Raw genomic sequence first — 71,821 nt, forward strand, 5'->3', positions numbered from 1 at the left:
ATTTCTCTCAGGTTGCTGTGAGGCTTGAAGCAGAAAATATGCTTATGAAGATCCTGCCAAATGGTAGGCACTCACCAAAATTAGTTGTGGTGGTGGTAGCGGTGGTTCATTTCTCCTAGTTTACAAAGGAGAAGCAGAAGCTCCGGACAATGTATAATTTGACCGAGGGAAGAGCAGACCCCCAGAGCTGCTCCAGAGGGTGTGCTTTCACGGCTTGGCATCACTGGGGTGTTAAAGAGTGTGGGCACTTGGATTTCTCATTTCTCATTCTCTCCATCCCCCATCTCCTCCTGATTCCACAGCCTGCCTCTGCCTGCCAGCTAACACCCTCTTTACAGATACCATCTGCCCAAACGCCAGCACCAATACCAATACCAAGATGCCTAAATCGAGGTTAATGTCAGAGATAATCACCAAGGGAGATTGCACCATCTCTTTTGGGCTCTCCTATCTGGGACAATTTATGTGAGATTCTGATCAAAGGCAGGAGGATGGGGACAAAGTAATTTTCCAGGAATCTCTTTAGGCTAAGGACTCCAATGATTCTATTTTCTTCCATCCCAAGCTTAGGCATCTAAATCTTGTTTTGGTGCCTTGGGTAGAAACAGGAACATCTGGAGCCCTTGCTGAGTTCACACTTCAAAGCCTCAAAGCTTCACCTCACACACCAGCATGAACTATTTTGTTCACCTCCTCTGTTGCCCTGCTTGAAACATTGGCACACAAGAAGGGAAAGGGGCAACCTGGTGGGGTAAGTGGACAGAAGGGAGGGCATAGTGGACCGCAGACATTTCTCAGGTGCTGTAGGACTGCCGTTTGTCTTTACAATCAGCAAAGGAGAGAGGGGAAACTGGCTATTGCTGAGACTCTTGTGTTTACTCCATTGACACACATTTTCTGAGACCTGACTGCATTCAATTCCCCTGCCCTATCATCCACCTCTCAGAACCTCCATGCTGGTTGATCGGCAGCTCTCTTCAGATGGTCATAACCAAGGACCCAGGGCCTAGGACAGCTGAGTTGTCCTGCCCAGGCCAGTATACGCCATGACCAACCAACAATCAAGGCTATAACCCATGAATGATCTAGGACTAGGTCAGACCCAGCCCATCTTTCACTGGACATCTCCCAGTCCCCAGCCAGGCAGCCTGCACAGGAAGCAGCTTCCAGCTCTCAGCATGCTCTGCACTCAGAGTGGCAAACTGCTACTGAGTAGTTTGAAAAGACTGTAACTCCATCCTGCTTGAGTCTAAGAGATGCCCGGGGCAGCAGGGGCCAACCTGGTTATGCAGGGATGTAAATATTAGCAGGCATTACGTGAAAGGCCTTTAAAGAATACAAACAGCCTGGTGGAGGGGAAGATGGAGGATCAGAGAAGTCTGGCAACAGCCATTGCATAGGAGGCCTCAACCTTACCTCACACCATATACAAAATGCAACCGAAAAAGGAACATAGACCTAAATGCAAAACCTACAACTATGAAACCTTTAGAAGGAAATAGGAAAGAAAACTTTTTGGACTTTAGGTAACACCAAAATCGTTATGCATAAAAAAAAAAAAAATTTGACAAATTGGATTTTATCAACACTAAAAGCTTCTCTTTCAAAGACACTATCGAAAGACTTAAAAGACAAGTCACAGACTAGGAGAAAATATTTCCAAAACACATATCTGACACAGGACTTCAACCCAGAATACATAAAGAACGTTTAAAACTCAACAATAAGAAAACAAATCACCCATTTAAAAAAAAAAAGTGAGCAACAGACATTTCACCAAGAAAGATACACAGATGGCAGACAATCCCATGAAAAGACATTTAATATTTTTAGTCATTGGAGACATACAAATTACAATACAATGAGATACCACTGAAGACCTATTAGAGTGGCTGAAATTAGAAAATACATAAACGAATATCTGGCAATACCAAGTGCTGGGGAGGATGTGGGACACCCAGAACTCTATTTGTGTGGGTGAGAATGCAACATGATAGAGCCATTTTGGAAAACAGTTTGGCCGTTTCCTATAAAGTTAAATATGTACTTGTCATATGACCTAGCAATCCCGGTCTAAGTATTTACCATATGAAAAGAACTTACGTGCACACAAAACCTATGTGTGTGTGGATGTTTATAGAAACTTTATTCATAATCACCCCAAACTGGAAACAACCCCAATGTTCTTCCTGTAGTGAATAGATATACAAACTGTAGTTTATATGCAATGGAATCCCACTCAGCAATAAAAAAGAATGAATTATGAACAATGGGGATGAATCTCAAATATATTATGCTAAGTGAAGGAGCCAGACTCAAAAGGCTATGTACTATATAATTATATTTATAAGATATCTGGGAAAGGCAAACTGTAAGGACAGAAAATAGATTGGTGGTTGCCAGGGGCTACAAGTGGACAGTGGTTAAATGAAAAGGGGCACTGGGAATTTGGTGGGGGTGGTGGGGGGGGCGCTGATGGAATTGTTCTATATCTTTACTGTGGGAGTGGTTACATGACTTTATGCATTTGTCAAAACTCATAAATCTATGCTGGGAAGTGTTCATTGCACTAAGTAAATTATACCTCAATCAAAAAAAAAAAAAAAAAATCAAAGGAGCTCATTATTCTTGACCAACATAACCTATAAGATAGGTACTAAAAATTATTATTCTCATTTTACAGATGAGGAAATAGAGGAATAGAGAGATGAATTGTCCAAGGTCACGGAGCAAGCAAAGGGTAGCACTGTGATTGGCATCTAGGCTCCAGAGCTCTGAGGGGGCCATGGTCTTGGCCACCAGGCCATACCGCCTCTCACATTTGGGACTTTTCTTTATTCTTGAGTATATTTTAGCTCACCCATTGGTTTTATCCGATTTGGAGCTATTGTCTAAATCATAAGCCTCTTATTTGTATTTCAAATACATGGGAATTACTTAGATATGTTCTATTCTTAAGAACATTCAAACAATAAAAGAATTCAGAGAACAGAGAGTGAAGGTCCCCTTCCATCACTCCTGCCCCTGCCCATACCCCTACTCTAGGGGTGGTCTGTTGACAGCTGTTGGATCACCTTACACCATGGAAACACAGACTTACATAGGCACATCACATGCATTTCCAGTACCCTGCTCAATCTCCAGTCATGGAAGCCTGCTTGACTTGGAACCAACCAAAAGCCATAATAAGTTCATACCCTTGCTTTGTCAGAGACTTCACTGTATGACCCAACCGAAGCTAGTTCGCGTCTATTTTTCATTTCTAAAATAATATTCATTTTTAATAAGGATAGATCCCTTATCACATCGTTACAGTCCGGTAAATGCTGTTTAATCCAAACGTGTAGGTAATTGAATGCAGCGGACAGCAGCTACGACTGGGAACCCCAGGCTTCCATTTGGCCCACCCCATTGGATGAAGATGACTCAGTCTCAGGTGTGTCTGAATTCAGCACCTATTGTTTAAAGAATCCACGACACAATCCTAACAAGCAATCTGGGTCCTATGTCACTCAAGGTATGACGGTAGGAATTGAAGGGACAGGAAATACTTAGCCTAGAGAAGCAAAGGCTCTTCGGGGATGTGAGCATCAGTTTAAAATATCTGAAGGGCTGTCAGACAGGAAGAGAAGGCAGATTTGTTCTCAGTGGCTCCAGGGCAGAGCTGGAATTAATCTGGATGCAGATTTTGTTTGTATCACGGAATAAAATTGTCCAGCAAAGGAGGCAGTCCGTGCTGTCCGTGAGGCAGCGGGCTTCCCACCACTTTCGGGTAATCAAGCTGACCCTGTGCGATCATCTGTGAGAAAAGCCAAAGAGACACCCCACCAAGCAGATTTGGGGATCTTGTGCTGCTCAGGACAGAGGTGCCTGTCCTCAGCACACACATGGGTATATGTGAATCCCGGGAGAGGCCCGCGAGCCCCATTCATCTTCTCCTCATCCCCATTAGTTGTGCCAGTCGTGGGGGCGAGTGAAGTGCACGCAGCACAGGAACGAAGTGCAGAGATGGTTTCGTTGGCTGGTCCTGCATTTAAGAAGGGGTGCAAAGGAGACAGTGTCCTGCCCTCCAAAAATGCAGACCTATTTGGAGCCTACGTGAGGTCCCTTGGCAGCTGACACGCGGGCCCATCTGCCGCACTGGCACGGTGCCCCCAGCAAAGGGAGGAGCTGTGCTTTCTGCTGGTGGGCGGAGGTTGCAGGAGGTCACATATGCCTGCAGAGGGGGGACCTCTGTCCCACAAGGTGCAGGGCACTTGCAACTCCCATGCACACCCTCTGCCCTGCTTACCCCTGACCAACCCCACCAGAGGCACAGAGGGACCCAGGAGTCACAGAGAGTGGGAAGGGTGGCGAACCTGGGCACTGGAGGGGTTGGGGCTGCCAAATGAACAGGCCTCGCCGCATCGAGCATGTTGTGGAGCCAAGACCACCCAAGGAACAACCAAATGGGCACTTGGAAGGAAAGGCCAAGGCGCAAAGGATACCAACTCAAAGGGCATCACGAGGGGTTGGGGCCCTTGAGAGGGAGAGATGTTATATGATGCCTTCCGTGCCGTCATTCCTCTCCAAGAGTGCGGAGGAAGGGCTCTGAGGGGAGGCTATTCGTGGTTTTCTGCCTCTGGCCTGGGTAGAGGAAGATCACCCGTCTCGGGTCGGATGGCAGCGTGAGAGCCTGGGGTCACATCTGCCCAGCTGCATGGCAGCGTGTCCATCCCACGTTGGCTCGGGTATGTGTCTGTGTGTGCATGCCCATGCCTGTCCGAGAGCTGCAGCTACTGGATATTGCTGATGCTGCAAAAGCACAAAAAGGCTGGGCAGCTAATCCAATCATTCATGCTTCCCTTGTTCCGACTCTTGGATCTGATAGATAAAAATACCCAGGCAAATGACCAGTTTCATGGACTGTTTCCTCTTTTGTCAATACAAGGAATTGTGAGCTGTCATCTTGTCCCTCCTCTCCGGAGAGAGAACTCAAATATTTATGACCAGCTTTTATAACATTAATTGTATTTCTAATTGTTTTTCCCTCTCCACAGCATTGCTTGCCTCGCCCTGGTGACGCTGGGCAGTTCTGGGGTTTATGAAGAGTGGTTTGTGACAAAAGAAATTCAGGAGAGGTTTTGAATGAGGCGGCCACATTTCCTGCTTAGTGGTCCTCCTCTGTTCATGGGCTCTGGCCGGACGCCAAAGGCGACGTGTCCACCGAGCCCTGCGGAAGGGATGGGGTTGGCTGATCCCTGGGGATCAGGAAGTCGGGGAAGCACTTAGGGCAGCGCCTTGTGTGCCGAGCCGGGCCCTGCCTCGATTTCTTCACCTGGAAAATCTCTCCTCCCCGCTCCCAACCTGCTTCTGTGTTTCCTCTCGGCAAAGGGCCCACTGGTGTTTTCTCTTAAGGCTGAAAACTGATGTTTAGATGTTCCGATCAATGAACGTGCAGGGATGAGAGAGGTATACTGGGAGGCATGTTCGACGAGGAATTGGGAAAGCTGAGATCTGGTTATTTAATTATTCATTCATTCATTTATACATCAAACATAGATGAGAGCCTCCTGCATGAGAAGCTTTGCCCGACATCCTGAGAATAGATCCTAATACCTCATGCACCCCCGAAGACCTTTTGCCTCTCAAGCCACAACTGTTTTTTTACAAAACAGAGGTGGACCCCCCCCAAGGACATCACGGACCCCAAGAACATTGCATTCAAGAGCCCTTTACCGTGTTTCAAAGGACAGCTTGGGGAACCAAGTAAAGCTCTGGACCAAGAGTTGGGAAGATTCTGCTCTGTTTCTTTCTAGTTCATCACCTTGGACAAGTCACTTGGACTTCCTAAATTCTGGCTTCTCCATCTGTAGGACAGGAATAAAAATAATCTCATATCCCACACTGATTTCGAGGAGTAAATGGATAGCGTTGGGGGAAGGCTATCTGTAAATTACATGTACGACTATCTATGGAATTAAGAAATCAGGGGTGTCTGGGTGGCTCAGTTGGTTAAGCATCTGCCTTCAGCTCAGGTCATGATCTCAGGGTCCTGAGATCGAGTCCCATCTCAGGCTCCCTGCTCAGTGGAGAATCTGCTTCTCCCTCTCCTTCTGCTCCTCCCGCCCCCCCACTCTTGCTCATGCACTCTGTCTCTCAAATAAATAAATAAAATCTTTAAAAAAATAAATAAATAAAAATAAATAAATAAAATAAAATAAAATCACAGCCAAACCGAGTTTAACTGCATGATGAACTCACCCAGGGGAGCAGTCTTTGGCTGCTGGTAAAATATGCACCCCCCCCCAGCCTGGGGGAGCTAACAAGGGTCACAGAGCCCCAGATCTGATGCCCAGCAAGGGTTCCAGGGAGCTGGTCGGTGAGCTCCGCGAACTGTCTCTGCAGAGGGACCTAAAGGGACAGTTGCAGGAATGGCTGCTCCTGAAGGACTGTCCCCAGACCAGAAAAGGATATTCCTCAGCTGGGGAGAGCGGAGGTGGGGCAGCAGAAAAGCATGATGGAGACAATGGGGCCACTCTCGGGGCCTCTCCATGTCCCCTTCCTACTGTCCTTCCATCCAGAGGCACTGGACTTTAATTTGTGACCATGGTGGCATGGGAGAAAGGAAGTCTCTAAGAGGGTGAGGTTGGGAAAGAACATTAAAGCATCTCAGCATGGTTTACCTAGAAAAGGCATCAGATATCAGCTATTCCAAAACCCTCCCGGGACAGAGGTATAATGATCTTGAACAAGCAGGGGTGGGACCCGGACGATCTGTATGACCTTGGACCAGCCTCTTCTCTGAACCTCCGGATTTTACTTCTTAATTGGCAAATAGGTAGTAACAATAGCAACCATCTCGTGGGGTTATGTGGATCCTATGAGGTAATATGACGTAAAGTCCTTCACAGAATGGTAGGGCCCAGAGGAAAGCGTATGGGGCTTGAGGTCACAGGACTTGGATTTAAGACTCTCCTGTTCTCTCTGCCTGAGGCCTGAGTGAAGTCCTTTAATTTCTCTGAGTTGCATTTTCTTTATCTGTGGAATGGAAATAGTAAAATGATACCCACCTCAAAAGGTGATGAATATCAAGTAAGATAATCAAAGCCTTTGATGACCTGGAAGTGCATTTCAATGTTATTGACTGCCCTTCTGATGAAGAGACCGAGGGCCAGGGAGGCCCCCTGATTTGCCCAAGGCCCACAGCTACATGGAACCTGAACCGGCTCAGAAGGCAGCCAGACCCTGACTGCCAGGCAGTCCCCTGTTCAGTCCTGCCCTCCAGAGAGGAGCCTGCCTCCCCTGACAGTCCAAGCTCGCCGCACAGGCCTGCTGGCAGCCACCCTAACCAAATGCAGTGGGGGGGCATTTTACATCGATTTGAATGCTGCTGTTTATATTTGCCTTCCCTCAGGAGTTAACTAGAGTCCTTCTAGCATTGATTAGCTCTATCTGGTTTCCTAATGGAGTAAACACAGGGCCCCTTGGATATCGACTAGAATTTAACAAATATACCCCTTACAACACCAAAATTGGCCACAGGAAACTGCATTTACACGTATAGGCCACTTCTGCCTGAACCCCCAGATGGGAATGCCCTGTGACTTCCCCTTGGGCAGCCGCTGAGCCGCTCCAAGCAGAACTCAGGAATCAGTGGGACTGCTTATAGTTTTTCTTTTTTCATTTTGAGGCAGGACTGAATAATTTGAGCCTCACTGAGTCCGGAGACAAATACGTGTTGATCATGGCAAGACATAAGAGGGACTGAGCTCCTGCCAGCTCTGGGCGCCCCCAGAGCTTCTCTGAACTGGTTGGGCTCCCTCTGGGGACCTCTCAGGCAGAGGTGGGACGGAGCGTTCCATCCTTCCCTACATCTGAACTTGAGTCTCCGCCTCTGCAGGTCAACCTGGGACCTTGTCTGCCCAAGCTCCTTCCCCTCTGCCTCCCACCCAAGCCTGTGGCAGTCCCGGGCCCCCACCCCACCTCCCCCAGCACAGCCCCGGCTGGCCGGCCTTTCAGCTGCTTGCTCCAAGTGATGCCTTGTGGCTTCAGCTCTGCTCTCAGAAGACAAGAGCAAGGTGGACGGAGGCTGAAGGCCGGGCATCCATCAGGTGAGCTGCGGTGGTCTCCACTCTGCGTTTCTCAGCTGCTTTTTGCCCTGTGGAAAAATTCCAGGTTAGGTTTGGGGCCTATGTTCTGACCTCTCCAGCTTTCTGAAACCAATCATTTTTGCATTACGCCTTTGAGTGCTGGGGTGTGTTTGTGTGTGTGTGTGTGTGTGTGTGTGTGTGTGAATAGCAATAAAATAAATCAGCGGGGGAACCCCCAGTATCAGTAGGCTGGGAGGAACCTTTGGCTTGACCTCCTCATGATGTGGAGCTGAGCTGGGAGAAAGCACCTCCGTTCTCTTTCAGGGACCAGCACGTCGCACCCATCCTTTCTAAGCAAATATTCCTTCCCAGGGCCTCCTCCTCTCATTTGGAACAGAGATCCGGAGCCAAGCTTCTCAGCATGTACAGGTAGCCAGAGTCTCCTTCTGAAAAGAGGCACAGCCTGGAGGATGGGAGCGGGGAGGGGGTTGGTGACATTGACCTCTCTGCCTGCAGCTGCCCCAGCAGGGGCCCCCAGCCCTGCCTGGGTTCCCCGGTCTCCAGGTTCCCCAGTACTAATCCACCCCCGTGGCTTCCTGAGGAGCCACACAATCGCTGTATTGAGCGGAGCTATAAATTTCAGCAAGGCCGACCCTGGGAGGAGGCAATTACCTTCTAAGGAAGCTCCCTCTGGACCGACTGCTTCCAGCACAAGGGGCCTTTCAGAACCACTCGGTGCTGGGCCACGTGTTACGGGGTGGCCCGTGAGGTGGAGGGTGCTGAGCACACCTCAGGCCCCCCTTGTCTCCCCGCTAGCGCACCCCTGCCCCCACCCAAAAGGACAGCGATCACACGAACAAACACTTATGCTTGGAAGGAGACTATTCGGATGGCTGCTTCTTTGTTTCCCCCAAGTTTTGGCCTCAGCCCAAGATTGGGTGGAGGGAAGGATGGAGAAGAATAAATTACTGTATCACGCAGGTCTTTTTTAAGTTATGACACACCAGGAAACGTGGAGAGGGGGCGAGGGGGGAGAGGAAGAGGGGAGGGAGGAAGGGCCTTTTTCCTCTTTACTGGGGGGAAATGGCTACATTTTCTAATAGCAAGTAACTAGAAAACAACTGAACCTGAAAACTTCAAACTTCAATCAAAGTCACTCTCAGAGAGGAGTAGGTGGTTGGCAAAGGCTAGGAAATAAGAAAAAAAATAATAAAGAACAATTGGTCTGGAATTAATCGAGATATTAATATTAGAAAAGGTAGCAGGGCGGACAGGCCGTCCCCAGGTTGCTGTGGTTGGAAGAGCCCAGAGCCGGGCCAGGGTCGGCTCTGGGGCCCCCCGCCCCTCCCCTTCGCCTTGGAAAGGCGCCCGCATCAGAGACAAGACCTCGGAGGGGGAGAGGTCAAAGCCGGGTTAAAAAGCCTCCCCTCCCAACAGCCAGCCACCTTGGCCTCCTTCCCACCCACACCTCTTCTCCGCAGTGACAGGCCAGCAGCGTGGGTGGGGACATCTGTCCCCAGGGGCAGGTACCCATGGGGCCGTGTTGACTGACAAGCTCCAACTTACAAAGGGACCTGTTTGTGGGGAACAGACGCTTGGGCTCCCCATGGCTGTCAAGCCATTTTTGGCTCTCAACACTTTTAAACTAAAAACCCAAGTATATTTATTCCTTAGTAGACCCGATACACTCCAGTGCTCCTGCCAACTTGCTTTGCAACTTTGTACACATCAGATCAATGTGTGCAATTTAGCAACAGAGAAATGAAGACTTTGGTGAATTTCCGGGGAGGTGGGGGTAGGGTGGGGCAGCCGGGCAGGGGGCTGGGTTCCTACTCAGCGCCCCCCAGTCCCTCCTGCTAAAACTCGCTTGCCCCCACCTGCCCCGTCTGAGCCTTTACAAGGAGAGGGTTTTCAGCCGTGGACATGAAGGACGGCTCTTCCACGTTCACCTTGGCAAGGGACCGGCACCTCTTTTCATGTGCCTCACGTACAGAACGTGACCGTGACCACAAGTTCATATAAAATCCCATCTGCCTGTCCTGCCCTCAAGGGCACCACCTAAACTCATGTCCCCACCCCCTCCCACCCCAAAGCTCTCAATTCCTCAGCAGACACAGGAAACTTGGGGACAGGTGACATAATGTTGAGCAAATACAGATGCTATTTACCTTCCATCCATTTTCCTGACTGTTCTTAGAGGACTAAAAAGAAAGAAAGTTGAACTCATTTCTGTCGTGGAAGGAGGTTGCTGGATCCCCTGTGTTTCGGAGAGTGATTTTAGTAGGTTTGGGGGGCTCCTTCTTCACAGTCCCAGCCTCTGCTTCAAGGGGAGAACTCAAGGGAAGAAAATGGACTCAGCTCTGCCAGGTGGTGTCAGAATAGTAAGTGGAAACCGTATTTACATTAAATTCTGCCCGTAAACTCCCCCAACACCAAAGCAGAGACTTTTGCCCAGTTTCACGCACACCCTGAGGCTGAACATTGCTCCTTTCCCCCCACCGAACTTGCCTTTGATGATCATCTTCATCTGAGTTCACTGGAACAGTGACACCAGGGAGAGGGGCATGGCGAATTTAGCTTGGGGCTCCACACCCCCGCTAGGAAGGGCAGGAATGCCCAGCAAGGTTTAGGCGAAGCAGAATGTATTCTGCACCTGCTGAGTCCAGGGCTACATTAGTGGTTTTGTGATCAATCCCACAGCCCTGCACCAGCATCACCTTCTCCGTCACCACCCCCCAACCCCCCAAAGCACAGATGAGAACATCAGGGACTGGTTAGACTGAGTGATCTCCCCGAGGTCATACAGCAGAGGAATGGCTGCTAGGATTCAAAACCAGACTCCCGGTCTCCAACACGAGTGCTCATTCCTTGAAAGCACCATGATGCAGCGGAAAGAAGATGGAGCTCTGGACACGGTCAAACCTGGATTTGAACCCTAGGTCGAATCTGGTTCCAGCACTTGCTAATGGCATGGCCTTGGACAATTACTCTTTCTGTGTCTTAGTTTTCCCATTTGGAAAACAGAGGACATATCAGCCACGTCCTAGGGTGGTTGGGAGGATCACCTGAGTTAGTGCCCGTACAATCTGGCACGGTGACAAGCCTGAAGGAGGGACAAACAGATGTTGCTTCCCTTTCTCCTTGCTTTTCTCTGCTTCAGAAGAGAAAAAAACCTGAAGATGTTTTATTGCAGTTTGTTGTAGTTGAACAGTGTGTCTTCACCAAGTGTACACATCCATGTGCTCAGAAACTAGACCAAGAAACCAAACGTTTCCACTCCCCCCTTCCCCCAGTGGCTCCCCTTTACCCCTTCCTAGTCACCATCCCCCATCAAGGGGAACCCCAACCTGACTTGTCTCCTTTGTATTCAAGGCAGTTAGGTTAGCATTACCTGCTTCCGACTCTTCTATAAATGGAATCATACAGTCCGTTCCCTGTTGTGTCTGGTTTCTTTCGTTCACCATTGTATTTGTGAGATTCATCCATGCTGCTCATTGGCTACCGTTCATTCTCTCCCTTCTAGGGAAGTATTCCAGAGTGTGCATACACTCGGTTTATTTATCCATTCCATTGTTGACAAATATCTGGCTTGTTTTCAGTACTTAGCTTCTACTAACATGCTGCAAGGAACGTTTTGTGTGTGTCTTTTGATAAATGCACGTTAAGTCTGCTAGCCATAAGATACGTGTGTAAGTTCTGCCAAACTGCTTTCCAAAGTGGTTGTTCCAATTCACTCTCCTACTGGTCGTGTTTGAGATGATTGTTCTGCATCCTCCCCAAGCTTGGTATTGTCTGCTTTATGTTAACCATTCTGCTGAAAATGTGGCTATATTTCACTGTGATTTGAATTTACATGCCCCTGATTACCAAAACTGTTGAGTGCCTTTTTGTATGTTTATGGGTCCCTTGGAGATCTTGTTTTCATAGAGGCCATTTCAAGTCTTTTGCCCATTTTCTTATTGAATTGTCTGCCTTTTTCTTATTGATTTGTAGGGTTCTTCACATATTCCGGAGATGAGTCCTTTGATAGATGTATGTTTTGCAAATATCTTCTCCAACTCTGTGGCTTGCCCTTTTGCTTTCTTAACTTGTGTTTTTGATTAATTGAAGTAATTAATTTTAATGTAGTTCCATTAATCAATTTTTTCCCCTTATGCTTAGGGTTTTTATGTCCTAAGAAATCTTTATCTAGCCTGGGTCCTGAAGATAACCCCCTATGGTTTTTTTGGGTTTTTTTTTCCTAAAAGCCTTAATCAATTTACCTTTCTCATTTAGAACTAAAATGTGTCTGTGTGGCATAAGTTAGGGATTAAAATTCCTTTTGTTTTTTTTCCCCAGTAAGGATATCCAGTTGATTAAGCACCACTTAATGAAAAAAGCTCTTCTTTCCCCCACGACACTGCAGGGTCCTCTTTATCATAAATAGGTGGCTGAATATGTGTGGGGGCCTGAGTCTAGTCTGTTCTATGTTCAGTTGGTGAATCTGTCTACCATTTCATCTGTAGAACATTATCTTCATTATTAGACTTTTATGTAAATCTTTAAGATAATGTTTTTTTAAAACCAACACCAATATCTTCCCAATCTAGGCATTGAGAAAATGGGTGCCCCCTTCCTGGCCTCAGGGAGATGGTGCTGGTACCAAACCATCTGCCCAGTTAGTGGGGTGGGAGGAGGGAATGCGGTAGGGACAGAGTAGAAAAATACATTGTGAAAGTTTCACCTTTAGACTAAGTCAGATTAGGGTGAGTTGCCATGTGTCCTTCATGGTGGGAAGAACCCAAAGATATCAGAATGTTCATGAAGCAGTGGGAAGGGCATGGGCTCAGAGTCAAAATTCCTCAATTCTAGCTCAACCATGTCTTCTACTCGCTGTGTGACCTTGAACAGCCCTGTTCCTCTGTCTGGGTCTTTTTTCCTTCTTCTGTAGAAAGAGGGATGAAATTAGACATCCTCCAGCATCCTTTCTATCTCTGAGAGTCTATAGCTGTGACTTTTAACCAAGAAAAAGAGCAACTGGTTTAGGAAATGACCCTCCAAAACTCTAAAGGTGATTTCCATTAGAGCAATAAAACCTTTTCCTGTTCTTACTCATCCCTGATGCAATATCTCTCAGGAGGTGTGGACTCTGTTGGGCTGGATGTCTCCTTTATATTCAAAGCAGAGTTGTTGATGCCTTCCTCTGAGCTAGAATTTGGTCTAGCAGGAGACATGTGTAGTTGTGGTGCCAGAAAGACATGGGTTCAAATCTTGACTCTCTAACTCACTTGCTACATGACCTTGGAACAATCACTCTACCTCTCTCAATCTCAGCTGTTCCATATGTAAAAGGGAGGCTAAGACTATTTACCTTCCTTATGTCTTTCTGCCACCCTAGAAAACCTCCCTCAGGACACGCTACTGTTTGTGAACTACATGCCGTATCGAAACTCCTGGTCAGGTATCTTGTCACCTTTCACCCTGTTCGGTTGCTTTACTGCTGTTCTTCCCCACCTGCCAAGAGCCAGCCAATAATGGTAGCAACACAGTCATAATTCACCTGGAGCCAGCCCAAGGTACGACACCTGCCGAGAGATTACCTGCGTTTATTTTTGGTAAGAGTTCCCGGATATTTCCGTCCAGGGGAATGTGGTTACGAGTATCTGTAGGAGCTCACGGAGGAAAGGTGACCGCGTTCACAAAATATTTAGCACAGTGCCTGGTGCATGGCAGACATAATGGTATCTGCTTGTGTTTCTATTATTCTTCTTATACTTGTTCTGTTAAAGGATTCCACAGGATTCCAGCCCTACCCAACCCTCACCACCAAGCCAACTTGGTGTTTGGTTTAAACAAAACTACTGGAGGTTCTTTTGTTGGCAGGAGGCAGAGAAAAGGAAGAACAGATGGATAGGTTGGGAAGATGTCTTCTCTCCTTTCCCTCTGTGCGGTGGCTCTAGGGAGTCTTTCCTTTCCCCGTGGAAAACAGGGGTCTCCGGTACCCTGGCTCTCCACACCTAGACTGTCGAAGGCCCCTGCGGCCAGAGAGCAGGCCTCTGCCCCTTCGTTTCCACTGGTCAAGAAGGGGCCATTTTTACCTTCTCCACTCAAGTCACTACAAAGATGACTGCCTGCCGCTCCATGATGTCTAGAACTGTCCCCCAGACCCAGGCCAGCTGCGGTGGGGGCCCTATCAGACATTTCAGAGAGGTCCTCCCTGCTCTGCTTCTCCCTTCCCGGGTGGCTGGAGGGGAGCAGGCGGGGTGCACAGGCCCTCAGCAGGGTATAATCGCAGATCTGTGCATTGCATGTGGTTCCCAGCACATTTGTTTGATCCGTGTCCAGGTTCTCTTAGACAGTTGCTTCTAAGCCGACAGCTGAACATAAAAGCAGTCCCAAGTGGCTGTTTTCAGGTCTTCAACACTGGTTAGCCGCAGTTGGGAAATCTTCTTCCTGGTGCCCCTAAGTGAATTATCACACGTTATCAAGTCAGAGCTTCGGGGTGGCCAAGCTATAGCTCTGCTTCTCCTCTCCTGATGATCCATCACCCACTGAGTGGGTTATTAAGACACTCTCTGCCTGGGAGTGTGCATCAGTCTGCGGCTCTGCTGTCCTTCCGGGCGGGGGGCAGGGGGCACGGTGGAGGGGCGCCCGGCGTTTCTGCCCCCCTGGATGTTGGAGCCACACACTGCACCACTCCCTCGGCCCACCGGGGACCCCGTATCTTATCACCAGTCCCACCTCCAGCCCATACTTCCTCCCTGTCTCGGCCCCTTGCACCCACGCGAGCCATTCAAGAGACAACATCTTCCAACCGTGGCCCTCCCAGAGCCCCTGACGCCTGGCCGGCCCCCCGTGCTCATGTTCAGGGACAGATCCAGCAGCCCCCCCCCTTTCCCCTCTACAACCAGGTCATCCCTGCTGCCCTCGGCCTCTGGGCCTGCGGAGGATTAGATTGCACATGAATAAGCAATATTCACTTGGCTCTGAAAGCCCAGAGTAAATCCCTTGAGCTGCTGTACGGGAGCAGCACAATATTTCCCATCTTCTCCTCCCTCCATGGCTCCCCCCAGCTCCTATTTCATTGGAAGGCCTTTTTTTTTTCTTGGTATGTATTTGAAGGTGGGTGACTATATTAGAACAACACCATCAAAACACAGCATTTAGAGTAGAAAAACAGATCCCTGGGAGCAGTCACTTGATTAACAATGAGAAAAGCTTCTTGAGGAGTCTATCCTCCCCACCTCAGGCCCCGTCTTGCTTCTCCCTCTGCTCGAAGGAGGGGGATCAGTCCTTTGCTTCCCACACAAACTCCCTGGCCTGCTGGTCACGGACCCCACCTGTGGAAGGAAAAACCACGCAGGGCCATCATGAGGGAAGAGCCTGCCTTTCAGAAAGCTCTGGAGAGACGAGGCACCGCCCCCTGAAGTAGGACATCTTAGTCAGCTCAGTCGCTATAACAAAATACCACAGGCTGGGGGACTTAACCAACACACGTTAATTTCTCATAGTTTTGGAGAGTGGGGTCCAAGATCAAGGAGTGCGCAGATTCAGTTCCTAGTGAGAACCCATCCCCTGGTTTGTAGATGGCCACCTCCTGGCTGTGTGGTCACATGGCCTTTCCCTAGTGCCTGTGGTGGAGAGGGTAAGATCTCTCCGTCTTTCTCTTCTCACAAGGCCACTGATCCCATCAGGAGGGTCTCACCCTCCTGCCCTCACCTAAACCTAATCACCTCCCAAGGGCCCCTCCTCTAAAGAGCATCACACTGTCGGGGGAAGGGGGGTAGAGCTTCAACAGGTGGATTCTGCTGGTGGGAAACACCAGCCCATAACATAGGGAAGGTGGTTGGCCTTTTTACCCAACCCACAGAGGGTATTCAGCACACACTGTAGGAGTGAAATCCTGCCCCACCACATCCCAGTTGTGTGTCCTTAGGTAAGATACTTCACCTCTCCGTGCCTCATTTTCCCCACTGTCAGCCTGGAAATAGTAACACTTTTAAGTGAGATGCTGGTCACAGATGTTGAGACGCATGCCTGACCCACACTACCTGCTTAAGAAACATGAGCGATTTTTACCCTCATTCCATCCTGCCCCCTCCATTCCTGACACCGGGCCAAACGCCCACGACTATGCCAGATGGGGCAAAGGGGGGGTGTTTGAGAGAGAACATTTATTTTGTTGTCTTGGATGAAGAAGCACCCACAGCCCCTCTCTATGTTTCTTCCTCAGGCCTGAGAAATGCCTGGTAAATCCATTGGCCTCCAGCACATGATGCGTGCTCAATCTACCTCAGGAGAAGAACAGGATGAGGAAGGGAGGAGAGAAAGGGAAGGAAGAGAAGGGAAAGACAGAAGGAAGGGGGAGGAGACGTAAGGAGGGAGACAGCGGAAGAGCTCACTGCAGACGCGGGAGGAGCAAAACTGAGCTCCCTGTACCCCCCCCATGCACCCCCCACAGCTCGCTTCCCCTCCTCACTTCCCTGTTTCTATCAGAGTTATTATCATTTTCTATTGTCCTCAGAGCCCTTCCAACCCTCCCCCCTCCCTTGGTTCCCCTTGTGCAGCCAACCACTGACTCATGGTCACTCTCCATGTTTCTCAGACATATTGTTCTCCTTTCCTGGCTACTCTCATGTTCGTGGCTTCACCACCTCCCCTCCCCGTAATCTTCCTGCCTCTCATCTGTGTCCCCACAACCTATTCTGCTCAATGCTTCCAGATTAATCTCCTTAAAGCACCATTCCCATTATATTATTCTGTTTCCAAACTTGACTGTGGTCTCCTGTTCCCAGGGTCCCCCAGGCCATTCCAGTCCCTACTTCTCTTCTGTACAGAGATCTCCCCTCCACCCTGATCTGTCTTCTCTTTGCCTAGGACGTGTTAAGTGCATATGTATCACGAAGAATTTCAGTGAGATGCTAGGCCCCCAGCCTCATGTGGCTCTCAAGCACTTAAAATGTGGCCAATGTTGCCAAGGAACTGAATTTTTTTTAATGTTATTTAATTTAGATTAAAAAGCAGAAGCAGTGTGAAATATTTTTGCATTAGATACACCTTTATTTTTTTGATAGGACCACACTTGACTTTAGCCACTGGGTTCCGTAAGATATTATTGCTGCACTGTGCTACACGTATTGGGAAAATGCATCATTTCTAGCATTAAGAACGCACCACGGATCACATAGGAGTCAATGGATTGATCCAGTTTGAAGCGTTTTGTTTTCTGCGTTACCTATATACCACTGTAATGTGATTATTTCAATATTTCATGCAAACAGCATGAGTTACAGTGGTACCTATTCCTTTTTTTTTTTAATGTGCCTACTAAAATATGTAAAATGCATATGTGGCTCCCATTATATTTCCATTGAATTGCTCAGTGTTAGCTCTGGGTGATAACATGCTTCTGGAACTTAATAGTAAGGGAGGCATAAAATGGGTCTCCCAGGAGATGGGTATGGCCACCTTCGGAATGAACTGTCATCTAGAAACCAGCAGCTCAAGGTACACTGTGAACCTCCAGGAAACCCTGCAGAAGGTGGTAGAGCGTGTTGGGTAGGATAGGCTTGGCAATCAAACCAACACTGAATTTGAATCCCAGCTCTGTCTAGTTGATGAATGACTCTGAGCCTTAGTTTTCCCATCTGCTAAACCGGACTGTTACACATTGCCACGTCAGAGGGTTGTTGTGAGGATGACATAAAATAATGCTCTTAACATGGTACTTGCAGATAATGAGTGCTCCATAACGATTAGCTACTAGGCAATTGGGTTTAATGGAATAGCGACAAGAGGTGTATAAAATTACTTCTGGAGGCCGTCGATTCCTCTTTTCTCTGATTCCCAGTCACATGATTGCTACAGACGATGACCTTCTGACTCACACAGATGAGGTTCATTGCAGCAATAAAATCAGCTCATAGAGAAGTATTTTTTACCCATCGACTCAGCACAAAATGCACTCTCAAATGTCCATCAACTAACCACAATGACCTGCCCTTGCAAATCCCGTGATCAGCTCTGAGCTCCACCTCCGGCCTCCCTGAGATGGGGTGTAAGGGTGGGAGGAGATGGGCTCTGTTTCTAGTTAATTACTGGGTTTAAAAAAATAATACTCAGGATGCCTCGCTGTCCTCCCAAGACACGCCTCCAGGCTCTTTCAAAGTCAGCTGAACCCCCAGGCTAGATGTCACCAGAAGTGTGGTATAAGTGACTTTTCAGAGGCCATGCCAAGGAGAGTCTCCCCCCCCTTATTCCCACCTTGCTCTTTGCCAAACTAAAAGGAGGTGCTGATCCCTGGCACTACCAGGCAGACAGACTAATGACTCAGAGGCCTCTCCTGGACTTCCGCCAGGCAGGAGGGGAGGAAGCCGTTGAAAGCTTGAGTCACTGCAGCTCAAGTTCTGTCCCAGCACTTCAGAGTGGAGAAGGGAAACAACAGTGATTTCAGACAACACTGGAAGGAACGAGGAAGCAGAAACCAATTCCAAGGTCTCTGCGATGTTCCGGGACCCAGAGCCAAGGGGAGAGCCACAGAGTCTTAGATTTAGGACCTGCAGAAGCAGGGAGCAGCTCCAAGGGCAAAGGACAAAGCACCACATTTGGCAAGTGCACCTAGACAGGAGCCCGTCCTCTAGTTAAATCTACCGATAGGCCTCCAAGGTCTGTTAGCATCCCTCCCTACCAGGTCGAGTGTGACACTGTGAGTGCCTTGGGGCTCTGAAAAAGATCTCTGACTACCAGTGAAGTCCTCCATTTGCCACATCGGGTGTCACCAGGAGCTGTAAAGTGGTCTTAGAGGAGAGGAATATCAGGACCCTTACAGTTGTGACTGACACTTTTTTAATAAAAGGCAGAAAAGAAGGAATTTATTAAAATGATACTGAATATTTCCTATAATCAGCACTAAGATTGAATAAGCAAACGGTGGGCAATGCAGAGATGCTACAACGGAACAACTTCATCCCTGTGACAGAATTACTCACCCGGCAGAGGTTACTAGTAGCCCTGCCCCGCATGCATTCTCCCTTTCTTCCTTAGTGACAGAAACACAGTTGTATTGGGTGGCATCGGTCCCCAGCTAAAAGACTACATTTCCCAGGTATCATTGCAGCTAGGCTTGGCCATGTGACTAAGTTCTGACCAATGAGATGTAAGAAGAAGAGTTAATTCTTCTAAAAAGGGGAGGGCAGCTTTTTTTTTTTTCTCCCTTGAGTCCTTCCTACTGCCTGGCATGCAAATAAGATCACTAAAATCCCTGCACCTTTATTGGCACCAGAGATGACTCAAAAGGGGGACACTGCACTGATGGAGAAGCAGAAAGATAAGAGACTGACCTTGGAGCTCTCTGGCTGGCCCTGCACTGCCTACCTTTGGACTTCTTTACATAAGAGGGACATAGATGTTTGTTTTATTTAACCACTGTTTTTTGTTTAGTTTTGTTTCACTGTGGCATGAGGGAGGGGAGGGGGTTCAGTTAAATGCAGCAAAGTCTAATATTAACAGATATAATACAGTTAAGATGTTCCCTATTTACAGCATCTTTAAGCAGAGATGGTCTGATTAACTTCCTCAGCTCTTGTTAAAATTCATGGAAAGTTCTCCGATTGGCCAAGCCCTATCCCTGGACCAAGCAGCTGTGGTCATGGGCGCATGACCTGAGAAAGGCCAGGAGCTGAGGGGCGACAGGGTGGCTCCCACTCTGGCCACTGCCTGCAGAGGGAGGGGTAGTGGGTCTCAGATGTAGACAATGCCCATGACTCTACTATAAGAAGGGATGGGTTTAAGTTCCCTTAATTTCCCCATTTCCAGCGCATATCATCGCTATCTATAATGATAATATTTTACTTTGCCTAATGCTTTATGCTGTGTGGCAAATTACAACATTCGAATCGTTTTCACAGTTGTTACCTCATTGGATCTTCACCGCCATTCTGTAAGGTAGTTATGCAATATCCCCATTTTACAGAAAACAAAACTGAGACCGCGAGAGGGTAAGTAACTCACCCAACATCTCATAGTTGGGGAGCATTGGAGCTGGATCTCAAGTCAGGGTGCAGTTGCTACCACACCAATTAACACCGTACTTAAGCAGTTACGGAACTTCCCTTCAGAGAGAACTGGATTACAGACCACATACCTCCTCCCCTATCCCTGCCTCTGGCCCCTAAAAAAGACACAGCTCTGTAGTTACGACACTTAGAATCCAACTGGCCGGGAAGGTTGGACAACAGTGGGACTATTTAAAATTACAAAGCAGAAGAGTAACTGTAAGTTGCATAATGACTCCAGGAGGGATGGATGTGTAAGGACTACCCGGGTGTGAAGTTAGGAGTGGTCAGAGCCTCCGGGAAACTTGGCCGTGGTGCTGGTGTTAGCCCAGAAATCTTTGAACCTGGCCACGAAGCTGTGAGAGCAACAATATCTTCACTGGGACTTTTTTAAAAAGAGCTTTTGATTAGCCTGAAACATTAGTGTGACTTATTTCCTCAGCTCCGGTAAATATTTAATTATCAAAAATAATGGTGTCTTTTCTTGTTTTTTTTGTTTTTTTTACCTTTTTGAATCTAAATCACAGCGAGAATTTTATTAAGGCTCTCTTGGCAGTGAATGGCATCCTAGTGTGGCATCTTTTAACTGACATCCCTATAATTAGAAGGAATTGTCTTTTTATACCACAAATTTGAACTGGCTAATTACTCAATGAATATTTAGCGTGTTACATAGGCAAATATTGTGTGAAAAGGAGAACTTTACTGAATAAGTATTCAACCCAGAAAACTTCCCAGGAGCCAGCTGGGGCTTGTTCTATTTGAGGTCGTCTCTACCACCCCTTACCCCCACTGTCACCCCCCGCTCTGCCATCTCAGACATACACACACACACACACACACACACACACACCCCACATTCTGGCACTTCTGGGGGAAAGCCCAGAGGATCCTTGGTTGTTGTGTGGATTTTCACATTTTTATTTTGCAGTAAAACATTTCTTAAAATATTTTAAGCATTCAAAAATTTTAAAGAATAGTATGATAAATACCCTTGTGCCTACCATCTAGCCTAATAAATAAAACATGATCAATAGAGTTGGATACCCACGTACTGCATCCCCTACCTCGAAACCCTCCTTCCTACCCTGTATTCCCACTCTCTTGAATTTGACCATCTTGAATTTGGTGTTTATATTCCTATGTATTATTCATCAACAGTACATAGTATGGTTTTGCATAGTTTACAGCTTGTCTAACTGGTATCACGGCCTATATATTCTTCTGCAACTTGCTTTTTTAGCTCCATAGTGTTTTATAGGATCATCTATGTTGATACGTGTAGCTCTACTTCATTTACTTTTATTACTGTAAAGAATTCCATTGGATGAATATTCTACAACGTATTCATTTTCCCATTGGTGGAAATTTAGGTTGTTTCCTCTTTTTTTTTTTTTTGCTATTATAAACAACACTGCTATGACTCCTCTGTTATATGTCTCTTTATGCACTTACATGAGTTTCTCCAGAACATATGTCTAGAGTAGAGTTGCTGGATTGCAGGGAAATGTATCTTTAATTTTACTAAATATTGCCAAGATTTTGCTGCTCAGGGAACAGATAAACCACTCAAGAAAAACGTTTTTAACTGGCCTTCGGAGGACCTTGTCAGCATTCCTTTCCAATACTGTCCCCGTGGCTCCGGTCACTTTCTAGAAGCTTCCGTGGTGTTCTCTTCCCAAAGGATGCTGGTCTGGGTGAGCTGCCCGTCAAAGTGAGAAGACTGAGTCGTCTCTACCTGCTTCGTCTTCAAGCTGGTGTCTGAGCTCTCAGACATTTAGAGCAGGCAGAGCGGCCGAGAAACAATTCTGCCTGATACCCACTGCCTCTGTGGATAGTGAGGGTCCTCGACGTGTACCTCAGCTTCGCAGGGATTCAGCAGGAACCACGAGGCCTCGGGAAACTCAGAAAGGGCTCCAAGGGAGCAATATATTGGTTCTACTGTCCTAAGGAAAGAGCTGAGAAGTCAAGGATTTACCCTGTCCAGGGCCTTTCCAGATCAAAGGAATGAACGAATCTCTTCTGAAGGATGAGCGAGCACTGTGAAGATGGGAATAGGGGAATGATTTAGGGGGCACAGGTTGGCCTGGTTCCCCAGGAATCACCTCCTATAAGAAGGTGCTGTATCAGTCCTTCATCAGGCTCTCAAGTATGCAGAAAAGGGGTTCCTGTGCTTGAGAGCTGGCGTTTGGTCTTGCCCCGGCGCGTGCTGGGCCAGGCAGCCAGGAGGCAGTGTGGTGTCCTTAACCCCAGGCCTGGCCAGCTCTTCTCCGAGGACTGCTGCCTCACCCCTCAAGCACACTGCCAGGTCCAAGTCTACCAAAGAACTTGCTCCGGCCCCCAGGGCTCTGGGGAGCTGAAGGCCAACCCTGAATAAGTCTGCCTGCTCTGCAACACTCCAGGCCAAGAAGGAAACACCCAGGACGGACCAGTGGCCTGGCTCTGGGGGCCTGCCCACAGAAGGTCTCCAGGGAGCTTTGCAGCCCCAAGATGCTCCCTCTACGTCCACCGCCACATCGTGGGGCAGCACGTCACGGGCCCTTGTCCTTCGTCCTGCGGCCGGAGTGGTCTCTTTATGGACCTGGTGGCCTCTTGTGTAGCTGCCTCTTTTTAAACCTGGTGAGGCCGAGGCATAGCCCTTGGTAACCGAGTACTTACTTCTGCCCTGAGCTTGGTCCTCATCCGGTCTTATCCCTTCTGACAGGCCCAGTGAGGCTCAAAACAGAGGCCAGTTCCCAAGCCACGCAGCCAATCCCAGAGTTGGGATTTGCCATCAGAGCCCCCTCTGCAGAGAGAGCAAGGTGCCAGGGTCCTGAGAACTAAACCCCGGGGGGGCCAGGGGAGCCAGCCGGGCGCGGCCCCTGGCTGTGTGGTCCCCACCCCCACTCGGCTCCACAACAATGCCTGAACTAATTTCATCCAATTCTACTTCAAAAAAGAAAACCCGGGAAATAATTACTTCAGTCAGACATTATTTACTTAAGTAATTCTTTACTCAAACGTCTTTAGGCTTTATTTTACTAATACTACATAATTACGTAATTGTGTAATTAGGAAGAAATTAAATGACAAATGTTTGCTGAGAACAAACGGAAAAAAAAAATAGATCTTTTATTTCCCTGCGTGTGCTCGGCTCAGTATGTTACATCTTCTTCCCCTCCTCCCAGCTCTGCCCCTGGCCTCCGCTGCGCCCAGCTGCCCCACGGTGGGGTCTAGCGGGGGACCTACCTGGACAGGTAGTAGCAGGGGAGGGCGCCCCGAGCCCGAGGCGGAACACAGATGCCTGTGAGAACCACCCTGTGTGTCTCTGCACAGAGCCCGACCTCCCTCCCCAGGTTGGGGGCAGCAACCAAGTCTCCTCTGGTTTCCCCCTGACTGCCTGGGCCCAGGAGATCCATGGGGCTCCAACCCACGGCAGCCCGAGAAAGGCGAGTGCACCTGGCCCCAAGGATTATCTTCCTTCAGTAAAGGCCAATTCAGCTCATCCAGCCGGTGCGCTACCCAGGGCGGCCAGCTTCCCAGGCCGAAGGAGAGGAACGGAGGGTCCACCAGGAAAGAGAAGTGGGAGCACATCGCCCCACACACAGTGTCTGCCTCGAAAACCTACCCAAGGAAGAGGCATGGCATGCACTCCAAGACTGCTCTGCCCACGTGGGGGACCCATTCACACGGACCACCACGCCTCCTCCCCTCCTTCCTTTTTCCAACCTCAGCAGCTATGGAAGCCAGTGGAGCTTCCCGCAGGTAAAAAATTCAATCAATCAACCACCCACCCAACACCCATGGAGCGTGTCTTTTGTTCAAATTCTGAGGGGACACAAAAGAGCAGGCAGGCCACACAGCTCTGCTCATTAGTACGTCAGCTCCTTGGAACTTGGCATGGACAGCACTTCTATTCAGAGTAGAAAGTTTCCTAGGCCAGCTTGCCAAAAAAAAAAAAAAAAAGTCACTTATAACTGTCCCCAGCATCCAGTACCAAGAAGTAGGAGTCTGAGCTGTGCCCAAGGTTGTGGGCGTCCTTGCCCTCTCTCCAACATTTCCAGGCTGCGTCCCTGGACAAGTGACTGATCTTGCTGCACCTCCATTTGTTCATCAGCAAAATGGGCACGATGCGCACCCTACAGATTAATGTGACGATGAAATGAATCGGTAGCAATAAGGCATCAGAACAGCACTAAGTATTCAATAAGCAATAACCCCAGTTGTCAAATGGAACTAGAAAAACCAGCACGGGCGGAGCAGGAGGGTGCTGTGGGGAAGAGCCCAGCCGGGTAGCCTCTCCCCGCCCTCACCCGCTCTGAGCCAATGATGACTCATGATCTGGGGGCAGGGCCAGCAGAACGAAAGGCTGGGTAGCAATAAGAAAAGTATTAAAGAAACTCGGGCCCCAGGGGACGGGGCATGGAGCCTGGAGAGGGACTCCCCAGAGAGGTTCCTGCCTACGACTTCTCGCCTTGGGGGCCAATTGCAGAAAAAAAACAACAACACACACACACAATGCCCCATTCTCACATCCTTGCAGAAGATACTTTCTGAGATTTTTTTCCCCCAAAAAACCAAAGAGGGTTGAGGGATCAAAGTGACTTCCTCCAAAATCTGAATTCATTTAGTTTCATAAGAAACAGACAAAAGCCACATATGATCACTGGTGGTAGGTCTTTGGTTATCCATTGAGGGGAAGTACTTTGCACCAAGACCAAGAAACCAGGCTCTGGCCATCCCAGGCCAGAGGTGGGACTGGAGGGGTGAGAGGTGGTTGGACAGGGTCCTGAGAACTAAACCCTGGGGGGGCCAGGGCTGGACACCCTAAGCCCTTGTGACCACAGAAGGAGGAGCCCGAACTGAGCCTTCCCTGCTCCCCAGTCCTTGCCAGACCTCGGGCAGGTTGTTCAAAGTCTCGCCGAGCCTCGTAAATCGATTAAATCATCCTTCATGAGATTGTTACAAGGACTACATGAAACCATGCATTTTAAAGCACTTAGCTTATGGTCCTGGCCCATATGAAGAACCTAATAAATTGTCATTCATTCATTCATTCATTATCATTATTCTCTAATGGACCTGCTTGCTACTGGTCCTGCTACCACAGAGCTGATCCTGGAGACAATGTCAGGTTTGGAAGCCTAGGGAAGAGGTGGATTCCGGGCCACTGCACGTAGCAGTGAGATCTGCAGAGAAGGGACGGCTGCCCAGGAAGAGAAGGGATTAAGGGAAATTCTAAGCAGTTGCAGAAGATGGGGCAGTTCGGAACCCCACGGGTCATGTTGTCCCCACACACTGGCCAGATCCAAGAGGCAGTTAGACAAGGTGATTTCTGCATAAGACAAACTTCTACCCAACTGGGAGGAAATTCTACCCCCTTCTCTCCAGCATCCTCCATAAAGCATATTTTTAGGAGCCCCTTTGAGGTCTTTAAGTTATAATGCACTGGGGTAAGATTCACTCATTCTCTGTCAGAGGCTAGCCTCGGAGAACTGCATTTTTCAGATTTGCCTGTATTAACACCCGGCAAGCCTTGCTGCCCACAACTCAGCCCCCTACTCCGTCTTTTGGGCTCCTGTCCACAGGGCTTGGCCAGGTCATATTCTGTATGAGGCTAACCAGAGCTCTTGCTCAGGCCATGATCTAACCCTGAATTTGCATTAAGGCCGGGCTTGGTGTCCTGTCCAGCCTCTCCCAGGCCCTGTGGCTCCCAGCCTGGCCCCTTATGGTGGACCAGCTGGCTTCCAGAGGCTTCACCGACCTTCTAGCTGAGATAAGTCCTCCCTCCCCACCCTGTGCTCTCCTCCTCCCCAGCCAGCTACAGGCTCGAGCTGCAAAGGAGCCAGGGAAGCCAGGGCAAGGACAGCCGCACCCCTTCCCTCTAGGTACAAATTCAAGTTTAATTCCATGCAATGGATGTTTATAGAGTGTCTAACATGGGAGGGCTCAGAACCAAGTGTGTGTGAGTGTGAGAGTGTATGTGCATGAATGCTAGTGTGTGTGTGTATCAGTGTGCGTGTGCATGTGTGTCACGGCAGGGAGTCTTCTGACGGGATAGATGGAGAGTCATCTTTGTTGGATCATCTCATCCTTCCAAAAATGAAATTCAGCTCTACTTCGACTGTTCTATAGAACCCATGGTAGCCAGTCAGCACGGACCGATGAACGAACTGAGTTTGTGAATCCAGGGTTTTCTCACAAGTTTGGGTCCCCAGGGTCCAGAGGAAACCCTGCCCCACCAGCCTCTAGCTGCTCCCGGTCTCCTCGCCAGGCCTCGGCTTTGCCTCCCGCGGCTCACTGGCGGAGAGCTGCCCGTAATCAGGGTAAGTCTGCAATTAAGGGCTCCCTCCTCGTCTAACCTGAGCAAGGACAGAGACCGCCTGCACACAGCCGGCCCCCGCCTCCTCCTCCCCCGTGCTCTTTGTTAGCCTCACAGATTATTATTAGAGGGGCCGTGGAGCTAATCACCTCCCTGGTGGACACCCTGACTTCCCAGGGCTCCCGGGCTGCCTGCTGGCGGCTCCCAGGGAGGAGCAGAGGCGAGCCCACCTGGGCAGGACTGGGGGGACTGTCTCCCCCCAGGAGGGTGACCTCTGCCCTGAGCCCCCAAGGACAGGGACTGGTGAGGTAGAGGAGCGGGAGGAGAGGAAACAGGGAGAGGAGAGGGAGGAGGAATTTGGGAGAAGGGCTGTAATCTAAGGCTGCCTCGATGCTTATTTATCTCTGGCGAAGCCCTTGTTAGTACATCCAGAGGGATGCACGCAGGGAAAGGCAGACCAAGCCATGGCAGAGCACCCCTCCCACAAATCAATGCTGGGTAATGGAGGAGAGTCATTAGCATTTCTCTCCCTCCCCCAAAGACTGCAGAAGAGAAAACAAACTAAGATTCCAGCAGAAGGAGTTCAAGTAGCCCAGAGGGAGAACTTCCGCACGGGGAGGAGGTTCTGCTTCCCTGGATGATCTCCATGCACACTTCTGCAGCCCAGCTGGTCCTCACCAGCCTTCCCCTTGCTCGGCCCCGCTCAGACCCTCCCAGCGGCCTCCACTGGGCGGGAGGAGGTACCAACACAGGGGCCCGACATCCAGGCCATGCCTCCCACTGCAGGAAACTCTCTTGGCCCGTCAGGCCCCACTCTTCCTGCAAAACCAGCTCAGCGTGGCTACAGTCACGAGCTAGAGCTGTCCTCCTCACTCTGGCCTCGCCTTCCCCTGGCACCCTGGCCCTCTTCCAGGGGCCGGGCCCCTGTCTTCCACAGCTGAGGCTCCTCACTCCCAAGTACAATATCACATGCAGAAAGTGCTGGAGAGACTGATTTGATGTGCTTACCACAATGGACAATGTAAGTCCTGGAGCAGTCAGCTGCAGAACGTTATAACCAGAGTTTTAGAATAACAAGCAAGAAGAGCAAGAGAAGAATCATCAGTTACTGCAACTTATTACCTCCTTTCTTCCTTGTGACCACCCCACTGGGTCAGCATTATGAGTCCTGTTTTGTATATTTGCAAACGGAGACTGAGAGAGGCAAACGGCCCAGGGCCATAGAGCCGGTGAGAGGCAGAGCTCTGGGGGGTGTGACATGAGGTCTAACCCCACAGCCTAAATTCCTGTTACCATGGTCAAAACTCCCTTCGATGTGAGGTCAATTTGACCTAGCCTTCTTGTATTCTTCTTCTTATTATTATTGTTATTTTTTTTAAAGATTTTATTTATTTATTTGACAGAGAGACACAGCGAGAGCAGGAACACAAGCAGGGGGAGTGGGAGAGGGAGAAGCAGGCTTCCTGCCGAGCAGGGAGCCCGATGTGGGGCTCGATCCCTGGACCCCGGGATCATGACCTGAGCGGAAGGCAGACGCTTAACAACTGAGCCACCCAGGCGCCCTATTATTGTTATTTTTAAAGATTTTTATTTATTTATTTGAGAGAGAGAGAGCACAGAGGCAGAGGGAGAAGCAGGCTCCCCACTGAGCAGAGAGCCCGACGTGGGGCGCAAACTGAGGACCCTGGGATCATGACCTGAGCCGAAGGCAGACACTCACCCGACTGAGCCACCCAGGAGCCCCTGACCTAGCCTTCTAATAAAGAACTTGCACAGGATTTGCTAAAAGGTATGGCAAGCAGGGTGTCACATTTCATATCACATCCATATCCACACCACCCCTGTGGAAAAATCTTATTTCATTTAGTGACTTCTGGGACTGAAAGGTATTCATTAATTCAACAAATGTTCAGTAAGTAAAGTGAGCGCGTACTATGTGCTGGGTTCTGTTGTAGGCGCCAAGGACAGCGCAAGTCCCCACGGCAGTTGGAAGCTAGGCCTGCTGGAGGCTCCTGGAGGGCACACTCAGGTCTCAGCCCAGGAGAGTCAGGGGCCCCCTCCGCTTTCATCCCCCGGATTCTCCCAGGCAAGGAGTTTGTTGGCTTGTCACAGGTCACTCTTGCAGGTGCGCATGTGGGTGCGTGCACGCGGGTGGGGTGCTAGGAAAGTGCACGTGGGTGGTATCCTTCCCCCAGGACCACTAGATTTAGCCAGCTGCCTGCAGGCCATCACACAGCCCGGCCTCTCCCCGAAGGGCCCACCTGGCGCTAATTGTGTGTTGTTCTGCTGCAGATGCAGCTTCTGCACCGAAGTCCTCTCTGCCCAGATGTTGTCATCGGCCAGCCCCATCAGGCAGGGCTGGCCTGGGGTCTGGCGCTCGCCTGTCAGTCCTGACATCTTCAGTGGATAATGGAACGCAAGGATGTGAGAGGCAGAGCAGGTGCATGCTAATGAGGAGATCAATTTTAATTATGATTTTAATTAAACACCCGATCCAGTAGGAAATATGACAAGAAGTAGGCTGGGGCTGTGCAACCTGGGAGGAGGGAGGGGTACAGGGGAGGGAAGGCGCCTCCAGGCCTCCTCAGGATTTAAAAGAAGTAAAGGGCAGCACCGTTGGGAGATACAGAAAAACCTGTGCAACCTGAAATTGGCACGGAGAAAGCCTTGTCCTCTAAAGAGCGCTCAGACATCGGGACTCCCGAAAGAGGACATCTTAGCCATGAGGAGGCTTCGGAGGTCAACAGGCCCTACCCCTCCATTCACATGGGGAAACTGAGACCTGGGAGGGTGTGCCTTCCTTTCCTCTGCCCCCATGATACATTGTCCGTGCCTCCAGCCAAGTACTTACCACACTACACAACCGTTAACTCTTCACAGCCTCCCTATCAAGTATTTATACCGTCAGAGAGCTGTTTGTGCAATGCCAGCCCTTCAAGAGCAAGGCCACCTCTGCAGAGCTGTGTTTGCATGGCTAGCAAGTAGACATCAAAGGGGATCGCCGATGCTCAGGTGATGGTGCCTCCTCTAACTGCAAAGGAATTGCATATAATAAAGGATCCTCCCCAAACTCCGCATCGCACTCCACCTGTGCTCGGAACAATGCCTAGCACGTAGTGGGCATGCAGGAAATGTGTGTACAATGCCTAATCACAAAAAGTCCATAAAATTTCATGAGAAGTCAGGAGCAACACCCAGCTAGGCAGTGGTTCTTGATCAGGCTATCAGCCTTTTCAACACTGCCCTGATGGAGAGAGCAATGCACGTGTGCTCTGTGTGCGTGTGCATGTGTGCACACGTGTGTGCATGTGTGTGTGCGCGTGTGCTGTGTATGTGTGAGTCTGCGGGCCTCTTGATAATAGACAGATTATAGAGTAACACAACGGCAGAATGGTAAACCACCTTAGTGATGAGCACTGTCCAACAGAAGTCTTGCAATGATGGAGATGTTCCATATCCACACTATCTGACACAGTAGCCACTAGCCACGTGTGAATCTTTAATTTAATTTAATTTCAGCTAATTTAAATTCAAATAGCCACATGGCATGAATGGCTACCATATATCAATGTAGATCATCTAATGAAATTCTCTCTTTGCTCAGCGCAGGAAACTGAGGCCCAGAGAAGCAGCCTTTGGACGTCACCCAAGCTCAGATGTTGGCCTTCATAGGCAGCTCATTAAGACTCAATCCTATTATGGCTTTTCTGGTACATAAACAGTGCCTGTAAGCAGCTTCCATTTGCAGAAATGTTAACAGAGTCCCTATACACTGCCCAAAGACGAAGGCCAAAGATTCTCCCCAGTTCCCTGGATAAGGTTGAGTCAGGAAGACCTGGAGGCCTGGGCCAAGACCTCGGGTAATAACCCAACTACTGCTTCTGCCTATCCCGCCACCACCACCAATGCCCCAGCATGCAGGGCCCATCTGGTTCTTCCCACCTAGGTAATGTGAGGTCTTCCCAGCCTCTTTGCCTGCAGCTAACGTCTTGTCACTGGCGTGAACAGAGAAGCGGAGATTAAAGATGGTGGCAGAAGTTAATTGGGATTAGACGCGCATGTTCCATGGTTAACAGAATCACAGATGCTCCAGAGCCGCTTCTGAAGCCAGATCATTTTCTAAATACCCTCCCTCTTTCCTCCCTGTGTCCTCCCCACCCTACCACCCCCTGCGCTCCACCACCCCCAGGTGCTCCGGACAGTATCGATTGGGCTGTTTCTTCTTCTTGCACATTATGACTCCATATCAGTTAAACCTTTTCCATAATGAATAAGGTCATTTGTGGGAGGAACAGAGAAAACAGGCACTCCTGGCCTCCCTCTGACACACCCATCTCCCCTCCTATCTCCTCTGCCGTCTGCTTTGTTCTTCGGGCCCCTGATGGAGGAGGCGAGGTCAGGATACCCACAAATCACCCCTTATTGTCACAACACAAAGAATGCCCATTGTCAAAACACATTTCAGGCTCACAGATGGGCAAGGATAGAGAATCAGGGAAAAGCATGGGCTACGAATCCCCAGAGACTTCCCCCAACTGACCCCAAGGCCCCTCACTGTTGGGGCAATTGAATTCCAAGCTTCAGAGGAGCTCAGATTCTCAGACTCAGGGAGCTAGTTCACCAGGAGCACCCTCTCGGGAAAAACGAGTTCAGAATTCTCAGCTCCTCTCAAGTATGTGAGGGATCCTGAAGGACAGAAACGTAAGCAATTTCCATCTGTGATTCAAACGCACTTTTCCTCCTCGTCCCCAATCTGAGTGCTTCCCCATCAGCCACACCCAGTGACGGTCCCCACTGTCCCCAGAGCTGCCTCTAGTCCATGCATTCGGGACCCTCCAAGGAGGACCAAGATAGCTTCACTGTGGACACGGCAGCAGGCTGCCTGGGAGGCAGGGACCCTGCCTGTCCACGGCCCGTTAGCTGAAACAGACAAAAATGGAAGAGACAGCCTGCTGACCTGCCGGGGCGCTGGAGGGGCGAGGAGCATGCGGGGCAGGAAGGCGGTCTCGTGGTGAGGCCGGCTGTGAAGCCGTCAGCGGGGGAATGGGCCAGGGAGAGACAGGGCCGGTAACCTTGCTGAGCTGGCCCTTCGCACTCAAAGTGGGGTCTCAGTTGGAGAAAGAAATTCTCTTTGAAAGAACTGACAGGGTGGCTTGGCAATGCCCAATCAGCAATTCCTTCGGCCCTTTCTTAAGGAACTCCTTCCAGACGGCAAGCGGTCTGGCCCCACCCTGCCACCAGAGCCCATACCCTGCACCTTCTTCAGTCATTTCAGCAAAGTCCTTGAGCCCCTACTCCGGGCCTTCTTCCTCTTTCTCCTCGCCGCCGAGGGCCTCTGCCCTTGCTAGAACGATGCCTATTTCTCTTTTACCAGGACCCCACCTCTGGAGAACAATGGCTCTGGGTCGTGAAGGAGGAGGGGGAGGGAGGCAATGGCTGGGGGAGAAATTTAAGCAAAGGAGAGGGTGATGGACATTATATCTCTCAGTTGGTGTTCAGCCTCTTGCCTGACTTGGTTTTGTCCCCAGCATTAGCCTGTCTCCTATAGTGCAGCTGCCACTGGGTGACCTTGAGGGTCTCTGAAGGTGAGATCTGAGCTACAGAAGAGCTGCATAGCTCCCCCCAGCTCACTTGCATCCACTTATTCAACTGGAGATGACTCTGGGCCCCAGACAAGCTCTAGGTGGGCATGCTGGCTACATATTTCCAGGGCACCGCATTCAAAGCTGAACAAACCCAAGACACTCGGTGTTATTTTCAACTGCACGCCCACACAGCGCTCCTAGGGAGCATCTCAGATGGGAAACCAGCGGAGAGGACAAGATCTCAGCCTGACAGCTGAGGGGACCCGCATCCAGCTGCTGACTCTGCACAAACACGTTCCTTCTCTGCCTCGATCTGCCTGCCTGTTCCCATTCTTTGCCGGCAGTTAGCAAGCCTTGACCAAAATACTAAGACGTATTAGCACTGATCTCCTCTCCCATCACCCCAGGCCTTTCTGCCCAAGGTCGGCTCGGATCCTGCAGAAAAGAATCCTCTCCTGGCCCACTCCTCTGGGGTGGGGGAGGTCTAGATGGAGTCGCTCTTCTCTCAAATTGAAGATGTTGCAATCCAGGCTTGGAGCTTAAGGAAAATGCTGCCATTTAGAGAACAAATCCAGGTGAAGCCTTGGCAGCCTCACCTTTGAGCTTTTCTCACACCTACTGACTACAGCAAATCCACCAATCAGTATTTAGTGAACATCTATTACGGAAGAACCATCACAGAATACTCGCGGATGTGTGAGACAAGATTCCTGCCCTCCATACTTTTTTGAGGAGACACATCCAGGGCACGGCAGTGGCTACTCGGGTGTGAACTGAGTAACCCCAGGGCACGAGTTCATGGGAGGCACAGCACATGGCTCTGGGCGTGATGCCCAGGACCGCGTTACTCACAATTGGAGGAGGTTTATGCCAGGCACTATAAAAATGGCGGGGTGGGGGGATGAAGGGATGGAAAGGCTTCACCAAAGTCATAGGGCTTAAGTTTAGCTTAGAGGGATTTGGGCTTAGTTGAGAGGAGATGGGTGCAGATGACATCCCAGGTGGGTAATATCCCATGAGGTGGGAGGTCTGGTCAGAAAGGTCCAGAAAATGCACAGAATCCTTTGGCAGGGAAGGAGAGCCTGTGTGGAGTGACAATGGGAAACCTGTTTGAAAATGTAAGCTGAAAACCAAACACCACTGAAGAGCCCAGGCTGAACACTGTCCTGTCAGAGAACCATGTTCTAGCTCTTCCTACAGGAGAGAAGGATCTCGGGTTTGAGTTAATGGATAAGGTTCAGACCCAGATTTGTGGCAAAGCACCTCCAAGTGGTGCCCACCCTCCATGGGCAGCAGAGCTCCCGTTCTGTCTCCCTCCTGAGGACCACTCCCCACTTCTCATTCGGAGCCTTACCCCTACCACATAAGCAAGGCAGGGGCAAGTGTTCCCATTCAGTGCACTTCCAGGGTTTACAGAAGAGCCTGGCGCCTCTTCCTGCCTCCAAACCTCACCCCTTCCCTGCACCTACGCACATCTTCTCCTCCCACCTCCCATCCCAGGGAGGGAGAGGCCAGTCCTCCTACCGGTGTTGCTGGTCCCTCTACCGCAAGACAACTTCAAGGGCTCATTGCATTGACTCTGCCCTCTCACTCTCAAATTTTCAACTTCCCCTCTCTGCTCGGACTTGCCCGTCATTCCACTATGCTCTAGAATCCTCCATCTTAAAATTAAAATCTTCATAGGCCCCACACCCACCTCTACCCCCCATCTCTCCATTTAGTCTCTTCCCAACCAAACTGCCCCCAAAGGCTTGTACACAGATGCTTTTCCCATTTTCTTACGTCAGTCCACTCCACTGCACCTGCCACGGCCCACATGCCCTACACATCACTGCTTTTGCTAAGGCCACCAATGACCTCCGGGTCACTAAATCTCATGCACACTCTCTGGTGTCTCCATCCTCTTGACTCTTCTCCATAACGTCTACCAGTTAACCCCTCCCTCCTTCCAAAAGCATTCTCCCTTTGCTTTGTGTGATGTCACATTCTCCTGGGCCTGGTCCACATTTTCCCTAACTCTCTTGCTGTGTTTTTTGCAGTCTCCTCCTTCCCGAATGACCATTATTGACTCCTTATTATTTATCCAGTTCTAAGTGCTTTATATTTTTAACTATTTTCATTCTCAAAACAGTCCTACGATACAGATGCTATTTTTCCCATTTGCTAGATGAGAACACAAAGACACATGGAGCAACTTTCCCCTAGCTTACTGAGCTAGAAATCTGAGTGAAAGACAAGAGTGAAACAGACATTTTGGGTCGTGATCTATGCTGCTAATCACTACATTATCCTGTCTCTTTACCTGACTGTATTAATAAGGATAGGAGAGACTAAGCTGCAATAATAAACAAACTCAAGATCTCAGCAGCTTAATATAACAAGCTATTATTTCCATCTTGTGCTCTGTATCCAAGACATCTCTGAAGGGAAGGGGTTCCACACAGTCACTCAGGGACCCAGGCCATAAAGGCCCCACCATCTTGTAGCCGCAGGAAGGAAAGGGAAAGACAGAAAAATCAGACATGGGCATTCCCTTGCCATTTCCACAGATGGAATATTATGGCCCCTCTTAACCACATGGGGGGAGGGAAATACTGGGGAGCGAATGGCATGTTTGCTGGGATAGCTTGTACAGGCAAGAATGAACCTTAAATGTTGGAGCTTGTCCAGATGTCATTCCCATGGCTTTAGTGACTTCCCAAATGTATCTCTTCCTCCCAGACCTTGGCCTCATTGCTGAGCGCCAATCTTGTCTGTGTAACTGCTTCCTTGATATCTTTCAAAAGGTTATCAACAGCTTCCGAAATTTAACATATTCAAAACAAAACCCTTGAAGTTCTCCCTCATCACAACCTCTCCCCTTCCCCAATCTGTCTCATTTCAACCAGTTCTACCTCCATCCATTTAGCCACTTCTGCCAGAAATCTGGGGATTACTCCTGCCCCCTCCATCTACTTCCAAATATTCAACTTGTCACCACGTCTAAATGAGTCTATCTTCAAAATAGTGTCAGACCTGCCCAGCTATCACTAGCCCTGTCACTCTTAGCCTTGTCACAAAGACACCATCCTCTCTTGCCTAGATTACTGCCACAGCCTCCTTCCTGTTCTCCAGACTGCCTCTCTTATCGCCTTCTAGAACATTCTCCAAGGTGCAAATCAGATCATGCCACTCTTTTTCCCACTCAGTGGTTGTCCACCTTGCTCAGGGTTGTGTCCGAGGTCCTGAAAGGGGCCACAAAAATGCCCACCACAACCTAGCCCCTGCCCACCTCTCTAGCAATACCTGTGCCATTCTTCCCCTCATGCACCATGTTCCAGCCACACATGTCTTCTCTGAGGTCCTTGGCTGTGCTTGCTCTTACCAGTTTCAGGCTTTCAAACATGCCGTTCCCTCTCCCTGAAATGCTCATTTCATACTCTTCACCCCACAAAGTCCTTCTTATGCATGGCTCTCTGCCTCAATGTCACCTCCCAAGAGACCGTTCATGAAACCCCCAATAGAAACGAGACCCTCTTGTGTATTGTCTCATCACACCCTACTCTTCTGTTTTACAGCACTTACAACAATTTATAATTATATATCTATTTGTGACTTTTTGTTGAATATCTGACTCCCACAGAACCATAAGCTCCATGACAACTATGGTAGAGTATTTGCTTGCTCATCATTGTGTCTCCCACCCACAGTATCTGCTGTATGATAAGTTACCAGTCAATAATTGTTAAATCCAATGAAGAGATAACCTCTTGGCCCATATGCCTTCAATGATGAGCAGCTTCAGCCTGCAAAAGAATTGGCTTACCATGCCCCCAACCCCTTGCTCCCTGCCAATGTGGTTATGACCAAGTGACAATGACCTTTTGTTTCCAAGTTTGTTCTACAGAGAACATACAATCATGGCAGCCTCGAATAGACTGGCTGTGCCTTCTCCTGAGAGCACTTGGGTAGCATTTCCTAAGGCTGAACTACTCTGGATCCCAGACAGACTCAGCAGAGTTGAGATCTCCTTATTTATTCTTTAAAATGGATTAATCAACAACTGAACTCGGGAGTCCAGTGTACAGGGCCTTCCTCAGGCCGACCCATTCCGCTTTCCGACTCCACGGCTACTAAAACCAGGTGCCACAAATGTAGTGGCTTTAAAGCAACACAAATTTATTATCTCATTGTCTGGAGTTCGGAAGTCCAAAAGGAGTCTCTCTGCGCTAAAATCAAGACGGTGGTAGAGCTGCATTGCTTGCTGGAAGCTTTAGGGGAGAATCTATTTCCTAGCCTTCTCCAGCTACTAGAGACCACTTGCACCGTTTGGCCCATGGCTCCATTTCTTCATCCTCACAGCCAGCGACACATCAGTGGAGTCCTTCTCTCATGCCTTCTCTCTAGTTCTTTCTCTTCTGCCTCCCCTTTCCACCTATAAGGACCTTATGATTTCACCGGGCCCATCTAGACAAACCAACGTCATCTCTCATCTCAAGGTCAACTGATCAGCAACCTTAATTCCACATGCAACCCTTTGGCTGTATAACCTAGCATATCCACAGGTGCCAGGGATTGGGATGTGGCTGGTCTTGGAGGACCCTAATTCTGCCTACCACCAAGCTCACTCCTTCCACCTCTCACCCCAAACTTCATGTTTTAACCACAAGGATGGTGAGACTTAGAGCCATTGTTCTAAAGAGCCAGGGTTATAGGAATGGGGATCTATAGGAAACCACAAGTTACCTCTGGAAGATTTCCCAACACGCTCTGCCTCTGTTACCTCCTCACACAGCAGATCTCTAACTCCCCAGCACTCCCAATTTTCTCACTTGAAAACGAGGAGAAGGATGCCTGCCTCTCTGGGCATTGCGAGGATTAAACGAGCTACATGTGGACAGTGTGTAGGAAGTCAGGATGATGCATGAGAAAGAGCACACGCTCTGACTTCAGAAGTCTGGGTTCAGTTTTGATTCCCAACACTTACAGACCTGTGTGGTCCCAGCAGAGTAGTTAATCTCCACAAATTCCCTCAAAATCTACATTTCCTCAGCTGTAAAGTGGGGGTATCAATAATACCTATCATAGGGTTGCTGTAAGGATTAAATGAGATAAATTATGCAAAGTGTTTTGGCATACAGTAATTGCTCCATAAGATTAGGTATTATGATTATTATACTAGAATCCCTAATAAATGTAGCTGTTCTTTGTTGTGATGCTTTAGCTCATTTTTTTTTTTTTTATCTGACAAACTCCAAAATCTCAGCTTTAGTATTACGCCTTCAGAAAAGCCTTCCCCTTCCCTCCCAGCCAGAGGGGGTTAGCTCTTTCTCCCGCTGTGCCTTCCCATAACACCCAGCCCAAGCTTCTATTACCGTGGATTGAATTCAGTGTCTGTGCCTGCCCCTCTCCCCCCACCAACAACAGCATACACATGGGACGCCGTGAGCTACCTGAGGGCAGGTTCCGTGTCCTGTTCATCTAGGTACGCTCACATCTGTGGACAACCGTAGAGATCTAAGCTCATCCTTAGAAACGGCTATCACATAGAATAGTTGTTAATGTATTTGTCGCAACACACATCATGTCCCCCTATTCTCAGTCTGCACTCGGGGTGGTGAGGTATGCACTTTGTTCCCGGGAGCAGCATTCCCTGGAGTTTGAGCAGAACTGGCTCCCCGAGAGAGCTGCAGCCAGAGAGCAAGGTTCCCGCCCGCCCAGTGCCCCTCGCGGCCACCGCCCCGGCCGCCGCGTCCCTCGGCTCACCGCTCCCACCTGCAGCCGCGGGGTTCTCCAGCCCTTCTACAGCAACTGTGTTGTAGGCCCTGAAGAAAAAGGCTGCCCCAAGCAGAACCGGGCTGAAAATCATATTTTCACGGGATGTCAAACCTCCTCTCCTACCTTAAATGAAAGGTATTATTTCTGAGAGGAGAATGTCACACTCCACCACCGAGATTCTGCTTCCTCGGCAGAAACCCCCGCAACGTCTCTGCGTGGCTGGCCGCTCTCCTGCCACCCAAGGCCGCGGCTGGGAGATTCAGCAGGCCCGACGCAGATCACAAGAGCACGGGCTCCCCTGGGACTCAAACAAGGGAGAGCAAACTCAAGGAGCATGGCCTTTGTGGGGACGGGGGGAGGCAGAGGAGACCCGGTTCCCCCACCCCACACACAGACACCAGTCCTGGACCCACTGCAGGCCTTTCTCTCTCCTTGGGAAATGCACCCATCACTTTGCCAAATAAGTAAATTATCCCCCAGCTCAGCCACCTCTGGGCCCTTCCTGTAATAGATGATAACCCTTCGGCTTCATCGTTGGTGTATATAAAAATATACCCTTCTTCGCTGCCAACAACCTATCAGTCCCTCATCTCTCAGCAATTCGGGCAAGACACTGAGACCTCTTTCTGATTCACCCATGCTGAACCTGCCCTGCAGATCAAAAGCTTCGTACGGGGCTCGGAGGGTGGGGAAGGTGTCAGGCCGTGAGTGGATTCACATACACGGGAAACCATCTATATTTTTTAATGAGTGAGAAGGCGCTCGGGAGAACAAGTCAGAAGCAGCTTTCTGTCCCTTGAGCTTGCGGTTCAGTCAACTTCTGTGTGTGTGGCCTGGGGGCTGATCGTACTCGAAGTCCCTGGGAGTCGCAGAAGCACCAGCTGCTTACCTAGCTGCCAGCTCTAAGTAGGGCCTCGTGGCCACGCGGATTTGGACCTTACTTATCCTCTCTGGCCACTCCCAGAGGCTCCTGCTTCCTGACCAGATGGCAGCCAGCTCTGAGCAACACCCGATGATCGAACCAGGTGTTGTGTGTCTTCTGGGTGCTCTGTGGCTGGACTCAGGGATTGGCCTGTTCCATCCTAGCGCCCTCGGTGTCAAGGACCCGGCTATTCGGGGTCCAGGAGGCCAGATGTTTTGCCAAGATGGATTCAGGTGCACAGGTGTGGTCTTCAAGCTCTCCTGGCAAGGCCCCCCTGTCCAGATGTCCCCCCTACCCCCCGCAAGCCCCTGAGCCGGCAAGGGGCACCAGCCCCTGGTGGATCGCTTTCCTAGGGGGCTCATCGCCTCTGGAAACTCCCCGCGCCTACAAGTGTCCTCCTTACCAAGGACTGTCCACTCAGAGATTCCGGCCTGCTCCTCCAGCGCACCTCACTCCACTGCGTGACCGGGGCTGTATGCAAACATTTGCTTTGATTTGTAAAATGATCCATATAATTAGGGAAAAGAGTTAAATAAAGGGACTGATTTCAGAGAGCAGGCTCTTAATGACACTAATACCTGACAAAAGGGGTCATTATGATGGGCTAATGGGCCTTGCCTGGCGTTCAGCTCTCTCAGGACACAATCCAACACACTCAATTATCTGCTAATCAGGGCCATTTTGTCAGAGGTTATTGCCCTGAAGTATCAATTATAGGAACATTATTAATACTTTATGGAGAAACCACTTGCATGAAAGTGTTAAACTCATGAGGAGCCGGTCACCCCCCTCTCCCAACTGGGACCCAGAATGTGCCGTCTCTTTTCGCCCCCGTTTAACTCCCCAACTGGGGTTTTCCATGACCCATTGGGTCTACTGGGAAGGAGCCAGGGCCATGATGATGTTCCCAATCCTGTCACCTGTGACCGAACTGGCAAGCCCAACTCTTAATGCCACCAGCTGGCAAGAGTGGCTTAGCCCACAGCCAAGGCATTACTGACTGGAGATGCGGGAGGGAAGCAGGGAGCCACAGGGTTTCAGGAACAAGCCTGCGTGTGTGTGTGCGCGCGCACGCGCACGCGCGCGCTCACGGGCGCCTGTGTTTCCCCGTCTCTGCCTCTCTTTTCTCCCTCTTCCTCCTCTCCCCCTCACTCTGTCTCCCTCCATCTCATCTCTCTTTCTCTCCCTTCCTTCCTCCTCCCCCTCCTTCTTTTCCTCTACATCTTTCTCTCTGTGTGTCTTTCTCTTTCTCTTCCTCCCTCCCTTCCTTGCCCCTTTCTTCTCCCCTCCCCTCCCCGTCTCTCCTCTCTCCCTTTTCTCTCTCTCTTCCTCTCTGGCTCTCTCCTATGTGATCCCTCCGAGGCAACGGGAAAGAGACAGACAAGAGACGTTCCTTCAGGACGCAGCCTTTTCTAGGCATCTCCCTAGAACCCACTCCCCCTCCATGCTGGCCACATGGATTTTTCACTTCTAAAGAGGCACCTTCCAACACAGAGACTGGAGGGACAACTCTTCAAAAAGGGTGTGAAGTAGAGGTCAAAATAGGAAAAGAGCTTTAGAGTCAGAGCAATGAGAATTCAAATCTCTGTCCCATCACTCCCTGGCCATGGGGTCTCAGGCAAGTCACTTACCCTCCCCCAGCTGTGGTTTTCAAAGTTGGTACTGTGACTCAGAGTAGCAGCGGGGCCACTTGCTAGTCGTGCAAACTTGAGCAAGTTATTTCACCTCTCTGAACCTCGGTGTTTCATATGCGGGATAGAGATGGTCATATCCACATGCTAGAGCTACGGGAAAGGTTAAATATATAGGCACTAGTACAGTGCCTGACATAGTTCATCCATAGGGAGCATGATACCTACATCACAGTGGGGCCACGAGGTGGAAGTATCTGTTCCTAAATAATGAACACAATGCTCAATAGAAGTCGGTCCTGTCTGCCCCTCCAACCCTGAATAACTAGACAACTTCCAGGAAGAGAAGGGTCAACTGATTTTTATTTGAGCTAGAAAGGAGAGCAGTCAGGGACCCTTTGGAACTCCTTGCAGTGCTCTGGCATCATGGGGAGGTGCCAACGTGCACGGGAGAAGCTGCTTTTTGAGAATGTGTGGAACGCTCCTCTTCTATGGCCGAGATGGCCATAGACCTGCCCTTCACCATCAGGGCTACGCTTGTTTGGCCCCTCGCCATCAGGAAGGAGATTCAGTGCCTCATGGGAATCTCCTACCATGTGGCTTATAGGCAGAGTTTAGTCTCACAGGGAAAAGGAAGAAAGAAGGGACAGGGGAGTTTGCTCTGATACTCAATGGTCTCTCTCGTTCCTGCCAACCCTACTCTGTGGGTTAGAAAAGAACAATTGGAAACATGGTTGTGTTCATGCCTCCACCAGGAGTTGTTAAGGACTTACCGTGGGTTGGGCGGGGTGATCACTGTCTGAAACAGGGAGGCCAACTCCAGAACAAATCAACTCTACTAGAGTTTGATCTATGTCTTAGTATATCTATCTATCTATGTCTATATCATCTATCTATCTATCTATCTATCTATCTATCTATCTATCTATCTATGTTTATGTATGTATGTCTAGAGCTTCTAACTATGTATGTATCTATGTATGTCTAAAGCTTCCCGTAACGCCTGGTCAAGCTAAAGGACTGTGAGTTATTCCACCTGGGGAAGTGGAGCCCGAGAACAGGAATGCATAGAAACACTCAAGTGTTAAAATTGTCAAAAATTGGTGATCAACCCCCACTCCACTGAGTACAAACATCAAAGAAACAACTTTCGCTCATAACTATGAGGTTCTAGATTAAGAATGTTAACCTGGAAGTAGTCAAAAATGTAGAAACCAGCTCCTCAACCTCTCCCCTGGAGACCAGATAGTGGTCAAGGCATTATGGCTCACTGAGGGAGAATCCAATCCAGGAGAGCGAAATGGCCAACGCTCCATTCTATTACCACCAGATATGGCCGGAAAAGAGGACAGACACTGACAAGGCAAAGGCCTCCACCTCCCGCTTGGGACAGTCAGTGGTGAGGAGCGTTGGCTGAGGCACAGAAGGTGCTGAGAACCCAGGCTCCTGATCGTTGATAAATAAATAAACAGTGTGAAATCTGCTGTTTGGTGGGCCCGGGTAATTAGCATTTGCGGTAAGCAGTTACGGGGTTAAGTGCTACCAGGGGTTTGATCTGGGCTGACAATCTGAGCTACCGAGTGGGGTGGTTGCCTGGCAACAGCCCCTGTGGCAAATTAGGCAGCCAGTCAGCTTTGTCACCTTCTAGCCGGGGCTTTGTAGCACGGAAGATGGGGGTGGAAGAAGGATTAGGGGGCACAGAGGTGGGGAGCTGGACAGTGGGTCTCGGGATGGAAAAGGGGGCAGTCAGGTGCTCTGTGCACCCCCAGAACAGCCTGTGATGTCCGCTTCCTCATGCAGGAAGCAGGCGGGCGGCTCTGGGGGTGAGTCCAGGGGAGGTATCCCCGCTATGGCTCTGGTCTCCGCCGAAGACCCTCACACCGGCAGCCAGGGGAAGCAGGAATCCCCTTCCCTCGCCCAAGCCCTCTCTCAAATAAGGCATCTCAGGCTTTGGTGATGGGGGACAGTGGGGAGAGGAGGTGCCTTTGTGGTTTTGTTCTCAGATCCTGGAGGAACAGGGGCTCTTTCCACTGGCTCGTCTTAAGGAAGAGATCAGAGGGCACGAAAGCAAAGACCCCGCCAGGAAGAAGTCCTTCTCACCACCTTCCGTTCATACCTTCCCACACATCGCTCTGGACTCCCGAGAGAGAGAGAGAGAGAGAGAGAGAGAGAGCTGGAAAAAAAGATTGGAGGAAAGGCACAGAGCTTCATAACATTGTTGCTGCTGTCTTTGTAGAATTCACGGTCTAGCGAGCCAGCCCCTCGACTTTCCTCAGAATTCCCACCCTGCCTTTGCCTGGGGGTGGGGGGCAGGGGTAGAGAGTGATGTACTGAATTCAAACCACGGCACTGGCGATCAGAACACTCGGGGTCAACTCTACTTCTGTCGCTTGTAAGCCATGTGGCCTTTGGCTCATACCTGTGCTGAGACTCAGTTTTCTCATCTGCTTGCCTTATGGGCACCAAGGGAAGCAGTTACCAATGCTGTCCACCCTCCCACACGCATAAGGCATTCGTAATACAAAGGAGATGCCCATCCACCTGCTGTCTTGGACTGGCCTGAGCTCTCTGCTGTTTGGCCCCGAGCAGAGGAGAGAGGGGCCGCCATGTGGCCATGTGGCTGGGTCACTGGCTGGTAGCTCAGCCCTGAGAGGGAGCCTATTCTACTATGCTCTTCTAGGCTCGCTGGTTCAAATGCAGCCCTAGGCCAACAGTGACTGTAATCCCTCGGTTTGGAATTCAGCGAGTCTGGCTTTCAGAAGACGTTGTGCTTATCCACCCCACTCTGAGTTCTTACCAAACACCACTGTGCACACTTACATGGGAAACCGAGGCAGGCTGGAGGATCTGGCTCAGGTTCCCAGACATACATCTCCCCACACTCCCCTCCTTCTGGATTATCTGAAGACGCAGTCCAGCACCCAGAAAGGGCACAGGTCGTCTTCCCGTGGGCTTGGGAAATGAGCATCAGCAAGCCAAGCCCCAGCTGACACTGCAGGGCGTCCCACTTGCACCTTGCCCCCCCCGTCTTAAAATGTCAACAAGTCTCCCTTTCTACACCACAGCTAAGACACTTCCTCCCCATCCTTGAAGTCACACCATGTCTGCTTAGACAAAAAGAGAATATATCCAGCCACCAACCCCCGCAAGGCCCAGCCAGGCTGCAGTTGCTACTCACCAGCCCAGAATGCACCGAGGCCTCTGTGTGTGTTTGTGGGCGCCCTGCCTGAGTGGCCACGGGTTCCGTAGGTGGCCCGCCACACCCAAGGTGACAGAGAGTGTGACTGTGTGTGAGCCGCTCCCTCCATGGCTTCTCAAAGCCCTGTGTTGTGCCGTTATTTTCATGCTCTGGGTTATATTTAACTCAAGTCATAATATTTGGGGGGTTGGAAGCCTGCTGTTTCACCAAGAAAGGCATTTGAATATTCTCAGTTCCAGAGAATTCCAAGGGCTCTGGGAAGAGAGTGAGGCGGTTGCCCCAGATTTGTCTGACACATCGTGGTCACGTGGACCCCATTAGAGGATGACTGAGGCATGGAGCAGGCAGCCTAAAGGAATGTTGTAGAAATGATGAAGAGGAGCCAGTGAGTGATGTCAGCAGGAGGCTGATGCCTCTGGGGGTCCCAGGGCACTCGCCCCACACAACCCCACAGGGAGGGAAGCTCTAATTGGCAGTATCGCTTGCCTTGTCACCACCCTATCCCTTATAGCTGGTGTCAGTCTGAGGGGGAGGCAGAACTGGAGTCCCATTTGACGTGAGGAGAGGCACGATTCAGCTCATCCCCGGCGGAGGCTCTCCCTCCTGAAGCCTCTGATAAGAAAGCATCCAAAGGGAGTGCCGTCCTTATGCTGGGACGCAGTGCCCCCCCCACCCCGCCCAGAGAAGCCCCCGCAAACTGAACAGGGGGCAAAGTACAGGTTGTCCACAAAATGTGGAAAAGCGGATGCTGCTATTTTATTCCTTACAGTAAAAAGACATCCTTGAGGACATAGATAGATGCACCTGTTTCCGGATTGTATGGACGCTCTGTACACACTACTTTCCAATTCTGAGTCTCTGAGCACATTTTCTGAAAGTTCTTTCTTGGTGGCATGATACAGTAAATGTGCCGGGGAAACTCACACTTACTCTTTTGGAGCTACTTCCCTGAGCCACGAAGGGCAGTTTGGGCAGAATCCAAAACACACTGAGATGGGGTCCACGAGGAGGCAGAGAGCGAGGACAGGCGGGGTGGCCACGTGTTTTTTATTACGGTGTCTAGACACAGGCAGGTCTGAAACCTCCAGGAGAGGAGAAGGAGACGTGTGGCTCCCGGGGCACCAAACGCTCTCCCATCTGAGCAGACTCGGATCCCCTCCGCGACCAGAGCAGTTGGCAGGAGACCTACAGAGCACCCCCGAGAACAGGTCCTACTGACGCCTCGAAGGGTCTTGCCGGGGGGGAGGGGTCCAGGAGCCGGCCACTCAGGGAGCAGGAATGAAGGGGATCTGGGCCATCGGGGGCACTGTCTCAGCTCCAGCCTGAGCTAAGCACTAAAACCAGCATTTGCTTCACATTCGTGGGAACTGACATATGGTGTAATTTTTTCTAAAATCTTCCAAGTTCCCTAGGCAGCTTTGACGTGAATATTAATACTAACATAATTTCATGATGATTAGAGAACACAATTAGGGGCTATTAATAATGACACAAATAATGACATTTAAGGCCTCATTTTAATTTGAGTAATATTCTGTCTGGTGGTATTTAAACAGCTCTGTCTAGCACAATTAGTATAGTGCTAGGGCGTAGCCACTGCTCCCAGAATCCACCAGTCCCACCTCACAACCCACCTCCAGAGCAAGGGAGATGGGTGGGGGACCCTGCCCCAAACCCAAGATGCACACAAAGGGAGCCTCCTGCAGGGGCGGGGTCCTTGGACAAAGAGCCTAGGGAACGGGTTGCAAGATGAGTCCAAACTCGGAAAGCTCCCTTCTGCCTGCACAGGAGTCTGTCAGTTGCTTCCATCTGGAGCTACTTGACTTGCAGAGTGTGGTGGCTTCCCATTTGGTCCCACAAGCCCCTCCAACCCCTCTTCTTCGGCCACATTTTCCTTCTTCTGTCTCAGCAGATATGCTTTCTGTTGTAATTATCTGTGTGCTTTTCCACCTCCCCATCAGACTGCTCACTTATGGAGGGCCTGGGCTGCGTCTTATTTGCCTTTAAACCTTCAGCTCCCAGGCACATAGTAGAGTCTCCGTGTTTGTTGAATGACTGAATGACCAAATGACTGAGAGTTCTGCCTTCCATCCATTGGGCACATGTTTGAAGCTGAAATCCTGTTACGAAGTGACACCTACTGAGCCTCACACTGCACCTGTTGGATGTTTCTAACCAATAGCAAACATCTGGGAGATGACTGGACTGGTTTGGGGGTGCACAGAGAGGAAATGTCCAGGAAATACAAAACTTCAGTTGGTAAAGCGGGTAGAACCATCAGGACTTTAAATAACCCAAAGTCCTTGACCTGTGCATTAACCACCTGGGGGAAACACAGCCTAACTTCATGATCTATTTTGGAAGTTGTAGACTAAATTCTGAATGGAGAGATTTGGTAGATAAGACTGGACTTGAAGCTGGGTTTTCTACCAATTCAGGTTTCTATAGCAGAAGGGAGGAACCAAACGGTCAACTTCCTGATAAGGGAGGATCTTAAATAAATAAATAGGAAGAGGAGAGTGGAGGAGAAAGGAGGAAAAAAAGAGAGGAAGAGGAGGGAGGAAGAAGAGGGAGGAGGAGGAGGGAGGATGAAAAGGGAGGAGGAGGAAGAAAGGTAAGAAATTAGTTGAGTGTTTATCCTGTGCTGGGCACTTCGGACACTTAACACCCAGTATCTTCTTTGATCCTTGTAGAAATCTCATGAGAGTTATATTAGTATTATTTTCATTTCACAGATGGTGAAACTGAAGTTGAAATGATCGTGCCAGGTCACACAGTAGTATGTGGCTGATCCAGGCTTCCAATCCACAGCTGTCGGACTCCAGACCCCAGACCATAACCACCCGTGGTACTAGACAAGTGACCGGGGAGGATGAGAACATGTGGGATGCTTACCAGAGGAGAGAAGTGGACATGGAGGGGAGGCAGCCTCTTGATGTCCCTTCCACTGATGATCCCGGGAGGTCTGCAGGGCAGAAATGGAAATCCACTAGTCAGGACTGGAATAGGCAGCCCCAGAGCTGATGAGGGGAGTCTGGCCCCCCACCCCCACCCCAACCCCGAATCAGTGGCACAGGACATGTCTGAGGACAGGGTTGTCAGGCAGCTGGCTCCAGCACAGGCCGATGAGCTCTGGCCAAGGCCAGCATGGCTGCGGAGGCCGGGGCAGGGTCTGCAAATAGCAGCGGAAGTTAAGTGGAACCTTTCTGGGTAATTGACTCTGCCTGTCCACAAGACCCCCTGCCAAGCCCAGGCAGGCCCGCCTGACACACGGCCACCTGTCTGGAGTCGGCTCTGCAGAGGCAGAGGCCCTGGCTGACAGCAGGCTGGTAATGTTGCTGCAAGACTCCCGCTTCCACATGCAAGCTTCGTTTTGTCTGAGTGCCAGATGCATAAGGCAGGGAAGCATTCGGATCCACGGCAACGGTGGTGATGGCCGGCAGGCAGTGGGTAGGCAGGGTGGGATCCGACGGAGGCTGGGGGGCTAGTGGGGGGCTCCAGGCTGAACACCCCCTACTCGCCAGAGGCCATCTAGCCTCCCTCAGCACCCCTTCCCGGCAGTGAGCTGGCACCTGCCACCCCTCACTATGCCACATGCACGCCATCAGACATGCACGCCATCAGACATGCACGCCATCAGACATGGACACCATCAGACACTCACGCCATCAGACATGCACACCATCAGACACTCACACCATCAGACATGCACACCATCAGACACTCACGCCATCAGACAGGTGCTCCACCAGAGAGGTGCGCCATCAGACGGTGCACCATCAGACATGCACACCATCAGACATGCAGGCCATCAGACATGCACAAGGGCGGGGAGTACAGGGCATCGAGTATCGCATCCAGCGATTCTTGCAGCAGCACAAAGTGAAACCCCTGAAAGCCACAAAGCTGGTCACTCACCTATTTCCTCCTCCTAGGGCAGGATTGTATCCTACTGCTACCTACCACCATCCCCCAAATCCTTCCCTCTGCCTCCCAGCCACACACCCTGGGGATTCTGCCCACCCATCCCTCACAGCCAGCCACCCCGAGGTGTCAGAAGAAACTGGCCTGCTTTGACGGGGACCCGGGACCCCCTGTCCTGAGCCTTTGGGGCAGCAGCAGCAGAGGTCATGTGGGAGGCCCAGAGAGGGCTCAGAGGAGGCAGGAACCCAGGAGTCAAGGGCAGCATGAGGATGGGGATCCCCAGGACCTGGGGATGCAAAGAAGGGGAGCAACCACATGGAATGAAGCCAAGGGCAAGGCTAGACTGCCCTCCTAGGTCTCCTCTTCCTGCTCCTGGTTGCTCTCACTCCAGGTTAGCACAGGTGTAAGCCAAATTTCTCATCTTTCCCCACCGGCCGGCCACATCTCCAGTGCCCAGTCCTGTGCGGGCGCTCCTGAATGCACCCCCACCACCAGGAGGAAGCAGAGTAACACTGACCCTCCCCCGCCCTACCCTCCTGTTTCTCTCCCCTCTGCAGTTCCCTCCCGACCACTCTGGGGGGAAGCCCTTAGACCCTCTTGCCTGGCCCACTGCAATAGCCTCCTAGCTAAAATCCGCGCCCGCCAACTCTCCCCTCTGCAACCCTTCCTATACACACCATGATCAGAATCGCATTCCCAAAGGGTGAAAATCATATCCAACCTTCACGAAGAGTTCACTATGTGCCAGGCATTATCCGAAGCAGCTCACATATATCACTTATTTGATCCTTACAACAACGCCAAGAGGTAACAACTATTTATCATCCTCATTTTACAGACGAGGGAATGGAGGCACAGAGAGATTAAATAATCCACCCAAGTCACAGAGCTAGGAAACCATCAGCACCAGGATTTGAAATCGCCTCTGTTAATCCTAAATCGAGAGTAGCAATGATCCCATTATATTCCCCCTCTCCTCCGAAACTTTTAAGGACTTCCCACTGTCTGTCCCATCACAAATCCTAACTCCTTAGCTTCCATGCCTTCCAAAATCTGTGCTAGGCCACCTTCCTACTCTGTCACCCCCTACAAGTGCATTCCAGCCCAAGGGGTTCTTCCTTCCCCAAGCAGCACCATCCAGCCTGGGTACCTGTGCTCTGGGCACTTCTCTCAGCCATTTCTGCCTGCCCAAATCCCTCCCTGCCCACGCCCCACCCCAGCCTAAAGCCACTCTGCCCTTTTTGAACCCCTCCCCCACCTTAGGAAAACAGATTATTATATAACAGCAAAAGCACTGGCCTAGGATATCCTAGGTTAAAATGCTCATTCTCTGTCACTCTAAGAAAGCAAATTCACCTCTCTGAGCACCCATTCTCTTGCCTGTACAAAGAGGATGATGATAATAGTACTTATTTTCAAAAATTGTTGTAATGATTCAAGAAAGTCATTTGGGGAAAGTACCTGACTCCTAATGGACTCTCAGTCAAGGTCACCTTTCTTTCCCTCTGCCTCCTGACTGCATAGCATTTACCACGTGTCCCCACCATTTTGGCTGTTTGGGTCCTCAGGAAACTGGACGTCACGTTAGGGGAGGTATTAACCATCAGTCTCTGAATTCCCCTACACACCATGCCAAGCACTAGACATTGTTCATGCTCCATAAATGTTTTTTGTGTCAATTATTCCAAATGCTTAACCAGTGTCAGGATGTCAGAGAGGGAATTCACTTGCCAAAGAAGGTAGGTCCAGGTGACTTCTGAGTTCCCTTCAACCTTGAGAGTCTAGAGCTCAAGGAACCTCCTCCCTTGAGAGAACTTAATGCCACATGCAGAATTCTTCCGTATCTCGTGCTTACGGTTACCGACGTTGTCAGCTTGAGGTCACACTGACTCTTCAAACCTGCTTCTAGCGCACTCGCACTTTTCTCTTCCAAATGATTTTTTTCCAGGGGTCTGGCATTTCCAGTCCACACCAGGAGTTTCCTGGCAGCCCCCAAACACGGCCGCCACTGGTAGGGAAGTCAAACCAGCAAATAGAAATGTCACTCAATCATTTCTCGGTGCTTTCCTCTCATTGGCCTTCTCCCACTGCATATAATGAGAAATTCTTTTTGCCGAAATATTGTTTGAATTTCAAATACACAATTTCCCCGGGGGGTGACCAGATGAAAAGAGAAATCTGGTTTGCAACATAAGACCTCTATGTGGAAGTTGCATTGAGCGAACACGGAAACGAAATTTGTATTGAGTTCCTTGAAATGACAGAATCACATCAAGGCAACCAGGCTCCCTTCCCACTGTGGTGTGCTTAAATTATTTTAAGTGAACACCAAGGAAGCACTCCTCAAGGGGTGAAGAAAGAAGGAAAGGATTTTAAACTCAGTGGGCAAAATAATAAATCTGCTCACGGTGTATAACCCTCTTCCTGCAACTGCCCCAGCATGTGCCTTCCTAAGCATCTCTCTGTACAAGCATTGACTGTCCACAGCTGGGCTTCCTAATCTGAGGAGGGGGATCTAAGAGGCCCTAGGGTGATGATTCTCAATCCTGGCAACATTAGAACCTCCTAGAGTGTTTTAGGAAAAAATACTAACACCCAGACCGCACCCGGACCAATTAAGCCAGAGTCTTTGTGTTTAAGGCCCAGACGTCAGAGTTTTATCAAAGTTCCTTGATGATTCAAATGTGCAGCCAGGGTGGGATGGATCCATAGATTTGGAGGGCATAAGCCCCCCAAAATGGCATGTAAGTTTTTGTATGCGTGAGAATCTATGTGTTTTGCTGGGCTGAGGGGCCATTACTTTCAGACAATCCCATAAAATATCTGCAACTCCAAACAGGTCTACAACTTGGTGTCTCCGGGTCCTTCCGGCTGGAAACTGATACGCACCTAAGGTGTTGTCACCAATGGGCAAATGACAGTCAGATCTCTGGTTTCTTGAGGAATGACCTTGTTGCTCTAGATCCCAAACGGCAAGCAGCTGTCACCGATGTTGGGGAAGACCCGCTGAAAATCAGAGGGAGGCATTCCTGCAGGAAAAACCTGGGCACTCGGTGCAATTTACCATTCAGGCCGCCCTGCCTGTGACTCAGCTGACAGCTGTGCCCAGCATGGCCTCTGAATCGGGACATCAGAAGCCAAGTCCCTGGAGAAGGACGGGTGCCCGGGAGCTCTCATTTCAGGAGCTCTGTATTCCTGGCTGATCAGTGCACTCCATAAAACCATCCCGAGAACCAGCTTGTTTGTGTGTGTTGGAGGATGAGAGGGAGGCTGATGGGGATAGGTCAATAAAGAGAAGGACCCAAACTCCTGAACAGGACCCAAAAGGCTAACGACACTCCTTGGAGCGTTGGGTACCAACGGCACGTGATTTCAATAAATCCAGACAGGAGTTTAAGGCTTGCCTGCAACTCTGTAAAGGGGGTACAGGGGCGAGTGGGACAAGAGGGAGAGCAGTGTGTCCTCCAGGCACTGGAGGCCATTCTTCTTAGGAGCCTCCCTTGCCACTCCTGCTGCCGCCCCAGGGCCTGGTTGGATCTCAGAGTCTGGGCTCCACCCGGGTACAGCCAGGCCTGCGTGGAGCACTCCCCTTCCCAAAAGGCAAGAGGGCTGGCCTTGGGGCTTCAAGGCCCCAGTCAGCTGCCTAAGTGCTCAGCCCCGCTCATGAAAGGGCCCCCTCTTCCTCTCCTTTCAGCCCTGAGCTCTAATTTATCCTCCCCTTTGATAACCAACTCCAAACACGTTCACACAAAGGCCTGTGCTCTCCCGGCTGAATGAAGCACTTCACTCTTGGGGGGATTTCTATAGAAGGCAAAATCCACCAAACAAGCTATTACACTTAAATCAGACAATGCCCGAGGTGACGGCCAGGAGACCAGCGTTAATGACTCAGCCAGCAGCGGGCTTCTCTATTTGGAAGCTCTACCACAGCATGGGAGAGCAACCCGCTGCCCTTCCCAGCCTCTCAGCCATGTCCCCCTCCTCCTGCTCCCAGACTAGAAAGTTGACCCTCTGTCTGCTGGTTCTCTGAATCCTGAGGGCTGAGTCCCCCTAGGCCCTCGTAGACTGACTCTTGGCTCCCTCTTTGCCTGGGGTGGGGGTGGGGGACCGGAGAAATTAAGTCTGGTCTGCCCCCTTTCTCTCTCCTTTATTCCAAAGATAAGAAAACCAGGGTAACTGGAAAGTCACGCAGTCAGCTGGTGGCAGAGCCAGAATTAGAACCCTTGTCTCTCGGCTCACTCAATTCATACAAAAACTACCGTAAATTAGATGATGCCCAGAAAGCACTTAGCATTGCTGCTGGCACACGGAGCCATTCCCCTGAGCATCAGCTGCTGTTACTTGTTACAATAGTAGTGGTGTCGTTTTCACAAAAGTCATTCAACGACTCAAGAGCGCCTGGCCTGAGCCAGGCAGGCAGTCGTCAGGGAGCCGGGCATTCAACAGTGACCGCGGCCCAGCCCCGCCCCCTTGGAGCTCATGTTCTGATGGAAGATTCAGATGGGTCAACAGGCGATACAAGGTCATAAGTGACAGGCTAGGGGAAGGGAGGCGTGCTTTAGGGGCTCAGAGGAAGAACGCCTGGTAGACACTGTGGGGCTCAGTGAAGAGCAACCGGGGTTTTATGAGAGCCTGAAGGCTGATCTGGAGCTAGCCAGGTGAAGGGAGGTGTGTACTTCTGGGAGGAGGGGACCATTGAATGTGCAAAGGCCAGTGGGGGCTACGAAGGTGAGCAAAGGCAAGATGCACTTAAGGAAATGAAGAAACAGGGCAGTGCAGGTGGGAAGGCAAGTGGCTGTGAGACAGGGCTCAGGTCATATGGAAGGGATCCTGGACTGCATAGAGGAGTCAGGGTACGATGTGATCCCCGGGCGTGGTGGAGATCACAGGATGTGTCGTGGGAAAAGGGTGGAAGGGGAGGAAGGCCGGATGCAGAGAGACCAGCCAGCAGGCCAAGCCCCGGTTCAGCCCTTGTCCCACATTCTGTTGTAACACATTACATGCTGCTAGTCTTCCCCTCTTTTTTTTTTTTAACATATAATGTATTATTTGTTTCAGAGGTACAGATCTGTGATTCAACAGTCTCGCAATGAAGGGGGGGAAATCGGAGGGGGAGATGAACCATGAGAGACGATGGACCCTGAAAAACAAACAGGGTTCTAGAGGGGAGGGGGGTGGGAGGATGGGTTAGCCTGGTGATGGGTTTTGAAGAGGGCACGTTCTACATGGAACACTGGGTGTTATACGCAAATAATGAATCATGGAACACTACATCAAAAACTAATGATGTTATGTATGGTGACTAACATAACATAATAATAATAATAATAAAAAGTTACATGCTGCTAGTCTTGAGTCACCAAATAGGCCCACGCTAAGGGGACGCACGGAAGGACAAACGATCTGAAAGGAGAGCGCTGTGGCCACAGGAGCAGAGAAAGGAAACAATGGCTTTCCTGGGCCACTGGGATCCTTACCCAACAAGCTTGGAGCACCGCACAGTGCCAGCAAGTTCTTCACCGACCAGATGTGTGACCCCGGGCAACCTCCATCTCCCCATCTGTACGATGAGGACATTTACCAAGGAACTGGTAAACTGCCTTGCAGGTCTCCCATTCTGTGGTTCTAGTATTTTGAAATACATATCCATATATTTTTATTCTAAAATGCCTTGCTTTGCATTTTAATGTCCATGAAAACAAAACGATTTGCATTTTATAATAGAGGTAACCCAGCTCATCAAAATCAAGTGTCCTGCACAATGATCACAGACATTTCCTCTTCTGGATTCTCATCATCGAGCCCAAGAAAGGCCCAGCTTTGACACTGGCCAGGAAGAGCTGGTTGGGAGCTGTGCTCCTGGGTTGTCTGGCCTCGCCTTGCTGCCTGAGCACAGACCCATGGTCTTCAGCAAACCCTCTTCCCCGGGCCCTTTGGCCTCAGGAGTGAGGTTCTGCAGAGAGCCACACCACTCTTTCTTTGTCTAATAGCTCTGGCAACTGCTAAGGTGGAGGACAAAGCTGCAAGGATTTTGGGCAAGTGAACAACAACAACAACAACAACAACAACAACAACAACAAAAAACCCACAAATTCAGACTGGGGTAGGAGAAAAAAAGGCCACCTCAGAGCTGGATTTTGGCTGGGAAGTGTTCTCCATCCTCTAGCTTGAGGACACAAAGAGCATAGCATCCAGAGGTGCTCAGCTGCATGGAACAATTGAAAAATTGCCTTGTTGGACTACAATGTGCCAATTTTTCAAATCTAGAGCCATTTTCACTATTATGGTCTGCGCAGCCTAAGCCAGGAGAATTTTCTTCTGGGAGGGAAAATTGATTCCGAGGTTACCATTAACCCCCATTAGCACAGCACGCCCCATTCCAAAACTATTCTTGGGACTCAAGGGGGCCTGAGGAAGCTATAGAAGCCCATGGCGAGGTTGGTGCCCAGCATCACAGGTGCTAACAGCTAAAGTCCATTAGCCCCATGTCTCAGAAGGGCAAGAGAGTAAGAGGGAGAGAGGCGGGGAAAGAGGAGCATAAAAGGATCTGGGCATGTGTTTTTCCCTGGAATTTCTAGGGTTTGGAAGTTTGCCTGCACACCTCATTTCGTTTGGGTGGATTGGGAACTTGCATGAGCTGAATAGCAGGATCTAAGGCTAACAGCAGCAGAGACCCTCTTGATTTTGACCCCGCAGCCTCCACCTGCCACCGCCCTTTCTGAGAGGGGCCAGAGTCTGCATGGGGAGTGTTCTCCAAGGAGCCGGCTTGGGGGTGCCCATCCCATCCCTGTTCCTTGTGCCCAGCTGCTCAGGGCACAGGTCTTTGCAGACACACTGCTCTAAGATAAGACAGTTGGCTCTGTCCGCCCGAGGTGCCCTATGTGGAAAATCATTCCAAGTCAGTCAAGGGCCAGCAGCCTGGATCACGGGGTGTGCTGTGACATCGGTCTTCCCAAACGTCGAGCGAAAACCTACCAGCCCAGCAGAGAAGGCAGCAGTGCAGAGATTGCGGCAAAGCAAGGAGCGAAAGACAACTGTGGGGACAAAGGGGAGCAACAGGCCACCAAGGAGAGCAGCACAACCACTGATCTCTCCCGCATCATTTTTTTACACGCTGATGACACAGCGGTTGACATTGGTCCTGGATCCCACAAGCCCAAGTCTGAATTCTGGCTTGCTGCTTGACCTCGGATGAGTTACTTGTGCTTTCTGAGTCTCTGTTTCTTCTCCTATAGCCTGGAAGTAAAAATAACCACCTGGCCAAGTTGTCAATTTTGAATGAGATAAATACAGGAAAGGAACGATTCTATAACAGTTGCTCCACAAAAATATATGTGCATATATATGTATGTATACACAGCAAATATATATATATACACATATACATAAGTGTGCATGCATATGAAGAACTAAGGAAGCCCACCATCCATTTGAAGCTGCATCTGCTGTTCATAGAATGGCACAGTTTCCTTCTTCCAGTAAGAGTTTGCTTCAGAGTCTGTTTATCGTGACTACATTGCTTACCAGCTCTGAACTTCAAAAGTTCCTTTCTCCCGCCATCCCTGCCCCTCCTCCAGGACCACCATGAAGCCATCTCTCCTCCCCCATCCCTCTCTACAGATGCCACCCACTCACATGGCTGTCCTCTCCTCCCTGGAGTGACCAGTCAATGGAAGAGCACTGCAAAGGAGGGCCTGCTAGGTGTTGGGGGTACTGGAGAGAGGAGAGCCCTCATTACAGCATGTCATTCCTTCATTCCACAAACATTGGGAGTATCTACCACGTGTTAGGCTCTGTGCTAGGCACTGGGGGTACAAGATGAGCAAGATCCAGTCCAGTCCGGGCCGTCTAGGGGAACCAGAGAAGATGAGCACCAGACCCATAGACAGCTCATTACAACCATAGCATGGTGAGTGCAGAGCAGGTGCACAGGGAGGAGGCCGGACAGAGGGGCATCATACACAAGGAGGCCCAAGGAGGGTGCCCCCAGGGGTGGGCACGAGCACAGCAGGTTCTTGTGTTGCCTGCAGACCCTGGGAAGTTGACCTCTCTTAGTCATCTGGTGATTTGTGCAGGAGGGGAGGGGACTTCACCGGGCTAAGTGCTGACGGGACGTCCCTGTCAACACAATGTTCCGCCTGGCCGGGCCTTCATATATAAAGATATTTAATGAATTAGTTAATTAATGAGAGGAGTTTGATTGATAGATCATATGGCGCTCGCAGCAGGGTGAGACTGACCCTCGATATCGCCGCCTGGGCTGCAATCCGGCCCCCTCATTGGTCGGGAGAGCGCAGTCGCTCCGGCAATTTGCATGCATTTAATGTAGCTCTTTAATAGGATGTAATGTTAGTGAAAGCCAAAAGCGCAGCAGCTGTAACTTAAAAGACAGCCCCATTACTGCAAGCCTTATAATTAGGGTAAGAGGGAGACTCGGTCTGCCATATGTTAAACTCTTTTGAGGTTAATAGCTCTGTAAGATTTTTGCAATTTAAAAAAATTACACTTGAAGGATGATGACAAGGCTCATCAATGAGGCGCCTCTCCACCGGAGGGAAGGGACAGGAGGATCCCGCGTCCCGCAAAGGCCTCTTCCTCGGGGCCGTGGCGAGGTGGCCCCTCTCCTGCCACAAGTCGCTCCTGTCCCCACCAGCTTCTTCCACCGGGGCCCCAGGAGCGCAAAGCTGCTCAGCTGCGCGGAGCCCGAGCTCGCCCCACCTGGCCCGGCGCAGAGCCCGCAGCGCCCCGCAGCGCCCGGCTTTGCCGGCTGAGCGTGGGCCTGGGACGTAGGGCGCCTGGCTCGCGGTGCGCACCCAGGGCCGGGGAGGCGGGCGGCGAGCGCTTACCTTGCACGGTCCCGGGCAACTCCGGGCAGTTAGGGGCCCCGCAGGTCACCTGGCGCTGACTGCGCAGCCGGCCGAATCAGGGAACATGCAGCGGGCACTGCCCGGGGGAGGAGAGAAGATCGCCGGGAATTTGCTTGGTAATTACCTGGCAAAAGACCTTAGGGGTGTCTGCCTCCCCTGTGGCCCAGCCCACGAGGCGGGAGGAGGGCTGGGGGGCGAGGGGGCCGGTGGGCCCTGGAGCGCTGCCCGCTGCACCCCTCCCGCTCACCGAGTCCGGAGGGAGCTCAGCTGCACCCTCCCAGCCTCTGGAGTCTCTCCCCAAGTGTCCCTTCCCAGGCGCCCGGGGTCATCCCGTGGGGGACAGGCATGGGGAGTCGCTGTAGAGACAAGACATTGTCTCTGGGCACCAGAGGAGCCTCCTCCTGCTGGGTCCCCTCCCACAGTCTGTGCCCGGCGGGGAGCCGAGGAGAGCTGCCCCCACCGCAGATTCCCTCCCCGAGGCGGTCTGCCTCCTGCATCTTTCCCCTCTCCCTGGCTTCCTCGCAGCGTGATGGGTGTCCGACCAAATTCCTGATGACAGACACTCCAGACAAAACAACACAAGGGGGGAAAAAAAAGGAAGAAATCCCTCTTATTTTTTTTAAAGGGGCTCTTGTTAAAAGGAAATTACAGGAGCGATAAAATTACTGCTAATTGCACAATTATCTGATTATCTCTGGTACCAAAAACACATGAGATCCTTTTCTCTTCCCAGCCACTTAAAGAATTCTCAGGGACATCTCTTGGGGAAGGACACAGATCTCTCTTGCCAAAACCTGGAAAGACCAAAGAGAAAAGGGGGTGTGTGGATGGGGGTAGCAAGGAGAAGATTCAGGAAGGCAAAAGTGCCTCCCCAGGGAGGAGGAGAAAAAGTTTAGGGCAGGAGGGGGAAGAAATGCAGGGGTGGGGAGAGATCACAGAAGGTAACAAGAGTGCGCCTTCCAGTGAATAATGGCAGAGCTAACAAGGCTAAAGAAAGAGAGATCCATAGAGATTAGGTCATTTGTCCAAGGTCTTAGGAGCAGGCAGGTATGGATAGAAATTACGGTGGGCTTCTGTGACCCAGGTAGGAAATCCTTGTTTGTATTATAAATCTTGATTTGAAATGCTTCTCATTGGTAGCTGCTAAAAGCTAAAAGCAGCATTAGCTATCTTCCATGAGTGCTTTATGGTTTATAAAGCATTTTCCCATCTGCTTTCTCGCATGATTCTCTCACCTATCCTGTTCGTGGGAATCCCCATTTACAATGGGCTAACCAAGACTCAGACAATGCAGAGAACTCCCCAGGGTCCCACAACTCGTCATTGGAACACCTAAAGCCCTAAGCCCAATGTCTTCACACTGTATCTCATCTCCAAGCCTTTCTTGGGGAGACCGCCAGGACTTGAGGGATTTCTCTGCGTGGGACTGAGGCCATGCAAGTAAGGTGTTGAAGCTAGGTTTCATTTCCTCTTTGCATTCACTTTTTTTTTTTTCTTTTTTTGGTGCCAGATCAGAAATGTATGAATCAGGGAAAGAAAACAGGTGCACCGGACATTGTGGATACCCAACATGGGTGTTGTAATCTTTTTATTTTTAATTGAAGTAGAGTTGACGCACAATGTTACATTAGTTTCAGGTGCACAGCATAGTGATTCAATACACTCACTATGTTTTTAAGTCAATGGCTCAGGTACTCTCTCCACTTGGATGTGGCCCAGTCGTCTGGAGCTGTTTCCCACGGGAGGGGACTTTGCTTGTCACACCAGCCTGAAACATCACTTTCGGGTCATCAACAATGTTTCGGCTCCTTGATGGGAAAAGCTACTGGCGGGGCCTGGATGGGGAGTCCTTCCTGTTCTCCCTCCCCCACCTCCACCTTGTCAGCCAATCAGGATAAGGAGTGAGACCCTTCCTCTTGCTCCCCATCCTCTGCTGTCCCGAGCTGGGGTATATGGAGGTTCAGAGGCTCTCTCCCCAAGAACCTTGGCAGTGCCGTGCAGAGTTGAGGACCACCGCAAGTTCCCAGAGACTCCTTGGCAGTCAAGGCCATGCCTCCATAATCACCCCGTTCTCACCACTCGCTCCCCCACGGAGCATGGATGGCTGCTTCGGAATTACCGTCCGCAGATCAATCCCAGGGCAATCACTAGGCCTTGCATGCAGCCAGCAGGGTCTCACTCTGGAGGTGTGTGGAGATGCATGCGGAAGCATAGGTGCCCTCTATTAGGGCAGGCAGCTTCCAAGGGAGACCAGAGCAAGGCTGGAGACTCCTAGGACCGGGAGCTGGGAGGTGTTTGCGAGAGCTTGGCTTTGACCTCAGGATGAGTGAGGAAGAGAAGAGATGAAGACAGCCTCTCTGAAGAAGAGGCTGACCCCACCCCATCCACCCATCTATCCAGCTCCCAGCAGCCTCTCCCCCGGCACACAGCCCACTTAGGAAAAGTTAATGAAAAGTAAACAAACTGAGTTTTCCCATCAACTGCCTTTTGATAGAGGGTCCTGTGGGCTGAGGGGTCAGTCTGCTGTTGAGCAGGCTTGCGAGACCAGAACAGGCCAAGGGCTCAAGCTTAGGCTGTCTCCTGATAAAGGCGTGCCTGGCCAAGACCCTGGCTGTGAAGAAGCCCCTCGGCCCTGAGACCAAGCCCTCCATTTATTCATCAAGCATGGTCCCTGTGATATGGATGCTGAGGGATAAAGATGAATCAGACTCACCCTGCTAGAGACACACACAGCTGCTGAACTTGGAGAATATTAGATGTCTCCACGTTCAGGAGCCTGAAATCATAACGGAGAGGAATGGGAGGCTGCAAGGGAACTACCTCGAACAGGTCTCACAGCATGCTGGGTGCGGGGTCACAGCTGGAACCTGGTGTCCTGACTCCCAGTCCAGTGCTCTTCCCCCTACAAGGCAGAATGAAGTAGGAGCTGGCTCCGTCACTCAACCCTGCCAGAGTGAGCAGCTCATATTCCTTGCTTTCACCCAGGACCAGCCCTGGCCACCCTCCCCATCCTCCTCTTTCTTTAGGGTTAAGACCTGTGATTAGCAGCGGCTCCTCCATCCTTCCTGCCCAATCGAAGGTTTGGTGTTTCATTGCTACCCAGCCGAGAAATTGATAACATTTACATTATTCAATTTAAAAAGGAAATTTCCTCAACACCATCTGTTCTCAGGCAGGAGAGCCTTGGCCAGGACAGGACAGTGGGACACTGGAGACAGGTTGGGAAGAAGGGTAGTGGACCACTGCTAGAGTTGTCTCCTGGTCACCTAAGGGGATGCACTTCGTATCCTGCTCTCTTTTTCATAGAGGATGGGGTTGGTACTCCTTGCTGTTCTTCTGCCATGCCAGGCAATCTCCTGCCTCAGGGCCTTTGCACTGGCTTTCCCTCTACCTGGACTTTCCCAGATATCAACACAACTTACTCCTTCACCTCCTTTAAGCCTTTGCCCCAAAGGGGTCATGTCAATGGAAACCTTCCCTGACCTCCCCACTTGGCACTATAATACCCTCTCCAGGAGTCACCATCCCCTCATCCTGCTCACCAGTTCCCCGTAGTGCTTAATGACATCTAGTTTATTATATAACTTGGTTATTCATCATGTTTTGTGTGAGTTTCACCTCTGCCACCCATAGACAGCAAGTGTCCAAGGGGCAAGGGATTCCCGTGTTTTGTTCACAGTAACTAGAATACTACTTAGCACATGGTAGATGCTCAATAAATAATGGGCCAAGGAGGGATTTAAGTAAAAAAAAAATCAAGAGTCTTCAAACAGATGAGCTGAGAGAGATCTTGAAGCCGAGCTCATCTGTAGGTGGGGAAAACCGGAAGCTGCAGCAGGTAAAGGATTCAAGAAGGTGACATGTAGGCTAGACCTTCTTGCCTTTCTTTCTCTTACTCCTCTTCTTCAGCCCTTCTACTTTGTGCCTGTGTTTATCCATTCTTTCACTTACCCATTGAGAAAAGATTTATCAGATACTTACTACTTGCTAAACACTGTGTGAAAAATAATAATATTTGACACATATTGATCACTCTGTTCCATTTATCTCGGTTAGAATAACCCTAGAAGCTTGGTACTATCATTATTCCCATTGGACGGATGATAAAATTAAGGCTCAGAGAGATTAAGTGACCCGCCTAGTCACACACCAGAAAATGCAGGAGGTGAGATGTGTACCAAGGCACGTTTGACTCTAAATTTTTACATCTCTCCCCCAACTCCCCCGTTTTCTTTTTCCTTCCTCTTTCTTGGGCTAGGCTGAATGGCCCAACCAAGGTGGCAGGAGAGTCAGGCAAGGTCACCCAGAGCTGGAGCCCATATGAGGCAGCACGCACCTGCTGTTCCAATACCCCCAGGAAGCCACTTGTCCCCATCCCATCTGCACTCCTTCCTGCCTCCGGCCCCACGCTCGGAGCCCCATGTGCAGACTCTGGTGCGATTCACTGCACCAAGATTGGTCCCCGGGAAGGAAAGAAGGCTCATAAAACCTTACGGCAGTTTTATAACGTCTTCTTAGCTTTTACAGGCGAGCTGGGCGGCCAAGGCTGGAGAACAGCAAAGTGTCTTGGGCAGATGGGCGGGCCCCATAGACCCAGAGCCAGTGACAAGAGCTGCAAGTTTGTTGTGAGGACAGCACCATCTTTTAGCTGCCTGGATGGGGACGGCGGTGCCCAAAGCAGCCATTTCTTCAGCTCTCTGTAATTGAAAGAGCACTTTGACATCCGTGCCCACCAGGGAGAGATTCGCAGACAAGGAACCCTGGATGGAGACGTGGTGCGGACCATTTGGTGGCAGAGCCAGGACTCTGACTTCCAGCTTCCCTTCCTGAACTCGGATCTGATTCTCTCTGCTCCTGGGATCGCCTGGCATGGCCCTGACTTTCAATGGCCCGCGAGACTTCCACCCGCAGAGACAGGTCCCAGGCAGCCCCCCGCCCTGAGGTCCGAGCCCGGCTCCATCAGCAGGCTATCCCCGAGCAACCTCCATGTACGTTTCTGCCACCAGCTTCCACGTGTCGGGGATCTCTCACCCATGTCTGTGCCCCTGGAGCCCTCCTTCATCCTCCTTCAGACTCCTCCCTCTTCTGCTCTGCAAGCCTCCCCCTGCTCATCTACTCCAGGCAGAGCTCGTGTGGCCATCAGACCAGGGGGCTCCGAGCGATGGCAGGGCCTCCTCTCCCGTGTAATCACCTGCAGCCTCTTATTGATTTGGGTCATTCCTGTATTTTTAATGAAAAATAAGCAAAGCGGATGCTGCGCCTCTTTTACGGGTGAGGAAACAGGTTCAGAGACATCAAGCCGTTTTTCCCATGACACACAGCTGGAGACCAGGAAAAGGGAGATGTCAATCCGGTCTTCTTCCCTTCTCTTAGGTGAGTTTCAGATAGTCTCAGCTTGCTCCTAACTGTTCAGTCTGGCAATGTTTGAGACTCCGTGGGGTTCTTGCTTCCTCCCTAGGTAAAAGCTAGAGTTCTTAGCTACTTTGGCCCAAAGTGTCTGGACGTTTTTGAGTTTGTGGTTTTTCGAGCACATCGATGGGTAGTATTCCCTAGTGATTGAATGCCAACACCAGCCCCCACTGAACCCCACTGGGACTGCTACCATCTCCTCACGTGGGCCCCAGCTGGGGACCCACTTAATTCTCCTCAGGCCAGGGATCCTGCATCTTTGAATCACTAAGTTCAAGAGGTATAATAACTTTGACATTTTGTCCCATACCCTACCTCCTGAAATAGCATGTCATCCCATGTGGGAGAACATTGAACATGGATTAAACTCCTTCCCTGGAAGCTTCCCAGTGAGACTTTTCCAGGCTTGGCCCTTTTATAACACCCTAAAACCCTTTGTATGGTGAACAAGACCGCATCCTAATCTGGTCCCCTCCTGCCCCTGCAGTCTCTGGGCCTTGTTCCCCTGCCCCCCACCCGCACCCCACCCCCAGTCATGGCACCACCTGCAGCCTAGGGGAGGCCCCACGGAGGCCCCACACTTGCCCACCCATTCACCCCATGCTGCTCCCTCACCCCTGCCCTGCCCCGTACCTAGAATGCCCTCCCAGCCTGTTTGCCTGCCTATCACCTACCCATTCATCAAGACACAGCTCGAAGGTTGCCTCCTCCGTGAAGCCTTTCCTGATACACACTCCTGTTTCACCCACCAGAGAAGCCAGCCAACCCCTCCTCCTCTACTCAGCCTTCACTGTGCTCTTATTAAAGAACTAGTTCCTTGCTAAATCTGTGAGCATCTGGAGAGCAGGGATACTATTCGGCCTCTCTTGTAATCTACAAGGCTTGTCAAAGATCCTGGTACACTGTAGATGTTCCACAGGGGCTTACTGAATACATAAACACATGAGTGGGTGAGTGACTGGCTGTGTGTGTGCAGAAGGAGAAGAGAACCACATTATCACGGTGCTTAAAACTTCACCTGTGTGTCCACCAACAGATGAATGGAAAACAGACTATGATAGACACTCACAATGGACTAGTACTCAGCCTTAAAAGGGACAGGAGTTCTGACACAGGTTACGACATGGATGAACATTGAGGATATCATATGCAGGGAAATAGGGACAAACCCCGTATGATTCCACCTGTATGAAGTACTTAGAGTGGGCAAAATCAGACACAGAAAGGGAAATGCTGGTTGCCAAGGACTGCAGGCAGCAGGGTGGGGAGTGACCAGGAAGGTTCCCTGGAGGCCAGAACAGCAGAGGGGACTCCTCAGGTGTTCCCTAAAAGCCCCCTATGGTGTGTAATAGTCTGCCCCTCCCCTGCAACTCCAGAACATGGGGGTCTCAAGTCATCTGCTGGCATTAAGCAAGCCCGAGGTGGGATTATGCGCCATCCTTGCCCTCGCCTTCCCCAGTATAACCAGTGAAAAGCTTCGTCTGGCCTCTGTCTCTCAGAACAGTGTTTGAGACATACACATACATACACGGTTTTGTTCCTTGATTTGCACAAAAGTAGAGCTGTTCATCAGCTTGCAGGCTTTGCATTTCTGGGCTGCCTTGCTTCGCACACCTCAAACCCTTTGGCCCCTGAGAATGCTGGGAAACCAAAATGGCACCAGATTCCTTGGCCCGAACCCATGAATTCTGACCAGGGCTTCCTCGCACTCAGCCTCTGCTACGCCCTGTAGTGGAGGCCAGGGTGCTCGCTCCATATGGTGGGAATGAGGCGAGCCTCCTATCTGGGAGAATGAGGCATGAAGTCTCTCTTCTCTGGCACAGGCCATGAGGAGGAAGGACACTTAGGGATGGAACCTCAAGTGAAGGCTCTTCATGAAGAATGTTTCACGTGCAGAGCTCCTGCCAGAAAAGTCTGACCCTGAAAGTTCAGGTCAGTGTGGTATTTGGAGGGCTCATTTAATTGAGCACCGATTATCTGCATGCTCTTGCCTGCATGCTTTGCGATGAGCTGCAAGGCCCACAGTCAAATAGGGCAGATGTCAGGGATCCAACTACCCGTAATAGAGGGCAGGGTGTCAAGAGATGCATCCCAAGCGCTGTAAGGGTTCAAAGGGCAAGCAAGATACTCAGACCCTGGTAATGTGTCCCGCCAAACCAGCCTACATCTGTAAATAGTTTGGGGGGACTGCTTTTCCAGGAGAGTTGGGAGCAGATTGAATCCGTGGTGGGAGCCATTGTTCTTTGGCATAGAAGAAGTTATGGCCATGGGCTGACTACCTCTCCCCAGGCCTGTAGCTGGGGCTGCCCCAAGCCTTGGAATGGCAAGGAAAGAAGATATTGATGCTCCCAGTCACTCTAGAAAACAAGATGTAGGCTGGGAAGAAACAAAGTCAGACTTCAGCATCAGATAGGCCTGGGTTCAGTCTTGGCTCTTCCACTAACTGTGTGGCCTTGGGAAAAGTTATGTAACCTTTCGGAACCTTAGATTTTTCATCTGTAATATGAGGATGACAATCCTTCCATCCATGAAATAAAGGCTCTCACACAGACCTGGGGTGGAGCAAGCCTTCAGTCAGTGATAGTAGGTATAATTATTAGTGTCCCTAGCTAAGATGTGCTTGGATGTTCCTTTGGGCTACTGATTGATGTGATTTGGTTTCCAGGTAGGCATAGAGCCCTAGAAGTTTCCCAGTGCTGTTGAGAGATGCCTTATTTCTGAGTTTGGAACTTCGGTAAAGACACCCGATGGTCTGATGTTGTTATTAATAATTGATACAACATTGCCGCAAGGGTTAAAGGAGCTTCCACATGTAAAGAGCATCTAGCACAGAGTAAGTGACAGCGTGGTGTAGAAGTGAACAACACAGACTCTGGAGGCAAACTCTGGGGTCTGAACCCCAGCACCCCTAGTTCATGGAGGTGGGATCCTGGGCAAGTCACTTAAGCTCTCTGTGACTTGGTTTCCCCATTTATGAACTGAGGATAGTAATCGTAGTGTTCATCTCATAGAATTGTGGGGATTCCACAAGGTAATAGATACAAGTGCACGTAGAGAAGTCTCTGGCACCCGGTAAGGGCTCCGTGCGTGTTCCCTCTCATTAGTCTGAAGTCCCATATCAGTCTTTGCTGCTGTTGTTCTTGTGTCAAGAGCACTGGACGTGAGTCCAGAAGAGCCAGGTTCGACTCTGCTCTCAACAATAAACAGCCACCTAACAGCAAGCAGATGACTTCATCTCTGAATCTCTTGTCTTGTCTCAAAACCCGGGACAAGGACACCTGTCCCACTTGCTCTGACGGATTCAGGTGACGATGAAGGTGCTTTGAAACTGTAAAGTAATAAATTAGAAGAGAGAGATGGAAAAATAATGTCATACGACACTGTTAAAGTATTCTTTTTAATTTGTGGAAAAGAGGAAAATATGTAGATAAACATGCTTGTGTATCTGGCTTGGGAAATTTCTCAAAAAAAAAAAAAAAAAACTAGTGGGACCTAGGAGATGAAGAGTGGGCTTGGGGACTTTTACTTTTTACTTTAAACCCTTCTGTACTATTTAAATAGTTTTAAAAAAAATCAAGCATAATTTCCTTGCATAACTTAAAACGAAAGCAACATTTTTCTGAACATTCTGGATTATTAGTGGATTGCCTTCAAACTTCAGAACATTTTGCGTTCTTGTGTTGGCTCTGAAGTGGAAATGAATAAGTACCCAGCCACTTCACTCATGACCTCAGTCTTTCCTTCTGTAAAATGGGTGTAAAATCCCCCTTTCACCTCCCAGCTTTACAAAGCTACGGGGAAGATAAAGAAGTGATCCCTATTAAAGATAAAAATGAAGACGAGCACACCTTTTCTGAAACTAACTTCTTTCCTCAAACTTAAAATGCTGAGCTTCTTGGCCTGCTTCAGGCGCAGTCACAGCTCCCCGCCACCACACACACACAGCCTGAGGGAAGGGAAAAGTGTCTATTGTTTTGCCCGGAGGCTCTCCATTAGTGATCACAGTGCTTTTGACCCTGCACAAAGCCTGAGCAGGCATCAGCCCCTACCCTCCCATCCAGACTGTCGGAAGAACCAACCCTGTAAAGGGAGACCCAGGAGTTCCAGGATCCCAAGTGGAGGATTCTTAAAGGAGCAAGACACTTACCAAGAAGGATTACATTACTTCCCGCCCACCCAAGACACAGCTGATGCTCCACAGGGGAGGAGAGAGGAACCGAGGCTGGGAGAGTGACCTCAGCCCCCACGCCTTGCCCCATGTCTTCCCTCCCCTCTCTCAGGCCCCGCCCCCCCAGAAGCTGGCCACACTCTCAGAAGGCCTGCTCCTCTCTGGCCCTCTCTCCCTCCCCTGGGGCAGTAGCTGCTTGGTATTCCCGCTGTGTCATCGTGGCCTGTCTCCATTTGGAAAAGTCTCTTTCTGACCTCTCTGTATGTCTCCCTTGCCTTTGTGGGGGGAGAGAGGGAAGGGGAAGGGAGAGAGAGATCATCTCAGCATTTACTCAATTAGTGGTAATTAGAAGGCAAGGCCCTGGCGCTCTCCTCACAGCTGCTCCGAAGGCCAGGGACGGCTCCCGAGTAGCTGCTAAATGGGCATTGGACACACTCTGTCTGAGAGAGGTCTCACCAGCCGGCTCCCTGCAGCAGTCCCCACGCAGCACACACCATGCTCCTCTTCCTCCCCACAGCTGCTTCTCCCCGGCGAGATCTCTGGGCTTTGCCCTCGATTCTCAGCCCCCAAAACAGCAGGCTTGGGCTACGTCAATCAGGCCATGTTCTGGTGCCTTTGGCCGGCAAGGGGCCTGCTCCCCCGGCTGACCCAAGCTCCAGCCCAGAAGAGCCGGGCTCTCCGCAGTGGCCTCCTGCCTTCCCGGGGCGCCCACCACTTTGGTTCCTCATTGGCGCACGACGGTCTGGCACAGAGACCCCTGCAAGGCTGGGCAGCCGAGCCCCGACTGCTGGCTCTTGGTCGGATCACAATTCCTCTTCCATTCGCTTGAGCCCAGACCGCAGGTTTAGAACCGTGGGAGAACCTCCAATCCGATGACATCTCACGAGGTCAGCACGTCTCTCCCTCCTCAGCAGCTGATCTCAGGATGGGGAGCAGGAGGAATTGAGAAGCCATTTTTTTCTTAGGAGCGTGGCCCGCCCTGACCCCAACATTAGGCACCAGCTGTTTGGTACCGTCCATCCTGTCCATGCTTGTTAATGATTCTGATTAACCTCTTTGGAGATCCATTATCTCTATGCCAGGGAATATACTATTAATTCCCATCTGTGCCGGATTACTTACAGTTAGTGGTTGGTACTTTTCCATGGTCTCACAACACATCTTAATCAGATGGTGAGTGGGTTTAATTAGCCGAAGTATAGGTTTTATTTTTTTATATTCATATAACTACTTAATCTAATGGAAGCCTATTATCTGTGGCTTTTTTCCCATGCATAATTATTGCCGTTTTTAATTGATGGTGCATCAGGGGTTGCGGCTACAATATGGTAGCTGGAGCACAAAGTTGCCTTTCCCCAGAATGAAGGTTGAGAAAATGAGTTGTCAGTGAGGCATCAGATTTCTTGTCTTCACTGAGATGTGAGCTCCCTTGTGGAAGCTGCTGGCTCCTGCCAAAAGAAAGGAAATGCGGTTCTCAGCTGGGTGACCCCTGGGCTTCACTGTTGCACAATGCCCTTCAGGAGCCCTGGGGCTGGAGCCAAATCAGGAACAGCTGGGAGAGATAGCTATTTGTCAATCCAACCAGATCACAAGCAACCCCAGGGCAGGGACCGGGTCTTTCTCTTGTTCTGCTTCCTCCATGCCACAGGCCCTGGGACGGGCTCATACACGCGGCGTGCTCTCCACACGCACGCAGTGAGTTAAGCTCCGCGCTCAGATGGTGCAGGAAACCTGAACTCTCGCAAAGAAAGCCCTTTGTCTTGAATAGAGGGTGAACCTGAAGTTCTCCCTGCAGAGAAAGAGGGGGATCCACTTTCAGATTTGCGCAGTGGCTCCCATCCAAGCTATAGAACGAAGGTCCTACCTGTTCCCGTTGAGAAAGAAGACCCTGATCTTCCATAGGATGGCTTGTCAAAGTTCCGGTGACCATTTGGGACAGAGTGGGTTCTCCAAGAACAAAAAAAGCATCCATTTACCCAGATTATAGGAGAGAGAAGGCTGGAATGATCTGGTCAAAAGTAGGAATCTGTTCATTTTCTAATGATAGTTGGGTTTTCTAGAAATAAGTTATCTCAAGGGATTGGTAGGGGAACCTGATAGCCAGTTAGCTAAGCTACCAGATGACCTCAAATGGAAGGAGTCCAGGGTGTTTGATCAATTTTCAAAGTACCTTGGGCTGAGCCGGACAGGGAGCCTGATTCACCCCCAGAGAAGCTGAGCTAGTCACAGGACAGAGAATATCCAACCCTCCTGGTCTTCCTCACATGCACCCCCACCCCCACCCCCGGCACTGATCTACCTCTTGCCTTCAGCTCTCTCCAGACTGTTAGCTCCAGTCAGAGGAAATCGGCATAGCTGGGGTCAAAGATTTATTTCCCCTCCTGCTTGTCTCTTCCTTTTAAATAATGTGACACCCAAAGGAGGCCATGGAAAGAGAGGGTGCCGGAGCTTTCTGGTTGAGCTGTCTTTTCCAGGACAGTCTGAGTAACTGGGGCAGGAGTTATGGACATTCTCTCCCAGCGCCCGGCCATCGGGGGCTCTTGTTGCTGGTGCCATCGGATTTATCCCTTCCTTCCCGTTTTGCAAAAATATTTGTACAGAGACTTCTGTGCCTGACCCACAGTCAGCAGCAGACAGGAGCCACGGATCCCTCTTGCAGCGTTTTACAGGGTGACGGATCAGATAATGTACACTTAGCGAGTGCACAAATAATGTGAATCAGGGTTGGCATAGTGCAGTGAGGTGTAAAAAAAGCAATTTGAATTGTTCTAGGGAAACGCCAGAGCTGCTCTGACATGCTTGCTTGCCAGAATGCTGCCCTGTGCCCCTCCAGAGGCTGAGCTCCAGGCTCTGGCCGGAATGGAAATGACACTGCCCGGAGGGTAGCCCCCCGACCCTCAGAGATGGGAGAGGCTCTGCATCCATGCAGAGAAGTGGCCGAATGAAACAGAGCTCCAATTCATACCAGAGGGGATGGTTGGACCCACCGATCTGTGTAGACTCTCTTCGGAAGGAGGGAGGGAAGGAGTGAGACACTGAGTGTATCCGTTGGCATGGCCACGCACATCCACTCGGGTAGATCTACGCATAGTCTCCTTGGACTCTGAGAAGTCTCCTCGTCCATCCCCCTGCCTCCAGACAGAGCCGTGCGTCCTCTCCCACACAACAAATGGGTTTCGAGTTTGTTTCAAAGGTTCTCCAAAGGAAGAGGTTTCCCAGCCTCTCTTAGTCATCTGTTTCAGTGTCTCATCACGCCCACCCTCCGGAAACTCTTTGCGTTTAGCCTAAATCCAATCCTCCAGGCAGTCTTCAGCTCACACATCTCCATGAGGGTCTGGCCATGCTTGGGAAGTTGATGGCATGTGAGCTTGTGTGTGCAAAGGGCCATAGGGCCATGTGTCCGCTCTCTTGGGGAGAGCTGGGGAGATGAGCAGGGAGTTGCTCCCTCATCCCTCCGGCCAGCCCTCCTCCCGCTGCCCTTTCCAACCCTGGCTGCCCCGAGGCTGCTTCTTCAGTCTCCCATCACTCTCCAGCTGCAGAGCCAGACTGCCTGATGACACTCTGCAAGTAGACAAGGCTGATCCTCCTCTCGTGCTGTCCCGGTCAGCCTCCGTCCTCACAGCCCCTCCTCCCAGCACGCCACATCCACGAGGCTTCCTGTCCGGAGCCGGAGAGAGGCTGTTTATCACTGTGACACCTGCTGGGCAGCCTTACCTCGCACAGCCACTGGGTCTCTGCAGCCCTCCCAACCCTTGCCTCCCCTGGCCTCAACGTCAGCTCCCAGCTCTCCAGGGAACGGAGGCTGTGCACACGGAAGATGGTCAATAAAATGGTTTGGATTTATTTTTCAATAACAACAAGCAGACATTGCCAACCTCTTCCATTAAAGTCCCTTAGTCAAGCCAAGCTCCAAACCTGAAACTCAGCATCTGGGTGTTTTATGAGATCTGATCATAGGGGAAAGTGGTAGGAAATCTCTTGATTGTTTCAAATGAAAGCCGATTACAGGGAGTGAGGGAGTTTTCTGGTGGCTCAGGAAGCTGAGAGGTTTCGGGATAATGGATGGCCAGGCCGCCGCCTGCCCACCTGCATTACTGACCTCAGAGTGGCCAGGCGGGGAGCCCAGTGCAGATTAAGAACCCAAACAAAAGGGACGACAGGACAGGCCTGGGGACAGGCAGACTGCTGAGGGACTGGCTGAGGCCTCCAGATTTTTTTCCCAGGAAATCTGGGGACACGTTTCCATGTTGTCTTTGCATAAATTTGTATGCTGATTTGCATACATTTGCATTTTTGCCTTCAAAACACCCTAACTCCCAGAATATAAAATAAAATGCAATTAATTAATTAATTAGTATGATGGATGGCAAACGCAGCCATACTAAAAATATAGGAGAGGCGAAGGACCCTGACCAAGGGTCCTTCTAGCTCATCACCCTAAGCCAGGATGGATCTGGGAATATGTTACAACCGGTTCCAGAGTTTTCTGTCTCCCCCGCTACCAGTAGGCCTTTGGGAGCAGGAGCATACAGAACTCTTTGATCCTTATATCCCTGGGCCCCAGAACAAGGTTTGTCACATGTGAGACTATTAATGACTGTTTGTAGAGTATGTGAACCAATGGGTAAGTGAATGCGTGACTCCCCTGTAAACTTACGATTGGATGAGAGGGTTGGAAAGAACAGACACTCAACCGTCCTCGGAACCGACTAGACGGGGTTCAGAGGAGCCCTCAGGGGGAACTTGGGGGAAGAAGTTGAGCAGGAACACGACCCCGGGCAGACCCGTTGGGAGCAAGCCTGGAGTGAGTGCAGAGTCTGTGGGGCTGGCCCGGCACAGATCTGGACCACGTGATGGGGGGAACGAGAGGACAACGTAGAAGCTGTGGAGTCCATCCTGTCCGCCCAATGAGGCTTTCTAGTCTTCTGAACCTGGAAAGACCCGAGCAGGTGACCTGGCCCATCCTCACTCAGTGCCCAGCCCAGGGCCTCGCACAGAAGACGCTCTCGGCAAGTTCTTCCTAAAGTACCTTCTACAGAATGCTCAACAAATATCCATCAACCCACTGATGGACTGACTGATTCCCTGGCCACCTTTCAGCAGTCCTTATTCCTCTCCCTAGCCCAGCTTCTCAGTAGCCACCTTCATGCTACGTGGAGCTACGTGGTTTTTGCCGACCCCAAGAAAGCCCCCATTTGGCATAAGGTGATCCCATCCATACAACTGTGCTGGCCCTGCTGCCGATTCTTTGAAACAGGTAGTTCTACCTGATGCCTCACCTGATCCCACTTAGTACAAGAGCCTGCTCTTAGTTATCCCCAATTTGGAAAGCATAGGGATAATTGCTTTCCATCCTACGCACATCTTCCCTAGCTTAACCCGCTATGAAGAATAGCCAAGAGAGTGGACTTTAGAGCTGGCTGCCCCAATTAGAATCTTGGCTCCACCCTCTGTGGCCTGAGACCTCAGGCAGGTTGTTTAACTTCTTCCTGTCATCTGTAAAATGGGGATAATCATGGCAGTTACTCCGTAGGGTTGTCCTGAGGATTAAATGGGATCATACACACAGAGTTCTGGGAACAGTGCTCAGCACACAGCCCACGCCCCTGGAGGGTTAGCTACCCTTACTATTTTAGAGTACAGCCTCTCACGCTTGCTTTTGGGAAAAAGAGAAGACAAAAGTGATGAGGAGGTAGGTGCAGGGTTTCACAGACATGACCGCTCGGGTGCAGAGTGGAGATTTAACAGTTTTCTCCTCACTCGCATCTCTCAAAATATAAACTCTGAAGCTAAAGCTTGGAGAGAAGCCAGGATGCTGTTTAGACAAAGAGGCAAGGGGTTCTCAGGAGCTGACCTGGGCATCTCCGGAAGACCAGGACAGGTGGCCTAATCAGGGACACTGGTGGAGCCAGGGATCGGAGGATATGGCCCCAGGCTTTGGGGATCAGGCTGAT

The 71,821-nt window shown here is 50.4% G+C and overlaps 1 long non-coding RNA gene across 1 annotated transcript; it reads right to left on the reverse strand.

The window, feature by feature from the left end:
- Window positions 1-7,971: 7,971 nt before the first annotated feature.
- Window positions 7,972-56,343, reverse strand: LOC118540593 (uncharacterized). The gene is made up of 3 exons (XR_004919722.2): window positions 56,270-56,343; window positions 46,395-46,464; window positions 7,972-8,140 (listed from the first exon to the last, which is right to left on the reverse strand). It is a non-coding gene; the product is annotated as an uncharacterized LOC118540593 (long non-coding RNA).
- Between the last annotated feature and the right edge of the window lie 15,478 nt (window positions 56,344-71,821).

The sequence above is a fragment of the Halichoerus grypus genome, chromosome 11 (assembly GCF_964656455.1).
Source record: "Halichoerus grypus chromosome 11, mHalGry1.hap1.1, whole genome shotgun sequence".
In the NCBI taxonomy this organism is placed as follows: Eukaryota; Metazoa; Chordata; class Mammalia; order Carnivora; family Phocidae; genus Halichoerus; species Halichoerus grypus.